At 52.1% G+C, this 71,045-nt stretch overlaps 2 protein-coding genes across 3 annotated transcripts; both read right to left on the reverse strand.

The window, feature by feature from the left end:
* Positions 1-4,522: 4,522 nt before the first annotated feature.
* fam189b (family with sequence similarity 189 member B) lies at positions 4,523-31,801 on the reverse strand. Of its 2 annotated transcripts, none has more exons than XM_031891285.1 (12): positions 30,592-31,801; positions 29,582-29,638; positions 29,148-29,258; positions 20,633-20,761; positions 20,139-20,246; positions 19,878-20,038; positions 19,651-19,750; positions 19,484-19,568; positions 11,601-12,149; positions 11,279-11,344; positions 7,667-7,914; positions 4,523-5,487 (listed from the first exon to the last, which is right to left on the reverse strand). In XM_031891285.1, exons 1-12 carry the CDS (start codon positions 30,859-30,861, stop codon positions 5,320-5,322), a joined length of 2,052 nt encoding a protein of 683 aa, XP_031747145.1. In that variant the 5' UTR covers positions 30,862-31,801; the 3' UTR covers positions 4,523-5,319. The 2 variants fall into 2 exon arrangements, with proteins under 2 accessions (XP_031747145.1, XP_031747144.1); XM_031891284.1 differs by having other exon boundaries at positions 11,601-12,152.
* Positions 31,802-37,810: 6,009 nt separating this feature from the next.
* scamp3 (secretory carrier membrane protein 3) lies at positions 37,811-48,847 on the reverse strand. The gene is made up of 9 exons (NM_001030501.1): positions 48,708-48,847; positions 43,039-43,116; positions 42,830-42,967; positions 42,634-42,754; positions 42,422-42,550; positions 39,957-40,116; positions 39,760-39,861; positions 38,786-38,906; positions 37,811-38,706 (listed from the first exon to the last, which is right to left on the reverse strand). The coding sequence occupies exons 1-9, from the start codon at positions 48,759-48,761 to the stop codon at positions 38,563-38,565; spliced, it is 1,047 nt and encodes a 348-aa protein (NP_001025672.1). The 5' UTR covers positions 48,762-48,847; the 3' UTR covers positions 37,811-38,562.
* Between the last annotated feature and the right edge of the window lie 22,198 nt (positions 48,848-71,045).

Genomic DNA, 71,045 nt, shown 5'->3' on the forward strand with positions numbered 1-71,045 from the left:
TCTTTCTCCAGACCTCTCTCTAGATGTCTCTCCAAATCTCTCTCTAGATCTGTCTTCAAAGCTCTCTCCAGAAATCTCTTCTGATCTTTCTCCAAACCTCTCCTCAATTCTCAAAGACTGGGGGTTGACTTGTCCTTTAAATGCTTTTAACACTTTTTAAGTCTTGCCATTTGTTCATATCTGTGAACCAGATCCAGTGTGTCTTTTCCCTATATTGTTATTAAATCATAGGCAGAGAAAAGGTTAACAGGAATCTGTAGAACAAACAAGAACTTTGGACTCTGTGTCTTAGAGATTAAACAGAGATTATGCCGCTCCCAGTCATGGCGGCCGCTGATCTGAGAGTGGAGCTGAGCTGCTCCGTGTGCCGGGAGATCTACACCGACCCTGTAACCCTGCCCTGTGGGCACAACTACTGTCTGCGCTGTATTGGGAGACACTGGGACTGGCAGGAGGGGATAGAGGAGGATCTGACCTGCCCGGAATGCAGAAGGAGATACAGGAACAGGCCCGAACTGGAGAGGAACCTAAGGCTGAGGAACATCGCTGAGCTGTTCCTTCCTGGGGACAGAAAATGCTCCGCACACCATAAGATCCTGGAGTATTACTGCTATGAGGATGGGGCCTGTGTCTGTGTGTCCTGCTGGCAGCATGGAGACCATGGGGGCCACAGGGTGGAGCTGCTGAGTGAGGCCTCGGAGAAGAAGAAAGAGACACTGAGGGAAGTTCTGGAGACACTGAGCCCAGAGAGAGAGGAGACTGAGGGGCAAATCCAGAGGCTGCAGGAGCGCAGGAGAGAAGTGGCAGAAGTGGCAGCCGGTGAGACAGAGAGAGTCACTGCCCTGTTTAGGGGCATCAGGGAAGAGCTGGAAGCCCTAGAGAAGCGACTCCTGAGTGACATCTCCAGGCAGAAAGAGGAGCGCTCACTCCCACTCACTGAGCTGATCCAACAGCTGGAGATAAAGAAGGACGAGCTGTCCAGGAAGATCCGGCACATTGAGGAGCTGTGCAACATGGCAGCTCCACTCACTGTCCTACAGGAACAATGGGAATCCCATGGAGCTGCCTTTTGTGGGGCTGAGGGGGCAGATACTGAGGGCAGAGAGAGAGAGGATACTGAGGGGGCAGATACTGAGGGCAGAGAGAGAGGGGGTATAAAGGTCCCGGCTGTAGGGGATCTGGGTGTGGGTGGGATCTCAGAGACATTACTCACAGGGTTGGATCAGATTGTGACTGGGGTAAAGGGAAGGTGGATCTATGGGCAGGAGGCTACAGACCTGGTACTGGATATAAACACAACTGGGGGTTATGTATCTGTATCAGGGGACAGGAAATCTGCTTCCTACTCACACACAGACCCCTGTTACCCACAATCCCCAGAGAGATTCCAGGATTACCCTCAGGCTTTATGCAGCAGGAGTTTCCCCTCAGGGCGACATTACTGGGAAGTGGAGGTCAGTGATTCGGGGAGTTGGAGGGTGGGCGTGGCCTATCCCAGTATAGAGAGGGGAGGGGACCAGTCCTGGATTGGGGATAATAACAAGTCCTGGTGTTTGCGCAGATGGGGCAATAAATATTCAGTGATACATTATAGGATAGGGACCAATTTACCCCACGCCCCTTCCTGCAGGAGAATCAGGATCTCATTGGACTATGAGGCCGGACGCCTGTCCTTTTATGAGCTGAGTGAGCCAATCAGGCACTTACACACCTTCACTGCCTCCTTCACTGAGCCCCTTCATGCTGCATTCTGGGTAATGGGTTCCTGGGTAAGAATCATTAGTTAGGGGTCTGCCAATATTAATGTAGGGGATCAGAGAACCTTTCCTTGATGTGACATCATCCAGCCCAGCTACCTGATTGGCTGGGAGCCCCAATGCACTTCTGGGAGTAAAGGCGGATCCAGGGAGTGGCTGGCTTTGGAGCCAAAACTCAGGGGTGGGGCCAACAGGTTATAAAGGAACCCCTGCTGCAGTGCCAGCCACAGAGAGAGACCAGATCCAGAGGAAGTAACCGGCCATATGGGCTCCGCTTTGTATCGAGCTCCAGACTATAGAGAGAGAGGTCTGCTTAGCTGCCATTGGATGCCTTTACCTCCGTGTCCCCCCTCCCCGTGTGTCCCCTGTGTGAGGACAGGTGTTTCTTGGGGCTACGTGGGGGCAACTGCCAATCCAAAGGGAGAGGTAGTTTGGGGCAGGTAGCGCTACCTGGGGAAAGAGCTCTGGGGAAGGGACTTTGGGGCAGGTAGCGCTACCTGGGGAAAGAGCTCTGGGGAAGGGACTTTGGGGCAGGTAGCGCTACCTGGGGAAAGGGCTCTGGGGAAGGGACTTTGGGGCAGGTAGCGCTACCTGGGGAAAGGGCTCTGGGGAAGGGACTTTGGGGCAGGTAGCGCTACCTGGGGAAAGAGCTCTGGGGGAGGGACTTTGGGGCAGGTAGCGCTACCTGGGGAAAGAGCTCTGGGGAAGGGACTTTGGGGCAGGTAGCGCTACCTGGGGAAAGAGCTCTGGGGAAGGGACTTTGGGGCAGGTAGCGCTACCTGGGGAAAGGGCTCTGGGGAAGGGACTTTGGGGCAGGTAGCGCTACCTGGGGAAAGAGCTCTGGGGAAGGGACTTTGGGGCAGGTAGCGCTACCTGGGGAAAGAGCTCTGGGGAAGGTACTTTGGGGCAGGTAGCGCTACCTGGGGAAAGAGCTCTGGGGAAGGGACTTTGGGGCAGGTAGCGCTACCTGGGGAAAGAGCTCTGGGGAAGGGACTTTGGGGCAGGTAGCGCTACCTGGGGAAAGAGCTCTGGGGAAGGGACTTTGGGGCAGGTAGCGCTACCTGGGGAAAGAGCTCTGGGGGAGGGACTTTGGGGCAGGTAGCGCTACCTGGGGAAAGAGCTCTGGGGAAGGGACTTTGGGGCAGGTAGCGCTACCTGGGGAAAGGGCTCTGGGGAAGGGACTTTGGGGCAGGTAGCGCTACCTGGGGAAAGGGCTCTGGGGAAGGGACTTTGGGGCAGGTAGCGCTACCTGGGGAAAGGGCTCTGGGGAAGGGACTTTGGGGCAGGTAGCGCTACCTGGGGAAAGGGCTCTGGGGAAGGGACTTTGGGGCAGGTAGCGCTACCTGGGGAAAGGGCTCTGGGGAAGGGACTTTGCCGGGACTGAACTGGGGAAGGGTATTTCCCCCAGGAGGGGAGTGTGAGCCCCCAGAGAGACTGAGCCAGTAGTGGCTAAACCCCCACAGGTTATATTGTCTGTATTTTATAGTTATTGCATTTTCAAAACTGTTATATAAAGTTTATCTTTGCTGCAAAACTGTGTGTGATTATTCCTAGTGGAACCCCCCCTGAGCTGTGCCCCTCACTGCCACTAGGGGGAGTGCTGTAATTCCCAGTCCCTTCCATGCAGGAGAATTCAGCCCTGAGATAAGCAGAGAAGTGAATGTAATTTGTGCCCAGAAAGGGTTCCATTGGGCTCAGGCCACATGGGGGGTTGTACACAGGGGGACAGTAAAGAATTTGATTTGCTAATGTAAATAGTTAAACTCAGAGGGGGAGCAATAATCTGCCCCCCTCGCTCCCCAACATGCAGAACCCTAACCCCATCCCCGGGGCATCAGACCATGAAATCGCTGCCATTGAGAGGATTCAAACCGGGGACAATTCAGATGGCAGCGAGCAGGCCCCCCCCCGTCACTCCCCCCTGCAGGAACACACCTCCAGTGCTCCACCCCCTCCTGCAGGAACACACCCCTCCAGTGCTCCACCCCCTAATGCAGGAACACACCTCTCCAGTGCTCCACCCCCTAATGCAGGAACACACCTCTCCAGTGCTCCACCCCCTCCTGCAGGAACACACCCCTCCAGTGCTCCACCCCCTAATGCAGGAACACACCCCTCCAGTGCTCCACCCTCTCCTGCAGGAACACACCCCTCCAGTGCTTCACCCCCTCCTGCAGGAACACACCCCTCCAGTGCTCCACCCCCTCCTGCAGGAACACACCCCTCCAGTGCTCCACCCCCTCCTGCAGGAACACACCCCTCCAGTGCTCCACCCCCACCTGGAGGAACACACCCCTCCAGTGCTCCACCCCCTCCTGCAGGAACACACCTTTTCAGTGCTCCGCCCTATCCTGCAGGAACACACCCCTCCAGTGCTCCACCCCCTCCTGCAGGATTACACCCCTCCAGTGCTCCACCCCCTCCTGCAGGATTACACCCCTCCAGTGCTCCACCCCCTCCTGCAGGATTACACCCCTCCAGTGCTCCACCCCCTCCTGCAGGATTACACCCCTCCAGTGCTCCACCCCGTTTGCCCTGCTTGAACTCAGTAGATCCACAGTCCCCTCCATCTTGCAGGCTGGCGCTCCTCCAGCACTGAACTCCCTCCTGCTGCCCCACAACCCTCCAGCACAGCAGATGACCCCCCCAGTAATACCCCCCCAGTAACACCCCCGCCCCATGATGATTTTCAGGACCAGACATTGCTGCAATAAATATTAATAAACATACTTGACAGTAGCATTGCGCAAGAGCTAACAATCCGGGGGCCACATGATGTTGCAGTTTCTCAGTCCGTGGTTAACCCTTTTCTGCCCACAAGGCGGGACTGACAGCAAAGCAATAAATGAACATGCAAAGTAAAGGGGGGCATTCCCAAAGGCTCCTGTATGAATGTGAGGGCAAGGTGCCCACGGTGGGTCACATACTGGTACTGCCACCCTAAGGTGGGTCACATACTGGTACTGCCACCCTAAGGTGGGTCACATACTGGTACTGCCACCCTAAGGTGGGTCACATACTGGTACTGCCACCCTAAGGTGGGTCACATACTGGTACTGCCACCCTAAGGTGGGTCACATACTGGTACTGCCACCCTGTTCTGGGAGAACCAGCAGCCTGGACTGGCACTGACACAGGGGGGCACTACTGCCATTATTAATTCTGCCCACCCTAGGAACAGTGCCCTGCAACTGACCAACATGCCCAAACTGGGGAGAGTGGGGCATTGTGGGTAAAACAGGGTGGTTTGCTGCCAAGTTGGGCACTTTGCACTCGTTGGTACATGAGCCATTGATCCCTCACATGAGTTCCCCCAGTCCATCTGTCTGTGACGCCCCCCGGGGGGCAGTTCCATGTAGGGTACCGACTGGGTATAACTGTGTGCCAGGGAAGTGGCATCAGAATATGGTGGCTGCCAACATCACAGCCCAGGCGTTGGCCACACTGCCAGCCTTGTATCAGAGGGTGCCAGGCTCTGCCCGTGGGGTTGGCACAGTGCATTGCGTTCATGTTGGGCACAGTTCTTGCCGCCCCCTGGTTGGTACGTGGGTAGGGCCCCTCCTCACACTGTGCTCTCCTTATACTCCGTGTTCAGGCTGTGGGGGCGCGGGGGGCCCCTCCGACTGGCGGAAAGGAGACGGCGAAGGGACGAAGAGGGAGACGTGAGATCCCCACAACTCTGCAGGAATATGCCCTCCGGGCACTCTGATGCCAACGGGCTCCTGGGTATCTGCAACACATCCAAAGGCTCAGTAAGAACCCTAATGGCAACCTGGGCAGGGGGGCACTGGGAAAGGCTGGCAGGGCACTGGGAATGTAGGCAGGGTACTGGGAAAGGCTGGCAGGGCACTGGGAATGTAGGCAGGGGGGGGCAGCACCGGGAATGTAGGCAGGGGGGGCAGCACCGGGAATGTCGGCAGGGGGGGCAGCACCGGGAATGTCGGCAGGGGGGGCAGCACCGGGAATGTCGGCAGGGGGGGCAGCACCGGGAATGTCGGCAGGGGGGGCAGCACCGGGAATGTAGGCAGGGGGGGCAGCACCGGGAATGTAGGCAGGGGGGGCAGCACCGGGAATGTAGGCAGGGGGGGCAGCACCGGGAATGTAGGCAGGGGGGGCAGCACCGGGAATGTCGGCAGGGGGGGCAGCACCGGGAATGTCGGCAGGGGGGGCAGCACCGGGAATGTCGGCAGGGGGGGCAGCACCGGGAATGTAGGCAGGGGGGGCAGCACCGGGAATGTAGGCAGGGGGGGCAGCACCGGGAATGTAGGCAGGGGGGGCAGCACCGGGAATGTAGGCAGGGGGGGCAGCACTGGGAATGTAGGCAGGGTACTGGGAAAGGCTGGCAGGGTACTGGGAAAGGCTGGCAGGGTACTGGGAAAGGCTGGCAGGGTACTGGGAATGTAGGCAGGGTACTGGGAAAGGCTGGCAGGGTACTAGGAATGTAGGCAGGGTACTGGGAATGTAGGCAGGGTACTGGGAAAGGCTGGCAGGGTACTGGGAAAGGCTGGCAGGGTACTGGGAATGTAGGCAGGGTACTGGGAATGTAGGCAGGGTACTGGGAATGTAGGCAGGGTACTGGGAATGTAGGCAGGGTACTGGGAAAGGCTGGCAGGGTACTGGGAATATAGGCAGGGTACTGGGAATGTAGGCAGGGTACTGGGAATGTAGGCAGGGTACTGGGAATGTAGGCAGGGTACTGGGAAAGGCTGGCAGGGTACTGGGAAAGGCTGGCAGGGTACTGGGAATGTAGGCAGGGCACTGGGAATGTAGGCAGGGCACTGGGAATGTAGGCAGGGTACTGGGAAAGGCTGGCAGGGTACTGGGAAAGGCTGGCAGGGTACTGGGAATGTAGGCAGGGTACTGGGAATGTAGGCAGGGTACTGGGAATGTAGGCAGGGTACTGGGAATGTAGGCAGGGGTACTGGGAATGTAGGCAGGGTACTGGGAATGTAGGCAGGGTACTGGGAATGTAGGCAGGGTACTGGGAATGTAGGCAGGGTACTGGGAAAGGCTGGCAGGGTACTGGGAATGTAGGCAGGTACTGGGAATGTAGGCAGGGTACTGGGAAAGGCTGGCAGGGTACTGGGAAAGGCTGGCAGGGTACTGGGAATGTAGGCAGGGTACTGGGAAAGGCTGGCAGGGTACTGGGAATGTAGGCAGGGTACTGGGAAAGGCTGGCAGGGTACTGGGAATGTAGGCAGGGTACTGGGAAAGGCTGGCAGGGTACTGGGAATGTAGGCAGGGTACTGGGAATGTAGGCAGGGTACTGGGAATGTAGGCAGGGTACTGGGAATGTAGGCAGGGTACTGGGAATGTAGGCAGGGTACTGGGAAAGGCTGGCAGGGTACTGGGAAAGGCTGGCAGGGTACTGGGAAAGGCTGGCAGGGTACTGGGAAAGGCTGGCAGGGTACTGGGAATGTAGGCAGGGTACTGGGAAAGGCTGGCAGGGTACTGGGAATGTAGGCAGGGTACTGGGAATGTAGGCAGGGTACTGGGAATGTAGGCAGGGTACTGGGAAAGGCTGGCAGGGTACTGGGAAAGGCTGGCAGGGTACTGGGAATGTAGGCAGGGTACTGGGAAAGGCTGGCAGGGTACTGGGAATGTAGGCAGGGTACTGGGAATGTAGGCAGGGTACTGGGAAAGGCTGGCAGGGTACTGGGAATGTAGGCAGGGTACTGGGAAAGGCTGGCAGGGTACTGGGAATGTAGGCAGGGTACTGGGAAAGGCTGGCAGGGTACTGGGAAAGGCTGGCAGGGTACTGGGAATGTAGGCAGGGTACTGGGAAAGGCTGGCAGGGTACTGGGAAAGGCTGGCAGGGTACTGGGAATGTAGGCAGGGTACTGGGAATGTAGGCAGGGTACTGGGAAAGGCTGGCAGGGTACTGGGAAAGGCTGGCAGGGTACTGGTACCTGTTTGTGGCTCTGACTCTCGGACCCCTCCCTCAGGCTCCTCCTGGATCGCTGCAGGAATCGGGCCACTAGGACTCGGGTGCTGCGCCCGCCCTTCAGGTCCCCGAGGGACAAGGTGCCACTTTTGGAGAGTCGCTGTACTGGTTTCCGGCTCCCGCGGCACCGGGTCTTCCCTGCTGAGCTTGTACGGAGCAGGGGGAATGGGTCAGTGGGGCTGTGCTGGTACAGATAGGCCTCCGACGAGATTGCTACGGGGGGGGGTACAATATGGTTATTACTCCCCAACCTCAGCGAGTCCAACTGTCTCTCATAGGGTTTACTGACGTGTTATTCTTCCCTATGGTCAGGCAGGACCCCCCCCCCCTGGGTAAGTGAATCCAATCTCCCCCCAGTACTTACCCAGGTACAGAGCTCTGATTCTCTGTACTTCCTGCTCCTGGGCTGCTCTCTTTCCCATGGTCAGGCAGGAACCCCCTCCCCTGGGTAAGTGAATCCAATCTCCCCCCAGTACTTACCCAGGTACAGAGCTCTGATTCTCTGTACTTCCTGCTCCTGGGCTGCTCTCTTTCCCATGGTCAGGCAGGAACCTCCCCCCCCCCCCCGGGTAAGTGAATCCCCCCCCCCCAGTACTTACCCAGGTACAGAGCTCTGATTCCCTGTACTTCCTGCTCCTGGGCTGCTCTCTTTCCCATGGTCAGACAGGAACCCCCCCTGGGTAAGTGAATCCAATCTCCCCCCAGTACTTACCCAGGTACAGAGCTCTGATTCTCTGTACTTCCTGCTCCTGGGCTGCTCTCTTTCCCATGGTCAGGCAGGAACCTCCCCCCCCCCCCCGGGTAAGTGAATCCCCCCCCCCAGTACTTACCCAGGTACAGAGCTCTGATTCCCTGTACTTCCTGCTCCTGGGCTGCTCTCTTTCCCATGGTCAGACAGGAACCCCCCCCTGGGTAAGTGAATCCAATCTCCCCCCAGTACTTACCCAGGTACAGAGCTCTGATTCTCTGTACTTCCTGCTCCTGGGCTGCTCTCTTTCCCATGGTCAGGCAGGAACCTCCCCCTGGGTAAGTGAATCCAATCTCCCCCCAGTACTTACCCAGGTACAGAACTCTAATTCTCTGTACTTCCTGCTCCTGGGCTGCTCTCTTTCCCATGGTCAGGCAGGAACCCCCCCCCCTGGGTAAGTGAATCCAATCTCCCCCCAGTACTTACCCAGGTACAGAGCTCTGATTCTCTGTACTTCCTGCTCCTGGGCTGCTCTCTTTCCCATGGTCAGGCAGGAACCTCCCCCTGGGTAAGTGAATCCAATCTCCCCCCAGTACTTACCCAGGTACAGAGCTCTGATTCTCTGTACTTCCTGCTCCTGGGCTGCTCTCTTTCCCATGGTCAGGCAGGAACCCCCCCCCCCTGGGTAAGTGAATCCAATCTCCCCCCAGTACTTACCCAGGTACAGAGCTCTGATTCTCTGTACTTCCTGCTCCTGGGCTGCTCTCTTTCCCATGGTCAGGCAGGAACCCCCCCCCCCGGGTAAGTGAATCCAATCTCCCCCCAGTACTTACCCAGGTACAGAGCTCTGATTCTCTGTACTTCCTGCTCCTGGGCTGCTCTCTTTCCCATGGTCAGGCAGGAACCCCCCCCCCCCTGGGTAAGTGAATCCAATCTCCCCCAGTACTTACCCAGGTACAGAGCTCTGATTCTCTGTACTTCCTGCTCCTGGGCTGCTCTCTTTCCCATGGTCAGGCAGGAACCCCCCCCCCCTGGGTAAGTGAATCCAATCTCCCCCCAGTACTTACCCAGGTACAGAGCTCTGATTCTCTGTACTTCCTGCTCCTGGGCTGCTCTCTTTCCCATGGTCAGACAGGAACCTCCCCCTGGGTAAGTGAATCCAATCTCCCCCCAGTACTTACCCAGGTACAGAGCTCTGATTCTCTGTACTTCCTGCTCCTGGGCTGCTCTCTTTCCCATGGTCAGGCAGGAACCTCCCCCTGGGTAAGTGAATCCAATCTCCCCCCAGTACTTACCCAGGTACAGAGCTCTGATTCTCTGTACTTCCTGCTCCTGGGCTGCTCTCTTTCCCATGGTCAGGCAGGAACCCCCCCCCCTGGGTAGGTGACTCCAATCTCCCCCCAGTACTTACCCAGGTACAGAGCTCTGATTCTCTGTACTTCCTGCTCCTGGGCTGCTCTCTTTCCCATGGTCAGACAGGAACCCCCCCCCTGGGTAAGTGAATCCAATCTCCCCCCAGTACTTACCCAGGTACAGAGCTCTGATTCTCTGTACTTCCTGCTCCTGGGCTGCTCTCTTTCCCATGGTCAGGCAGGAACCTCCCCCTGGGTAAGTGAATCCAATCTCCCCCCAGTACTTACCCAGGTACAGAGCTCTGATTCTCTGTACTTCCTGCTCCTGGGCTGCTCTCTTTCCCATGGTCAGGCAGGAACCCCCCCCTGGGTAAGTGAATCCCCCCCCCAGTGCTTACCCAGGTACAGAGCTCTGATTCTCTGTACTTCCTGCTCCTGGGCTGCTCTCTTTCCCATGGTCAGGCAGGAACCCCCCCCTGGGTAAGTGAATCCAATCTCCCCCCAGTACTTACCCAGGTACAGAGCTCTGATTCTCTGTACTTCCTGCTCCTGGGCTGCTCTCTTCCCATGGTCAGGCAGGAACCCCCCCTGGGTAAGTGAATCCAATCTCACCCAGTACTTACCCAGGTACAGAGCTCTGATTCTCTGTACTTCCTGCTCCTGGGCTGCTCTCTTTCCATGGTCAGGCAGGAACCTCCCCCTGGGTAAGTGAATCCAATCTCCCCCCAGTACTTACCCAGGTACAGAGCTCTGATTCTCTGTACTTCCTGCTCCTGGGCTGCTCTCTTTCCCATGGTCAGGCAGGAACCCCCCCCCTGGGTAAGTGAATCCAATCTCCCCCCAGTACTTACCCAGGTACAGAGCTCTGATTCTCTGTACTTCCTGCTCCTGGGCTGCTCTCTTTCCCATGGTCAGGCAGGAACCTCCCCCCTGGGTAAGTGAATCCAATCTCCCCCCAGTACTTACCCAGGTACAGAGCTCTGATTCTCTGTACTTCCTGCTCCTGGGCTGCTCTCTTTCCCATGGTCAGGCAGGAACCTCCCCCTGGGTAAGTGAATCCAATCTCCCCCCAGTACTTACCCAGATACAGAGCTCTGATTCTCTGTACTTCCTGCTCCTGGGCTGCTCTCTTTCCCATGGTCAGGCAGGAACCTTCCCCTTGGTAAGTGAATCCAATCTCCCCCCAGTACTTACCCAGGTACAGAGCTCTGATTCTCTGTACTTCCTGCTCCTGGGCTGCTCTCTTTCCCATGGTCAGGCAGGAACCTCCCCCTTGGTAAGTGAATCCAATCTCCCCCCAGTACTTACCCAGGTACAGAGCTCTGATTCTCTGTACTTCCTGCTCCTGGGCTGCTCTCTTTCCCATGGTCAGGCAGGAACCTACCCCTGGGTAAGTGAATCCAATCTCCCCCCAGTACTTACCCAGGTACAGAGCTGGGGGTAGATTGGATTCCCTTACAGCATCCCCCCCCCCACCAGTCAGACAGGAAACTCTGCCAGGGTAAGGTAAGTACAAGGGAACCTGTAGGTACCAGACCTGTATCGATGGACGTCAGCGACACATTGTCCTCTAACGCTTTGCTGTATCCGGCATCACTGAGATCTGGAAGAGGCAGAAGTCGGGTCACACGGGGCAGAATTTACAGACTGGGGGCATCAGGGCACTGAGGGCAGAGGGGGTGACTGTGAGACATGAAGGGTGGAAGAGGTAAGTAGGAATGCCTACAGGTGTACAGTGGGGGTCATGTGACATAAGGAATAAGAGATGGGCCAATGAATGCTCCGGTGCCTGAGGGATGGGTTTGTTTATCCATATCTCTAGAGAATTAAAGACCCGGGTATATTTCCCATTCACGTACCTGTGTTGAGGGAGGAGCTTATGCCAGGGTCGCTATGGGAGCGGATGAAGAGCCGCGGTGGCACCGTTGTGAAAAGGGCAGCCGGCCTTGTGTTCTCGCTGTACCTGCGGTGGGGGCAGTCGGGTGTCTGGCAGGGGGAGCTGTGATGGAGGGAGCAACCGGACCCCCTGCTTTGTACAGACCTCCCAGAAACCTTTGCTTTCAGTCGCACCTCCGGGAAACAAGGACCAACAGATCGGCCAATGGTCTCCAGGCGGTTACAGCTGCGAGTCACCACGGCACCAACCACATTCGGCAGAACATCATCACCAGCACTCGGCGTGGAGCATGAGAAGGATCTGCCCCCCTTGGCATGAGGCAAAGGGATCTCCTCAAATGGGCCCTGGTGGCTGAGAGTCGGGCTCTGCTGATGGTGCCCACACTGGCCACAGTCCACACTGAGACAGTAATCTGCCCTGCTGCGTTGGATGGACCGGTACAGAACATAGTCCACAGAACGGATGGAACCCTGCATCTCCAGGAGAACCGAGTCTTCAGAGGGACTGCTGTCTTCTGAAACACACAAGGATCCACCAATGGCACCAACAGGGCAAACAATGCAGAGGAACTATAGATAGAAATGGCTCTAACTGTTCCACTAACTGCCAGAATGGCTAAAAGTGTTCCACCAACTGCTAGAATGGCTAAAACTGTTCCACCAACTGATAGAATGGCTCTAACTGTTCCACTAAATGCCAGAATGGCTAGAAGTGTTCCACTAACTGCTAGAATGGCTAAAACTGTTCCACTAACTACCAGAATGGCTAAAACTGTTCCACTAACTGCCAGAATGGCTAAAACTGTTCCACTAACTGCCAGAATGGCTAAAAGTGTTCAACCAACTGCTAGAATGGATTGAACTGTTCCATTAACTGCTAGAATGGCTAAAACTGTTCCACTAACTGCTAGAATGTCTTAAAGTGTTCCACTAACTGCCAGAATGGCTAAAACTGTTCCACTAACTGCCAGAATGGCTAAAACTGTTCCACTAACTGCCAGAATGGCTAAAACTGTTCCACTAACTGCCAGAATGGCTAAAAGTGTTCAACCAACTGCTAGAATGGCTTGAACTGTTCCATTAACTGCTAGAATGGCTAAAACTGTTCCACTAACTGCTAGAATGGCTAAAAGTGTTCAACCAACTGCTAGAATGGCTAAAACTGTTCCACTAACTGCTAGAATGGCTAAAACTGTTCCACCAACTGATAGAATGGCTTGAACTGTTTAATTAACTGATAAAATGGCTCAAATGTTCCATTAACTGCTAGAATGCTAGAAATTATTCCCACAACTGCAAAAATCACTGAAACATTTTCAAAAACTGCTAGAATGGCTCAAATTGTTCCACCAACTTCTAGAATGGCTAAAACTGTTCAGCCAAAAACTAGAATGGCTCAAACTGTTCCACCAACTGCTAGAATGGTAGACATTCTTCCCAGAACTGCAAAATTACTGAAACATTTTCAAAAACTGCTAGAATGGCTCAAACTGTTCCACCAACTACTAGAATGGTAGACACTCTTCCCTCAGCTGCCAGAATGAAAGAAACTAAAACTGATTCACCATCTGATAGAATGGCTCAAACTGTTCCATTCTGAAGGGTAGAAATTCTTCCGCAAGTGAAAAAATCACTGAAACGTTTTCAAAAACTGATAGAATGGTTAAAACTTTTTCACTAACTGCTAAAATGGTAGGAATTCTTCCTTTAATTGCAAAAAACACTGAAACATTTTTAAAAACTGCTAGAATGGCTGAAACTGTTCAACAACTGCTAGAATGGCTTGAACTGTTTCATTAACTGCTAGAATAGCTTGAACTGTTCCACTAACTGCTAGAATGGTAGAAATAATTTCCACAACTGCAAAAATAACTGAAACATTTTCAAAAACTGCTAGAATGGAAAAACTGTTCCACCAACTGCTAGAATAGTAGAAATTCTTCCCACAACAGCACAAATTACTGAAACGTTTTTAAAAACTGCTAGAATGGCTAAAACTGTTCAACCAACTGCTAGAATGGCTAAAACTGTTCCACCAACTGCTAGAATGGCTAAAACTGTTCAACAACTGCTAGAATGGCTTGAACTGTTTCATTAACTGATAGAATGGCTCAAACTGTTCCACTAACTGCTAGAATGGCTAAAACTGTTCCACCAACTGCTAGAATGGTAGAAATTCTTCCCACAACAGCACAAATCACTGAAACGTTTTTAAAAACTGCTACAATGGCTAAAACTGTTCAACCAACTGCTAGAATGGCTTGAACTGTTTCATTAACTGCTAGAATGGCTTGAACTGTTCCACTAACTGCTAGAATGGTAGAAATTATTTCCACAACTGCAAAAATAACTGAAACATTTTCAAAAACTGCTAGAATGGAAAAACTGTTCCACCAACTGGAAAGTGGACAGGGTAATCTGTCAAGCGGATCGCTTCAACCGGACAGTTTGCTGTCTTCCTGGTGCCAGGGTTCGGCATGTGGTTGATCGGGTTGACACATTATTGGGAGGGGCTGGGCAAGACCCGGCTGTCTTGGTACATATCGGTACTAACGACAAAATGAACGGTAGGTGGGGGACTTTAAAGAGTGAGTTCAGGGATCTAGGCTCTAAGATTAGGCAAAGGTCCTCCAATGTCATTTTTTCGGAAATTTTGCCGGTGCCGCGTGCAAGTTTAGGGAGACAGCGGGAGCTTAGGGAGCTAAATGCGTGGCTAAAGTCTTGGTGTAGGAAGGAAGGGTTTGGGTTCCTAGAGCACTGGGCTGACTTTTCCTTGGGGTACAATCTATACAGCCCTGACGGATTGCACCTCAATGGAAGGGGGTCTGCTGTGCTAGGGGAGAGAATGGTTAAGAGGTTGGAGGAGTGTTTAAACTAGACAAGGGGGGGGTGGGTGAGCTAGAATTCCATGGGAAAATTAGTGTAGACGGGGTAGGGGGACTAGCAAAGGGTTGTGGGGGAGGAGTGAGGGGGGCATATAGTTTATCAGATAAGGAGCTTCCGTTACAAGGAAAGCAGTCTCATATTTGCCTTAGCTCTAATTCTCCCTTAGCTAATGTAACATCAGAGGGAGAAGTAATAATCTCCGCTGCATGCTGGCTAATGCGCGTAGCTTGTCGGGTAAATTAGGGGAGCTGCAAGCTATTGCATGTATTGAAAATTATGATTTAATAGGTATCACTGAGACCTGGTGGGATGATAAATGCGACTGGGCTGTGAATTTAAATGGTTATACACTTTTTAGGAGGGACAGAGAGATTAAAAAGGGTGGAGGGGTTTGTCTTTACGTAAAGTCAGATTTAAAGCCATGTAATAAAGACATTACCAATGAAAACGTCCAATCTCTTTGGGTAGAAATTTCAGTAGGGCTGAAGGTCACAAAGAAAATGATCATTGGTGTATGCTATAAACCACCCCGTATAGATGAGGGGGATGAGGCCCAGCTATTGTTGCAAATGGAGGAGGCTTCACAACTGGGTCACGTTGTTGTTATGGGGGACTTTAATTATCCGGCACTGACTGGGGTAATGGGGGGGCTAAGTCAGAAACAGCTAGTAGGTTTGTAAATATGCTAAATGGCAACTTTTTATTTCAGGCAGTTCAAGAACCCACTAGGAATGACGCTATTTTGGACCTGGTGATTTCTAATAATAATGAACTTATCTCTAACATTTGTGTGGGGGGGGGCATTTGGGGAACAGTGATCACAACATGGTCTCCTTTGGGATAATGCTGCAGAGACAGCGCTATAAGGGAGTAACTAAAACACTCAATTTTAGACGTGCAGACTTTGCCAGTATAAGGGCATCTCTGCAATGTGTCAACTGGGAAAGGCTTTTCATGGGGTTAGACACAGAAGGAAAATGGAACATCTTTATAACATTGCTTTGTAGGTATACACAACAGTATATCCCCCTAGTAAGCAAAACCTTTATGGCTGAATAAAAGTGTTATTGTCGAGGTTGGTAATAAAAAACGTGCTTTTAGGGCATTCAAGTTAGCTGGGACAGCGGGGGCTTTCATCAGGTACAGGGGGGCAAATAAAGCAGCAAAAAAGCTATCAAGCAGCTAAAATAGAGATGGAAAGGGATATTGCTGCTAGGAGTAAAAAGAATCCAAAATTATTTTTTAATTATGTGAATAGTAAAAAAATGAAGCAAGAAGGGGTGGGAACTTTATTATCACGGGGGGGTAAGTTGGTTGATGAAAACGGGGAAAAAGCTGAAATTTTGATCTCTTATTTTTCATCTGTCTATACATCTGAGGAGCCAGATAATGAGGCTTCCCTTGTAATATACCCAGTGCTAGTAATTTAGCTACTGACGCATGGGTCACTCGGGAGGAAATTCAAAAGAGACTTGAACATGTAAAGGTAAACAAAGGTCCAGGGCCGGATGGGATTCATCCCAGGGTATTAAATGAGCTGAGCGCTGTGATTGCCAAACCTCTTCACTTAATTTCCCAGGATTCATTGAGGTCTGGCATGGTGCCGAGAGACTGGCGGATTGCTAATGTGGTGCTGTTATTTAAACAGGGATCCCGTTCTCAGCCTGAAAACTATAGGCCTGTTAGTCTGACATCAGTAGTAGGAAAACTTTTGGAAGGGGTAATAAGGGATAGGGTACTTGAATACATTGCAGTTCACAATACTATTAGTTTGTGCCAGCATGGTTTTATGCGTAACAGATCTTGCCAGACTAATTTAGTTGCCTTTTATGAGGAGGTGAGCAGGAACCTTGATGCTGGAATGGCAGTTGATGTCATCTACTTGGACTTTGCTAAAGCGTTTGATACAGTACCTCACAGAAGGTTAATGATCAAATTAAGGAATATTGGCCTAGAACATAATATTTGTAATTGGATAGAGAACTGGCTGAAGGATAGAGTACACAGAGTGGGGGAAATGGAACATTTTCTAATTGGACCAGTGTGGTTAGTGGGTACCGCAGGGGTCAGTCCTTGGGCCTTTGCTGTTTAACTTGTTTATTAATGACCTGGGGGGGGGCATAGACAGTATTGTTTCTATTTTTGCTGATGACACTAAATTGGGCAAAACTATAAGTTCCATGCAGGATGTGCCGCTTTGCAGAGCGATTTGACAAAATTAGATAACTGGGCAGCAAACTGGGAAATGAGGTTCAATGTTGATAAGTGCAAAGTTATGCACTTTGGTAGAAATAATATAAACGCAAACTATCTACTGAATGGGAGTGAGTTGGGGGTATCCTTAATGGAGAAGGATCTGGGGGTTTTTGTTGATAACAAGTTGTCTAATTCCAGGCAGTGTCATTCTGTGGCTACTAAAGCAAATAAAGTGCTGTCTTGTATAAAAAAGGGCATTGACTCAAGGGATGAGAACATAATTTTGCCCCTTTATAGGTCCCTGGTAAGGCCTCACCTTGAGTATGCAGTGCAGTTTTGGGCTCCAGTCCTTAAGAAGGATATTAATGAGCTGGAGAGAGTGCAGAGACGTGCAACTAAACTGGTTAAGGGGATGGAAGGGTTAAACTATGAGGTTAGACTGTCAGGGTTGGGGTTGTTTTCTCTGGAAAAGAGGCGCTTGCGAGGGGACATGATTACTCTGTACAAGTACATTAGAGGGGATTATAGGCAGATGGGGGATGTTCTTTTTTCCCATAAAAACAATCAACGCACCAGAGGTCACCCCTTTAGATTAGAGGAAAGGAGCTTCCATTTGAAGCAGCGTAGGGGGTTCCTCACGGTGAGGGCAGTGAGGGGGTTGGGGAATGCCCTGCCGGGGGATGTTGGGTAGGGGGTTCCTCACGGTGAGGGCAGTGAGGTTATGGAATGCCCTTCCTAGTGATGTGGTAATGGCAGATTCTGTTAATGCCTATAAGAGGGGCCTGGATGAGTTCTTGATCAATCAGAATACCCAAGGCTATTGTGATACTAATATCTACAGTTAGTACTAGTGGGTGTATATATAGTTATGTATGTGAGTGTATAGATTGGTAGGTGTGGGTTAGGTGTGCTGGGTTTACTTGGATGGGTTGAACTTGATGGACACAGGTCTTTTTTCAACCCTATGTAACTATGTAACTATGTAACTATGTAACTGCTAGAATAGTAGAAATTCTTCCCACAACAGCACAAATTACTGAAACTTTTTTAAAAACTGCTAGAATGGCTAAAACTGTTCAACCAACAGCTAGAATGGCTAAAACTGTTCCACTAACTGCTAGAATGGCTAAAACTGTTCCACCAACTGCTAGAATGGCTAAAACTGTTCCACCAACTGCTAGAATGGCTAAAACTGTTCAACAACTGCTAGAATGGCTTGAACTGTTTCATTAACTGATAGAATGGCTCAAACTGTTCCACTAACTGCTAGAATGGCTAAAACTGTTCCACCAACTGCTAGAATGGCTAAAACTGTTCAACAACTGCTAGAATGGCTTGAACTGTTTCATTAACTGATAGAATGGCTCAAACTGTTCCACTAACTGCTAGAATGGCTAAAACTGTTCCACCAACTGCTAGAATGGCTAAAACTGTTCAACAACTGCTAGAATGGCTTGAACTGTTTCATTAACTGATAGAATGGCTCAAACTGTTCCACTAACTGCTAGAATGGCTAAAACTGTCCCACCAACTGCTAGAATGGTAGAAATTCTTCCCACAACAGCACAAATCACTGAAATGTTTTTAAAAACTGCTACAATGGCTAAAACTGTTCAACCAACTGCTAGAATGGCTTGAACTGTTTCATTAACTGCTAGAATGGCTTGAACTGTTCCACTAACTGCTAGAATGGTAGAAATTATTTCCACAACTGCAAAAATAACTGAAACATTTTCAAAAACTGCTAGAATGGAAAAACTGTTCCACCAACTGCAATAATAGTAGAAATTCTTCCCACAACAGCACAAATTACTGAAACTTTTTAAAAAACTGCTAGAATGGCTAAAACTGTTCCACCAACTGCTAGAATGGCTAAAACTGTTCCACCAACTGCTAGAATGGCTAAAACTGTTCAACAACTGCTAGAATGGCTTGAACTGTTTCATTAACTGATAGAATGGCTCAAACTGTTCCACTAACTGCTAGAATGGCTAAAACTGTTCCACCAACTGCTAGAATGGCTAAAACTGTTCAACAACTGCTAGAATGGCTTGAACTGTTTCATTAACTGATAGAATGGCTCAAACTGTTCCACTAACTGCTAGAATGGCTAAAACTGTTCCACCAACTGCTAGAATGGCTAAAACTGTTCAACAACTGCTAGAATGGCTTGAACTGTTTCATTAACTGATAGAATGGCTCAAACTGCTAGAATGGTAGAAATTATTCTCGCAACTGCAAAAATCACTGAAACACTTTCAAAAACTGCTAGAACGGATAAAACTGTTCCATCAACTGCTAGAATAGCTAAAACTGTCCCACCAACTGCTAGAATGGCTAAAACTGTCCCACCAACTGCTAGAATGGCTAAAACTGTCCCACCAACTGCTAGAATGGTAGAAACTCTTCCCTCAGCTGCCAGAATGAAAGAAACTACTCAATAAACTTAATGAATAAAACCTTGGTAGAAACTCTTTCCCCAGCTGCTAGAATGGTAGAAGCTCCTCCCTTGGCTGCCTTGACTTAATCGAAAAACATAAATGACCTAGATAGAAACTCATCCATCCACTGGCAGAGAGATGGAAACCGTTCCTTCAACGGCCAAGTTTCATTTATCCACAAAAGAGACGGTTGGGCATTAAATCAATATTGTGGCCCTAATGTCCACACTTTCTAAATGAGTTTAATCTCTTCTATCAGCTCTCCAGGAGATCTAGCAGAGAACCCAACACACAATGTCTGCTTCATTAGATGTTCTACTCACCATTGCCGCTGTGACCGGTGGAACCGATTCTGTCGGACACACTCAGGCACGAGACCTCGTTGACCTGGGCATCAAACAACGTTGCCTGCAACCAGAAGAACATTCAGTGTCTCATGAGTGAAGGATATGGCGCCATTGTACAGAGGTTCAAGAGCTTCATCACCCACCTGGCTGTCCTCGCGGATTCCCATGACGCTCTCATAGGAGGGAGGGAAGTCAGTTGGGTAGAGAGGGATTGGGCTGTCCATTGAGCCATTATAAGTGATGCTGTTAAAGAGAGAGAGGGGTTCTTGGGTCAACTCAAGGTGTGTAGCTAGCAATGAACATCATGGGCCTATGGCATCACCCCGGCGTTACCCTTCCTCTCTCATTTTGCCCCCTGACATCTTGTTACCTCTGTGCATCCGTCTCAGAGCTGCAGGTGTATTCTGGGGGGTAATAGGGAGGCGGGGGCACAGGTGGGACAAACTCCTCGCACTCTATCATACTCTGCAAGAGGGTGTCCTGGGGTGAAATGCACTCCAAGTTGCCCGAGGTGGCACTTCGAGGCGCGAGCTGAAGGAGCAAAACAAAGGGGTGATTATTTGCGCGGCCATTGAGACGTGGCCATTGATTGAGATGAGCCGGTGGTCTGCACGCGTGGTACAGCACTTACGACATGGATCACATCCAATGAGAAGACCTGAATGCAGCAGATGACGGCGGACAATGTGCAGATGATGGTGGATAGGATGGTGAGGCCACAGACACTGAACAACAGGTCCTGCGACACACAGAGAGCACAATGTCACATAGGAACATACCCCTGGGAGCAGGAGGCAGCAGTGGAGTTAGGGGAGGAGGCAACTCCGAGGAGGCATCACGTGGAGATTTAGTAAGGAGAAAAGAAATGGGTAAGAAGTAAGTCCTACTGAAACCATAATACATCTAAAGCTGCCCCACTGGAACCCCGGGGCAAGTTTGCCTTCAGTTCTTGGTCATGTGACCAGGTTGGACATCATATCAACTACTAGGAGCAGATTTACACACTGACCAAGACCCCTCCCTCAAAAAATAATTAACTATAAAAGCATTAACCCCGTCTGATGTTCCCAGTCAGAAATAACGGCACCCAATACCCCAATGCCCCCAGCGTCCCTCCCCCGTTACCTTCAGGGCGTTGCGGATGCTGTTACATTCAGAATTTGGGTACATGGTGAGAATCTCCACATCTCGCCGGCAGGACGTCGGCATCTGCACCTCGGACATTGGGTGGCAGCAAACACACCAGTAATTATCCTTGGGGGCAACAGGGCAGGAAACAGAAGACACAGAGGTATCAGGGGCAGTTATAGAGACACTGACTCTCTGACACAATAGGTACATGGAACGTTGGTTTCTCTGGTGTTTGAGTGGTTTAAAGGGGAACTAAAAGCTGCTGAAATGTAAGTATATTCCGATATCACCTACTGTGTCCCCATCAGTGTCACATTGTGAGTATTGTGTCCCCATCAGTGTCACATTGTGTCCCCGTCAGTGTCTCATTGTGTCCCCGTCAGTGTCTCATTGTGAGTATTGTGTCCCCGTCAGTATCACATTGTGTCCCCATCAGTGTCACATTGTGTCCCCGTCAGTGTCTCATTGTGTCCCCGTCAGTGTCACATTGTGTCCCCATCAGTGTCTCATTGTGTCCCCGTCAGTGTCTCATTGTGTCCCCGTCAGTGTCACATTGTGTCCCCATCAGTGTCTCATTGTGTCCCCGTCAGTGTCACATTGTGTCCCCGTTAGTATCACATTGTGTCCCCGTCAGTGTCTCATTGTGTCCCCATCAGTGTCTCATTGTGTCCCCGTCAGTGTCACATTGTGTCCCCGTTAGTATCACATTGTGTCCCCGTCAGTGTCACATTGTGTCCCCATCAGTGTCTCATTGTGTCCCCGTCAGTGTCACATTGTGTCCCCGTTAGTATCACATTGTGTCCCCGTCAGTGTCTCATTGTGTCCCCGTCAAGATCACATTGTGTCCCCGTCAGTGTCTCATTGAGAGTATTGTGTCCCCGTCAGTGTCACATTGTGTCCCCGTCAGTGTCTCATTGAGAGTATTGTGTCCCCGTCAGTATCACATTGTGTCCCCGTCAGTGTCTCATTGTGTCCCCGTCAGTGTCTCATTGTGTCCCCGTCAGTGTCTCATTGTGAGTATTGTGTCCCCGTCAGTGTCCAATTGTGTCCCCGTCAGTGTCCCATTGTGTCCCCGTCAGTGTCTCATTGTGAGTATTGTGTCCCCGTCAGTGTCACATTGTGTCCCCGTCAGTGTCACATTGTGTCCCCGTCAGTGTCTCATCGTGAGTATTGTGTCCCCGTCAGTGTCCCCATCAGTGTCCCATTGTGTCCCCGTCAGTGTCCCATTGTGAGTATTGTGTCCCCGTCAGTGTCCCATTGTGTCCCCGTCAGTGTCCAATTGTGAGTATTGTGTCCCTGTCAGTGTCACATTGTGTCCCCGTCAGTGTCCCATTGTGAGTATTGTGTCCCCGTCAGTGTCCCATTGTGTCCCCGTCAGTGTCCAATTGTGAGTATTGTGTCCCCGTCAGTGTCCCATTGTGTCCCCGTCAGTGTCCCATTGTGAGTATTGTGTCCTCGTCAGTGTCCCATTGTGTCCCCGTCAGTGTCCAATTGTGAGTATTGTGTCCCTGTCAGTGTCACATTGTGTCCCCGTCAGTGTCTCATTGTGAGTATTGTGTCCCCGTCAGTGTCACATTGTGTCCCCGTCAGTGTCTCATTGTGAGTATTGTGTCCCCGTCAGTGTCACATTGTGTCCCCGTCAGTGTCTCATTGGGAGTATTGTGTCCCCGTCAGTGTCACATTGTGTCCCCGTCAGTGTCACATTGTGTCCCTGTCAGTGTCTCATTGTGAGTATTGTGTCCCCGTCAGTGTCACATTGTGTCCCCGTCAGTGTCTCATTGTGTCCCCGTCAGTGTCTCATTGGGAGTATTGTGTCCCCGTCAGTGTCCCATTGTGTCCCCGTCAGTGTCTCATTGTGAGTATTGTGTCCCCGTCAGTGTCACATTGTGTCCCCGTCAGTGTCTCATTGTGAGTATTGTGTCCCCGTCAGTGTCACATTGTGTCCCCGTCAGTGTCTCATTGTGTCCCCGTCAGTGTCTCATTGTGAGTATTGTGTCCCCGTCAGTGTCACATTGTGTCCCCGTCAGTGTCACATTGTGTCCCCGTCAGTGTCCCATTGTGTCCCCGTCAGTGTCTCATTGTGAGTATTGTGTCCCCGTCAGTGTCCCATTGTGTCCCCGTCAGTGTCCCATTGTGTCCCCGTCAGTGTCTCATTGTGAGTATTGTGTCCCCGTCAGTGTCACATTGTGTCCCCGTCAGTGTCTCATTGTGTCCCCGTCAGTGTCTCATTGTGAGTATTGTGTCCCCGTCAGTGTCACATTGTGTCCCCGTCAGTATCACATTGTGTCCCCGTCAGTATCACATTGTGTCCCCGTCAGTGTCACATTGTGTCCCCGTCAGTGTCACATTGTGTCCCCGTCAGTGTCTCATTGTGAGTATTGTGTCCCCGTCAGTGTCCAATTGTGTCCCCGTCAGTGTCCCATTGTGTCCCCGTCAGTGTCTCATTGTGAGTATTGTGTCCCCGTCAGTGTCACATTGTGTCCCCGTCAGTGTCTCATCGTGAGTATTGTGTCCCCGTCAGTGTCCCCATCAGTGTCCCATTGTGTCCCCGTCAGTGTCCCATTGTGAGTATTGTGTCCCCGTCAGTGTCCCATTGTGTCCCCGTCAGTGTCCAATTGTGAGTATTGTGTCCCCGTCAGTGTCCAATTGTGTCCCCGTCAGTGTCCCATTGTGTCCCCGTCAGTGTCTCATTGTGAGTATTGTGTCCCCGTCAGTGTTACATTGTGTCCCCGTCAGTGTCACATTGTGTCCCCGTCAGTGTCTCATCGTGAGTATTGTGTCCCCGTCAGTGTCCCCATCAGTGTCCCATTGTGTCCCCGTCAGTGTCCCATTGTGAGTATTGTGTCCCCGTCAGTGTCCCATTGTGTCCCCGTCAGTGTCCAATTGTGAGTATTGTGTCCCTGTCAGTGTCACATTGTGTCCCCGTCAGTGTCCCATTGTGAGTATTGTGTCCCCGTCAGTGTCCCATTGTGTCCCCGTCAGTGTCCAATTGTGAGTATTGTGTCCCTGTCAGTGTCACATTGTGTCCCCGTCAGTGTCTCATTGTGAGTATTGTGTCCCCGTCAGTGTCACATTGTGTCCCCGTCAGTGTCTCATTGTGAGTATTGTGTCCCCGTCAGTGTCACATTGTGTCCCCGTCAGTGTCTCATTGGGAGTATTGTGTCCCCGTCAGTGTCACATTGTGTCCCCGTCAGTGTCACATTGTGTCCCTGTCAGTGTCTCATTGTGAGTATTGTGTCCCCGTCAGTGTCACATTGTGTCCCCGTCAGTGTCTCATTGTGTCCCCGTCAGTGTCTCATTGGGAGTATTGTGTCCCCGTCAGTGTCCCATTGTGTCCCCGTCAGTGTCCCATTGTGTCCCCGTCAGTGTCCCATTGTGTCCCCGTCAGTGTCTCATTGTGAGTATTGTGTCCCCGTCAGTGTCACATTGTGTCCCCGTCAGTGTCTCATTGTGTCCCCGTCAGTGTCTCATTGTGAGTATTGTGTCCCCGTCAGTGTCACATTGTGTCCCCGTCAGTATCACATTGTGTCCCCGTCAGTATCACATTGTGTCCCCGTCAGTGTCACATTGTGTCCCCGTCAGTGTCACATTGTGTCCCCGTCAGTGTCTCATTGTGAGTATTGTGTCCCCGTCAGTGTCCAATTGTGTCCCCGTCAGTGTCCCATTGTGTCCCCGTCAGTGTCTCATTGTGAGTATTGTGTCCCCGTCAGTGTCACATTGTGTCCCCGTCAGTGTCTCATTGTGAGTATTGTGTCCCCGTCAGTGTCACATTGTGTCCCCGTCAGTGTCTCATTGTGTCCCCGTCAGTGTCTCATTGTGAGTATTGTGTCCCCGTCAGTGTCACATTGTGTCCCCGTCAGTATCACATTGTGTCCCCGTCAGTATCACATTGTGTCCCCGTCAGTGTCACATTGTGTCCCCGTCAGTGTCACATTGTGTCCCCGTCAGTGTCTCATTGTGAGTATTGTGTCCCCGTCAGTGTCCAATTGTGTCCCCGTCAGTGTCCCATTGTGTCCCCGTCAGTGTCTCATTGTGAGTATTGTGTCCCCGTCAGTGTCACATTGTGTCCCCGTCAGTGTCCCATTGTGAGTATTGTGTCCCCGTCAGTGTCCCATTGTGTCCCCGTCAGTGTCCAATTGTGAGTATTGTGTCCCTGTCAGTGTCACATTGTGTCCCCGTCAGTGTCTCATTGTGAGTATTGTGTCCCCGTCAGTGTCACATTGTGTCCCCGTCAGTGTCTCATTGTGTCCCCGTCAGTGTCTCATTGGGAGTATTGTGTCCCCGTCAGTGTCACATTGTGTCCCCGTCAGTGTCCCCGTCAGTGTCTCATTGTGAGTATTGTGTCCCCGTCAGTGTCACATTGTGTCCCCGTCAGTGTCTCATTGTGAGTATTGTGTCCCCGTCAGTGTCACATTGTGTCCCCGTCAGTGTCTCATTGTGTCCCCGTCAGTGTCTCATTGGGAGTATTGTGTCCCCGTCAGTGTCACATTGGGAGTATTGTGTCCCCGTCAGTGTCACATTGTGTCCCCGTCAGTGTCCCCGTCAGTGTCTCATTGTGAGTATTGTGTCCCCGTCAGTGTCCCATTGTGTCCCCGTCAGTGTCCCATTGTGAGTATTGTGTCCCCGTCAGTGTCACATTGTGTCCCCGTCAGTGTCCCATTGTGTCCCCGTCAGTGTCTCATTGTGAGTATTGTGTCCCCGTCAGTGTCCCATTGTGTCCCCGTCAGTGTCCCATTGTGTCCCCGTCAGTGTCTCATTGTGAGAATTGTGTCCCCGTTAGTATCACATTGTGTCCCCGTCAGTGTCTCATTGTGTCCCCGTCAGTGTCTCATTGTGAGTATTGTGTCCCCGTCAGTGTCACATTGTGTCCTCGTCAGTGTCTCATTGTGTCCCCGTCAGTGTCTCATTGTGAGTATTGTGTCCCCGTCAGTGTCCCATTGTGTCCCCGTCAGTGTCTCATTGTGAGTATTGTGTCCCCGTCAGTGTCACATTGTGTCCCCGTCAGTATCTCATTGTGAGTATTGTGTCCCCGTCAGTGTCACATTGTGTCCCCGTCAGTGTCTCATTGTGAGTATTGTGTCCCCGTCAGTGTCACATTGCGTCCCCGTCAGTGTCTCATTGTGTCCCCGTCAGTGTCTCATTGTGAGTATTGTGTCCCCGTCAGTGTCACATTGCGTCCCCGTCAGTGTCCCATTGTGTCCCCGTCAGTGTCTCATTGTGAGTATTGTGTCCCCGTCAGTGTCCCATTATGTCCCCGTCGGTGTCCCATTGTGTCCCCGTCAGTGTCTCATTGTGTCCCCGTCAGTGTCCCATTGTGTCCCCATCAGTGTCTCATTGTGAGTATTGTGTCCCCGTCAGTGTCCCATTGTGTCCCCGTCAGTGTCCCATTGTGTTCCCATCAGTGTCTCATTGTGAGTATTGTGTCCCCGTTAGTATCACATTGTGTCCCCGTCAGTGTCAAATTGTGTCCCCGTAAGTGTCTCATTTTGAGTATTGTGTCCCCGTCAGTGTCACATTGTGTCCCCGTCAGTGTCTCATTGCGTCCCCGTCAGTGTCACATTGTGTCCCCGTGATTATCACATTGTGTCCCCGTCATTATCACATTGTGTCCCCGTCAGTGTCTCATTGCGTCCCCGTCAGTGTCACATTGCGTCCCCATCATTATCACATTGTGTCCCCGTCAGTGTCTCATTGTGTCCCCGTCAGTGTCTCATTGTGTCCCCGTCATTATCACATTGTGTCCCCGTCAGTGTCACATTGTGTCCCCGTCAGTGTCTCATTGTGTCCCCGTCAGTATCACATTGTGTCCCCGTCAGTATCACATTGTGTCCCCGTCAGTATCACATTGTGTCCCCGTCAGTGTCTCATTGTGTCCCCGTCATTATCACATTGTGTCCCCATCAGTGTCTCATTGTATCCCCGTCATTATCACATTGTGTCCCCGTCAGTGTCTCATTGTGTCCCCGTCAGTATCACATTGTGTCCCCGTCAGTGTCTCATTGTGTCCCCGTCAGTATCACATTGTGTCCCCGTCAGTGTCTCATTGTGTCCCCGTCATTATCACATTGTGTCCCCGTCAGTGTCTCATTGTGTCCCCGTCAGTATCACATTGTGTCCCCGTCAGTGTCTCATTGTGTCCCCGTCATTATCACATTGTGTCCCCGTCAGTGTCTCATTGTGTCCCCGTCATTATCACATTGTGTCCCCGTCAGTATCACATTGTGTCCCCGTCAGTGTCTCATTGTGTCCCCGTCATTATCACATTGTGTCCCCGTCAGTATCACATTGTGTCCCCGTCAGTGTCTCATTGTGTCCCCGTCAGTGTCTCATTGTGTCCCCGTCAGTGTCTCATTGTGTCCCCGTCAGTGTCTCATTGTGTCCCCGTCAGTGTCTCATTGTGTCCCCGTCAGTGTCACATTGTGTCCCCGTCAGTATCACATTGTGTCCCCGTCAGTATCACATTGTGTCCCCGTCAGTGTCACATTGTGTCCCCGTCAGTGTCACATTGTGTCCCCGTCAGTGTCACATTGTGTCCCCGTCAGTATCACATTGTGTCCCCGTCATTATCACATTGTGTCCCCGTCATTATCACATTGTGTCCCCGTCATTATCACATTGTGTCCCCGTCAGTCTCATTGTGTCCCCGTCAGTGTCTCATTGTGTCCCCGTCATTATCACATTGTGTCCCCGTCAGTGTCACATTGTGTCCCCGTCAGTGTCTCATTGTGTCCCCGTCAGTATCACATTGTGTCCCCGTCAGTATCACATTGTGTCCCCGTCAGTGTCTCATTGTGTCCCCGTCATTATCACATTGTGTCCCCATCAGTGTCTCATTGTATCCCCGTCATTATCACATTGTGTCCCCGTCAGTATCACATTGTGTCCCCGTCAGTGTCTCATTGTGTCCCCGTCAGTATCACATTGTGTCCCCGTCAGTGTCTCATTGTGTCCCCGTCAGTATCACATTGTGTCCCCGTCAGTATCACATTGTGTCCCCGTCAGTATCACATTGTGTCCCCCTCAGTATCACATTGTGTCCCCCTCAGTGTCTCATTGTGTCCCCGTCATTATCACATTGTGTCCCCGTCAGTATCACATTGTGTCCCCGTCAGTGTCTCATTGTGTCCCCGTCAGTGTCTCATTGTGTCCCCGTCAGTGTCTCATTGTGTCCCCGTCAGTGTCTCATTGTGTCCCCGTCAGTGTCTCATTGTGTCCCCGTCAGTGTCACATTGTGTCCCCGTCAGTATCACATTGTGTCCCCGTCAGTATCACATTGTGTCCCCGTCAGTGTCACATTGTGTCCCCGTCAGTGTCACATTGTGTCCCCGTCAGTGTCTCATTGTGTCCCCGTCAGTGTCACATTGTGTCCCCGTCAGTGTCACATTGTGTCCCCGTCAGTATCACATTGTGTCCCCGTCAGTGTCACATTGTGTCCCCGTCAGTGTCACATTGTGTCCCCGTCAGTATCACATTGTGTCCCCGTCAGTGTCACATTGTGTCCCCGTCAGTGTCACATTGTGTCCCCGTCAGTGTCACATTGTTTCCCCGTCAGTGTCTCATTGTGTCCCCGTCAGTGTCACATTGTGTCCCCGTCAGTGTCACATTGTGTCCCTGTCAGTATCACATTGTGTCCCCGTCAGTGTCACATTGTGTCCCCGTCAGTGTCACATTGTGTCCCCGTCAGTGTCACATTGTGTCCCCGTCAGTATCACATTGTGTCCCCGTCAGTATCACATTGGTCCCCGTCAGTGTCACATTGTGTCCCCGTCAGTGTCACATTGTGTCCCCGTCAGTGTCACATTGTGTCCCCGTCAGTGTCACATTGTTGTCCGTCAGTATCACATTGTGTCCCCGTCAGTGTCACATTGTGTCCCCGTCAGTATCACATTGTGTCCCCGTCAGTATCACATTGTGTCCCGTTCAGTGTCACATTGTGTCCCGTCAGTGTCACATTGTGTCCCCGTCATTATCACATTGTGTCCCCGTCAGTCTCACATTGTGTCCCGTCAGTGTCACATTGTGTCCCCGTCAGTGTCACATTGTGTCCCCGTCAGTGTCACATTGTGTCCCCGTCAGTATCACATTGTGTCCCCGTCATTATCACATTGTGTCCCCGTCAGTGTCACGTTCCTCTTGAGCTGGTTGGACAAGTTCCAGTATTTGCCCCACTCCCTGTATCCCTGGGGCCAGACTGCACTGGGGGGAGGGTAATTAGCTTGAGGGGTATCTCCCATGATGCCCCAGGGTGTTACTGATACAGGACTGACACTTTCCATGGGTAGAGAGCAGCGCATCCCATCATGCCCCACATGCCCAGGTACTGGGACTCTCAACCTGGGGTGGCCAATAGCGGCCCTTCCCTCGGTGCCACAATACATAGAATACATAGCTGTTCCTGGGGTCCAGTTGGAAGGCTACTGAGAGCATTTGTGTTAGTAATTGAGCCCCACGGTCATTACCTGCCCCCTCCTGTCGGCCAATAGCCGGGCAATTACCTACAACTACTCACTTTACTGCACTTGTCCAGGGACTTGACCAGCTGAGCATTCTGACAGGACAAGATGGATCCCGCCAGGTTGAGCATAACGCACAGCGCCGTCAGCAGGGTGAATAACGTGATCTGAAACAGGAAGGGGCGGGGCTGCGTTATGGGGCACAGGAAAGGGATATACAGGTGGGAACTGCAACTCCCTGCACCCTGGAACAGCCTTCCCATTGGATCCCAGTCATATTCATGTCTAAAGACTAAAGGGCCATCGGGTCCAATGGGCAACTACCCACAATGCCTTGCTGCGCATTGGGCTTACATATTCCCTTCCTGGGGCCACATAGATATAATAATTACTGGGCTTACACGGAACCAGAACCCATCAGAACCCCATGTCCCCCCCTCATTCCTACTACTTTACAGAGCAAAGATATTAAAGGGCAAGTTGCACTCACCATCAGCGTCAGGGGCCTCCTCCAGGAAATGCAGCCAATCAGTCCTGATACGGCCAGCTGGGCGGGGAATGGGGCGGGGCCAGGTGCATTGTGGGAAGGTGAGGGATTGTGGGAAGCAAGGGGAATTGTGGGAAGCAAGGGGAATTGTGGGAAGCAAGAGGGATTGTGGGAAGCAAGAGGGATTGTGGGAAGCAAGGGGAATTGTGGGAAGCAAGAGGGATTGTGGGAAGCAAGAGGGATTGTGGGAAGCAAGGGGAATTGTGGGAAGCAAGAGGGATTGTGGGAAGCAAGGGGAATTGTGGGAAGCAAGAGGGATTGTGGGAAGCAAGGGGGATTGTGGGAAGCAAGGGGGATTGTGGGAAGCAAGAGGGATTGTGGGAAGCAAGAGGGATTGTGGGAAGCAAGGGGAATTGTGGGAAGCAAGAGGGATTGTGGGAAGCAAGAGGGATTGTGGGAAGCAGAGGGATTGTGGGAAGCAAGGGGAATTGTGGGAAGCAAGAGGGATTGTGGGAAGCAAGAGGGATTGTGGGAAGCAAGAGGGATTGTGGGAAGCAAGAGGGATTGTGGGAAGCAAGAGGGATTGTGGGAAGCAAGGGGAATTGTGGGAAGCAAGAGGGATGTTTAGGAGTGAGGGGGTTGTGGGGTGTTGGGTTTGAGGTTCCCCCAAAGAGCAAATAATACAAAAAGTCAATGGAAAGGGATGATTAATAAGGAAGGAATTTATTGGAAGAGAAAATGGGCCAATAGCAAACCAGGAACATCATGAGGTGGACAAGGAAGGTAGATGGGAAATAAAAGGCACAATGCACCATGGGAGAGAATACAGTAGGACAAATTAGAAGAATATCCAAAGTATCTACCCCTCCTCCAACCCTTATGTTCTCCTCTGAGCTCAATTGCCCCCTACAGCAACTGATATGCCCCTCATACCAGCAGCACCATAATACCCCCTCTGTAAGCCCAGTTACCCCACTAAACCCCACCCCCTGCAGTTACCCACTGAGACTTACAGAGAATCCAGCCCAGGAAGGACACGAGTGCTTGATCTTCATGGATGGGGTAATAGTGGCAGCCACCAGGCTAAACGTCACGATTAATACCCCCAGAATGAGCTGCACAAACCCCAGGGCCAGTAGGACGTGGGACCAGGTTCTGTGGAGCCGGATCTGAGACAGACTGCGAGAGGTCCGGCCAGTGAGGGAGAAGCTGGAGTCCGTAGGAGAGGGCATGACGGAGAAGAACACTGGGTCCAGAAGCATCAGATTAACCACAGAACTCATCAGTAAGGAGACCCAGTCTGGGAGCAGAAGGGTTCCTCAGGGAAGTTCTGCAGACCTGGGTCCTGGCCACCAAACCTACGTTATTGGCTACAGGGAACAGGAGGGTGAGACCAACCTTTCATCCTACTCCATAATGCCCCAGCCTGTGGCAGAACTGCTGAGGGAAACACTCAGGTCCGTTTGGAACAAAGATAGAAAAGTCAATAGATTCCGACTGAAGAACCCAAGGGCGTCCAACAGCCTCTAGATTTTCTCATTCAAGCTCCCCCAGCAAAATGGGGACGGAATTGCACCCAAGGAAGGGGCACCAAGAACTCAGCCCTGGAAAAAAGGTCCTGGTCCGAAAAAGAATCCAGTACCAATAACTGTGCCCCAGTCTATAGAGGCTTCCAGCCTTTACATTGGTTGGGTAGGACCCTACACAAGAGAAGGATGTTGGATCACTGGTTTCCAGTGGATGATGGTCTCCGTGACTGGTGTTGGATGTCAGTTGGGACCAGCCAGATCCATTTGTGTAGAGTTCCACTTCTGACTGGGAGAACTGGGCCCTACATCAGTGGGGTGTAGCTTCCCATTGGTTTGGGTCAGTGGTTCTGACTGATGGCTGGTAATTGGAAGCCCAGATGTTCAGTGATGGTGTTTGGCAAGAGGTCCTGTTGGGGGGGAGGTTCCACCACTGGCAACAAAGCAAGAATTGATTTCTTATTGGGGAAAACTCCCAACTGGTAGGTGGCCAAAATGGGTTCTGATGGTACCAGCTCCCAATCTTGGGCCAGTGAGGAAGGACTGAAATTAGCCTTTTGTCATGGGAAAACTTGATGGCCCCAGCCACTCCAGTATAGTCCAGTATCTGCTCCAAGTCACTCCAGTATAGTCCAGTATCAGCTCTCAGCCAGCCCAGTACAGCCCAGTATCAGCTCCCAGCCAGCCCAGTATCAGTCCAGTATCAGCTCCCAGCCAGCCCAGTATCAGCCCAGTATCAGCTCCCAGCCAGCCCAGTATCAGCCCAGTATCAGCTCCCAGCCAGCCCAGTATCAGCCCAGTATCAGCTCTCAGCCAGCCCAGTACAGCCCAGTATCAGCTCCCAGCCAGCCCAGTATCAGCTCCCAGCCAGCCCAGTATCAGCCCAGTATCAGCTCTCAGCCAGCCCTGTACAGTCCAGTATCAGCTCCCAGCCAGCCCAGTACAGCCCAGTATCAGCTCCCAGCCAGCCCAGTACAGCCCAGTATCAGCTCTCAGCCAGCCCAGTACAGCCCAGTATCAGCTCCCAGCCAGCCCAGTACAGTCCAGTATCAGATTCCAACCAGTCCAGTATTTTCCAGTACCAGCTCCCAGCCTGCCCAGTATCAGCTCCGAGTCAGCCCAGTACCAGCTCCAAGTCAGCCCAGTATCAGCTCCCAGTACTGACCAGTTCAGCTCGTAGGCTCCCAGGCTCCTGGATGATAAGTACAATTGTTGGTCTCAGCTGACAGGGGCTTTTGCCATAAGCGCATCAGTGGGGCATCTGCAGCGTGGGGGCATTTGGCATCACTGGGGCATCTGCAGCGTGGGGGCATTTGGCATCACTGGGGCATCTGCAGCGTGGGGGCATTTGGCATCAGTGGGGCATCTGCATTCTCAGTGAATAAAAGGAGAGGTTTCCATCCTCCCTCAGCAGCATCTCCGCATCCTCACTGCTGCAGCAGCACAGCCTAAGCCCCGCCTCCTCATCAAGGGGCATGCTGGGAAATGTAGTCTTGTACCGTGGGTGTGGCAAGAGGAGGGCACATTGGCAGAAAGGGTCTGTCTGTATCAGGGTGGCTCAGTGGCCCCAGGTTGGAAGGCTCAGCCCAAGAGCTTGCAGTTCATCCCAATACAGAGGCTGCAGGGCTGAGCTAATGGCTGAGCAGTGCCCCTCCCCCCTCCCCCAGGGCCGACGCCTCTAATGGAACCATTTAGCCAAATGCGCTGATCGGGTTTCAGCAACGGAACCTTCAGCCTCATTTATATTTCATCCCCTCCTGCACTTCCCACAATCCCCTGCTCCGTGAGTGCAGCCGGGGGGGGGGGGAGATCCCATGGGGCACTTACCCCCCACAGGGGCAGCTCAACAAAATAGCCCCTCAATAACCACTCAGCTCCATGTCTTGGGACCCTCATCCTCTCCACCCACTCGGCTCCATCCTCATCCTCTCCATCCTCATCCTCTCCACCCTCATCCTCTCCACCCACTCGGCTCCATCCTCATCCTCTCCATCCTCATCCTCTCCACCCTCATCCTCTCCACCCACTCGGCTCCATCCTCATCCTCTCCATCCTCATCCTCTCCACCCACTCTGCTCCATCCTCATCCTCTCCACCCACTCTGCTCCATCCTCATCCTCTCCATCCTCATCCTCTCCACCCACTCGGCTCCATCCTCATCCTCTCCACCCACTCGGCTCCATCCTCATCCTCTCCACCCTCATCCTCTCTATCCTCATCCTCTCCACCCACTCTGCTCCATCCTCATCCTCTCCACCCACTCGGCTCCATCCTCATCCTCTCCATCCTCATCCTCTCTATCCTCATCCTCTCCACCCACTCGGCTCCATCCTCATCCTCTCCATCCACTCAGCTCCATCCACTCAGCTCCATCCTCATCCTCTCCATCCTCATCCTCTCCATCCTCATCCTCTCCATCCTCATCCTCTCCATCTCCATCCTCTCCATCTCCATCCTCATCCTCTCCATCCTCATCCTCTCCACCCACTCGGCTCCATCCTCATCCTCTCCATCCGCTCAGCTCCATCCACTCAGCTCCATCCTCATCCTCTCCATCCTCATCCTCTCCACCCACTCGGCTCCATCCTCATCCTCTCCATCCACTCAGCTCCATCCTCATCCTCTCCATCCACTCAGCTCCATCCTCATCCTCTCCACCCACTCGGCTCCTTCCTCATCCTCTCTATCCTCATCTTCTCCATCCACTCAGCTCCTTCCTCATCCTCTCCATCCACTCAGCTCCATCCTCATCCTCATCAGCTCCATCCTCATCCTCTCCACCCACTCAGCTCCATCCTCACCTTCTACACCCACTCAGCTCCATCCTCATCTTCTCCACCCACTCAGCTCCATCCTCATCTTTTCCACCCACTCAGCTCCATCCTCATCTTCTCCACCCACATCTTCTCCACCCACTCAGCTCCATCCTCATCTTCTCCACCCACTCAGCTCCATCCTCATCTTCTCCATCCTCGTTCTCTCTATCCTCATCCTCTATCCTCACAGCTCCATGCTCATCTTCTCCATCCTCATCTTCCCCACCCACTCAGCTCCACCCTCATCTTCTCCACCCACTCAGCTCCATCCTCATCCTCTCTATCCTCACAGCTCCATCCTCATCCTCTCCACCCACTCAGCTCCATCCTCATCTTCTCCACCCACTCAGCTCCATCCTCATCTTCTCCACCCACTCAGCTCCATCCTCATCCTCTCCATCCTCGTCCTCTCTATCCTCACAGCTCCATCCTCATCCTCTCTATCCTCATCTTCTCTATTCTCATTTTCTCCACCCACTCAGCTCCATCCTCATCCTCTCTATCCTCACAGCTCCATCCTCATCTTCTCCACCCACTCAGCTCCATCCTCGTCCTCTCCATTGTCATGCTCATCCTCTCCATTGTCATCCCAATCCTCTCTATACTCATCTTCTCCACCCACCCAGCTCCACTCTCATCCTCCTCTTCTCCACCCACTTAGCTCCATCCTTGTCCTCTCTATCCTCATCCTCTCCATCGTCATCCTCTCTATCCTCATCTTCGCCACCCACCCAGCTTCACCCTGATCCTCTCCATCCACTCAGCTCCATCCTCATCTTCTCCACCCACTCAGCTCCATCCTCATCTTCTCCACCCACTCAGCTCCATCCTCTCCACCCTCATCTTCTCCACCCACCCAGCTCCACCCTCATCTTCTCCACCCACCCAGCTCCACCCTCATCTTCTCCACCCACTCAGCTCCATCCTCATCTTCTCCACCCACTCAGCTCCATTCTCATCCTCTCCATCCTCGTCCTCTCTATCCTCACAGCTCCATGCTCATCTTCTCCATCCTCATCTTCCCCACCCACTCAGCTCCACCCTCATCTTCTCCACCCACTCAGCTCCACCCTCATCTTCTCCACCCACTCAGCTCCATCCTCATCCTCACAGCTCCATCCTCATTCTTTCCATCCTCATCCTCTCCACCCACTCAGCTCCATCCTCATCTTCTCCACCCACTCAGCTCCATCCTCGTCCTCTCTATCCTCATCCTCTATCCTCACAGCTCCATCCTCATCCTCTCTATCCTCATCTTCTCCATCTACTCAGCTCCATTCTCATCTTCTCCATCCACTCAGGTCCATTCTCATCCGCTCTATCCTCATCCTCTCCATTCTCATCTTCTCCACCCACTCAGCTCCATCCTCATCTTCTCCACCCACTCAGCTCCATCCTCATCCTCTCTATCCTCATCTTCTTCACCCACTCAGCTCCATCCTTATCTTCTCTGCCCACTCACCTCCATCCTCTCTATCCTCATCCTCTCCATTTTTATCTTCTCCACCCACTCAGCTCCATCCTCATCTTCTCCACCCACCAAGCTCCATCCTCATCTTCTCCATCCACTCAGCTCCATCCTCATCTTCTCCACCCACTCAGCTCCATCCTCATCCTCTCTATCCTCATCTTCCCCACGTACCCAGCTCCACCCTCATCCTCTCTATCCTCATCTTCTCCACCCACTCAGCTCCATCCTCATCTTCTCCACCCACTCAGCTCCATCCTCATCCTCTCTATCCTCATCTTCTTCACCCACTCAGCTCCATCCTCATCTTCTCTGCCCACTCACCTCCATCCTCTCTATCCTCATCCTCTCCATTTTTATCTTCTCCACCCACCAAGCTCCATCCTCATCTTCTCCATCCACTCAGCTCCATTCTCATCCTCTCTATCCTCATCCTCTCCATTCTCATCTTCTCCATCCACTCAGCTCCATTCTCATCTTCTCCATCCACTCAGCTCCATTCTCATCCTCTCTATCCTCACAGTTTCATCCTCTCAGCTCCATCCTCATCCTTTCCACCCACTCAACTCCATCCTCATCCTCTCCACCCACTCAGCTCCATCCTCATCCTCACAGCTCCATCCTCATCCTCTCCACCCACTCAGCTCCATCCTCATCCTCTCCATCCTTCAGCCTCCCACCCTCCCCCTCGAGCTGCTCCATCTCACACTAGATAAGATCTCTCTGATATTGAGGAGCCATCTTTCCTGTGTCAGACAAACTGCCACCAACCCATGGGCAGAAAGCTCTACATAAGGAAAGTAACAGACATGGGGGTTCCCCCGGGGGGGGGGGTGCCGGCTAAACGGAGCGCTTTGTGCGAATGCGTTTGTGGCTACGTGGTACTGCACCACGCTCGCTGCATTTACATCCTGAAACGTTCTTTGGGGGAGGGGAGGGAACTAATAACCAAATATTGACTCGCTGTCGGCTCTACACACCCGAGTGTCAGCACGAGAGCAGGTCCCGCCCATAGGAAAGTCCCTGCATGGAGACTATGGGGGGGTCGTACCTTCCCCATGTTTAGTGAATAGATACCTCATGGTCTGTGCTCCATTCAGTAGAACCCACACTCACTCCCAGCCCTCACTCACTCACGGTACCAGCTCTCTGAGTCGGTATCACTGTATCCATGAACCCAGTCCATTCACAGAACCGCACAGCAATCCAATTCCATTCTCTCTCAGACTCTCCCAAAGCACCATTCATGGTCCAATAATGCCCAGAATCACTTGCACCCCCAGGAACCCACACTCACCTGTGTGCTGCTCCATTCCTGCCCACCCAAACCAACCTAAGCGCTAATGCCCTGCACCCAAAATATACTAGAACATTTAATGGAACCCAAACTCACCCAAGTACCAAGGTCCATTCATGGGCACCACATCTCATCAAGGTCCAGAGCTCCACTCACAGAAGCCCAAACTCACTCAAGTACAGAGCTCCACTCACAGAAGCCCAAACTCACCCAAGTACAGAGCTCCATTCATGGGTACCACATCTCATCAAGGTCCAGAACTCCACTCACAGAAGCCCAAACTCACCCAAGTACAGAGCTCCACTCACAGAAGCCCAAACTCACCCAAGTACAGAGCTCCATTCATGGGTACCACATCTCATCAAGGTCCAGAGCTCCACTCACAGAAGCCCAAACTCACCCAAGTACAGAGCTCCACTCACAGAAGCCCAAACTCACCCAAGTACAGAGCTCAACTCACAGAAGCCCAAACTCACCCAAGTACAGAGCTCCATTCATGGGTACCACATCTCATCAAGGTCCAGAACTCCACTCACAGAAGCCCAAACTCACCCAAGTACAGAGCTCCACTCACAGAAGCCCAAACTCACCCAAGTACAGAGCTCCATTCATGGGTACCACATCTCATCAAGGTCCAGAGCTCCACTCACAGAAGCCCAAACTCACCCAAGTACAGAGCTCCACTCACAGAAGCCCAAACTCACCCAAGTACAGAGCTCCATTCATGGGCACCACATCTCATCAAGGTCCAGAGCTCCACTCACAGAAGCCCAAACTCACCCAAGTACAGAGCTCCACTCACAGAAACCCAAACTCACCCAAGTACAGAGCTTCATTCATGGGTACCACATCTCATCAAGGTCCAGAGCTCCACTCACAGAAGCCCAAACTCACCCAAGTACAGAGCTCCACTCACAGAAGCCCAAACTCACCCAAGTACAGAGCTCCATTCATGGGCACCACATCTCATCAAGGTCCAGAGCTCCACTCACAGAAGCCCAAACTCACCCAAGTACAGAGCTCCACTCACAGAAACCCAAACTCACCCAAGTACAGAGCTCCACTCACAAGCTCCACTTGCCCCATGACGGAAAGGGGTGTAAATAAAACTCTGTTTCACGATTGTTCCTCATAAACTCGTTTAATTTGGCATCAGCTGGTGCTCCTACCCCCCCCCCCCCCAGTAAGCAGCAGATGGGGGCACCGAGCGCCCAGGAACATGCTACTTCCCGTGGCACAGGGGGGTCATGGCAAGGCAGGCGTGAGTTCCCTCCCAGACACCACAGAGAAGTCGACAGATACCCCCCCACCCAATGAAATGTCTCCTTTATCTCCCACATGGTGCATTACCCCACCCCCCATATATTTCCCCTCAGTGACTGACAACAAACAGCCCCCCCACAGGCAGAGAAGGGGTAAGACACAGATTATAGAAAACAATAAGAGCAGTTTTGGGGCACAGACACACGGACGCGTAACCCTGAGCTGGGAGAGGCTTCTTCCCAAATTGGCACCTTCTGGGGGGCACGGCCCTCCCCCTGTCCATGGGGGGCGGAGATAATCCCAGGCTCCTCCTCCTGCGCTTCCATTATGGAGGTAACAGATCAAGGGGTGCAAACTCGATTCGGGCAGTCCTTTGGGAAGGATCCACATGAGTGCCCCCTCCCTGCATGCACTCAGCCCCCCCCCGATACAGAGAGGGAGGGTACATACCCAGGCCACTCCCACTTGGGCCCCAGGACAGCGTATAGAATGGCACACACACACACAAGCAGGTAGTACGGACCCCCCACCCCCCGCTCGTTCCTCCGGGAGTCATGTGCTGCGGTGGGACCCCCTGAATGCTAGGGGGCAGATATGCGCCCGTACTTGCCCCATTAGGGCCTGAAGGCATTCTGAGCTGCTCCCGCGGCCACGTTGCTGGCGGCCGTACGCACGGCCTGGTTGGAGAAGACGCCGGCTGCAAACTCCTCCTGGGCCTTCTGGAAACTGGCGCCCGTCCGTCTGTATATGGAGTGGATCTGGGGCAGGAAGGGAAGGGTTAATGCCAAAAGCCCCCCCCCCCGTGAGAGCAAAACGTAATAAAGGGGCAATTCTTACTCGTTTCAGCATAATGATCCCCAAAGTGGCCGAGGCCGTCAGCAGAATGGCCACCAACATCATGAACACCGACACCCCCACGGAGCCCGCCCTCAGAACCGACAGCGCCGAGACCCAACCGCTGAAATGGGACAGGCAAACGAGACATAGAGAGAAACCCTACGCATCTACATGGGGCCACACCCATAGCCCCTCCCATTGCCCAAAGCCCTCCCATTCCCAAAGTCCTTCCCACTGCCTGAAGCCCCTCCCATTCCTGCCTGAAGTCCCTCCCGTCGACTGAAGACTAAAGTCCCTCCCGTCGACTGAAGACTAAAGTCCCTCCCTTCGACTGAAGGCTAAAGTCCCTCCCTTCGACTGAAGGCTAAAGTCCCTCCCTTCGACTGAAGGCTAAAGTCCCTCCCTTCGACTGAAGACTAAAGTCCCTCCCGTCGACTGAAGACTAAAGTCCCTCCCGTCGACTGAAGACTAAAGTCCCTCCCGTCGACTGAAGACTAAAGTCCCTCCCTTCGACTGAAGACTAAAGTCCCTCCCTTCGACTGAAGACTAAAGTCCCTCCCTTCGACTGAAGACTAAAGTCCCTCCCGTCGACTGAAGACTAAAGTCCCTCCCTTCGACTGAAGACTAAAGTCCCTCCCGTCGACTGAAGACTAAAGTCCCTCCCGTCGACTGAAGACTAAAGTCCCTCCCGTCGACTGAAGACTAAAGTCCCTCCCGTCGACTGAAGACTAAAGTCCCTCCCTTCGACTGAAGACTAAAGTCCCTCCCTTCGACTGAAGGCTAAAGTCCCTCCCTTCGACTGAAGGCTAAAGTCCCTCCCATCGACTGAAGGCTAAAGTCCTTCCCATCGACTGAAGGCTAAAGTCCCTCCCATCGAGTGAAGGCTAAAGTCCCTCCCATCGAGTGAAGGCTAAAGTCCCTCCCATCGAGTGAAGGCTAAAGTCCCTCCCACTGCCCCAAGCCCCACCCATTACCTGAAGCCCCACCCAGGGATGCCGATTGCCTGCAGAACATAGAAGATATCCTGAACGAAGAAGATGAAGAAGAAGACAAAGAAGTTGAAGGAACTGTCGCTCCTGTGGGAGGAGTAAAAGATATGGGGCGGGGTCAGTGACACAAACTCCACTGAAACTCCCACAGACCCACCCACCCCGGGGCAGCAAGCACAAACCTGAAGGCCTTGTACAGGGGTCTGTACCAACACACAAAGGAGCAGGGGGTGAAGAGAACGGCCCAGAGTATGGCGAGTCCAAAGCCCGAGCCCTGACTGCCATCTACACAGAACCAGCTGAGACAGGCCAGGAAGTTCAGCAGCAGTGTCCCCGTATTGCCTGCAGGGAGAGAGAGCGTCACGGAGCCGCACTACGGGGAGTGTCAGGGGAAAGAGAGCGTCACGGAGCTGCACTACGGGGAGTGTCAGGGGAAAGAGAGCGTCACGGAGCCGCACTACGGGAAGTGTCAGGGGAAACAGAGCGTCACTACGGGGAGTGTCAGGGGAAACAGAGCGTCACTACGGGGAGTGTCAGGGGAAACAGAGCGTCACTACGGGGAGTGTCAGGGGAAACAGAGCGTCACTACGGGGAGTGTCAGGGGAAACAGAGCGTCACTACGGGGAGTGTCAGGGGAAAGAGAGCGTCACGGAGCCGCACTACGGGGAGTGTCAGGGGAAAGAGAACGTCACAGAGCCGCGCTACGGGGAGTGTCAGGGGAAACAAGAGGGTCACGGAGCCACACTACGGGGAGTGTCAGGGGAAAGTGTCTAGTTATGGGCCGGGGCACTACGGGGAGTGTCAGGGGAAACAGAGCGTCACGGAGCCGCACTACGGGGAGTGTCAGGGGAAACAGAGCGTCACGGAGCCGCACTACGGGGAGTGTCAGGGGAAACAGAGCGTCACGGAGCCGCACTACGGGGAGTGTCAGGGGAAACAGAGCGTTACGGAGCCGCACTACGGGGAGTGTCAGGGGAAACAGAGCGTCACGGAGCCGCACTACGGGGAGTGTCAGGGGAAACAGAGCATCGCGGAGCCACACTACGGGGAGTGTCAGGGGAAAGTGTCTAGTTACAGGCCAGGGCACTACGGGGAGTGTCAGGGGAAAGTGTCTAGTTATGGGCCGGGGCACTACGGGGAGTGTCAGGGGAAAGAGAGCGTCACGGAGCCGCACTACGGGGAGTGTCAGGGGAAAGAGAACGTCACAGAGCCGCACTACGGGGAGTGTCAGGGGAAACAAGAGCGTCACGGAGCCACACTACGGGGAGTGTCAGGGGAAAGTGTCTAGTTATGGGCCGGGGCACTACGGGGAGTGTCAGGGGAAACAGAGCGTCACGGAGCCGCACTACGGGGAGTGTCAGGGGAAACAGAGCGTCACGGAGCCGCACTACGGGGAGTGTCAGGGGAAACAGAGCGTCACGGAGCCACACTACGGGGAGTGTCAGGGGAAAGTGTCTAGTTACAGGCCAGGGCACTACGGGGAGTGTCAGGGGAAAGTGTCTAGTTATGGGCCGGGGCACTACGGGGAGTGTCAGGGGAAACAGAGCGTCACGGAGCCGCACTACGGGGAGTGTCAGGGGAAACAGAGCGTCACAGAGCCGCACTACAGGGAGTGTCAGGGGAAACAGAGCGTCACGGAGCCGCACTACGGGGAGTGTCAGGGGAAACAGAGCGTCACGGAGCCGCACTACGGGGAGTGTTAGGGGTAAGTGCCTAGTTACGGGCCGGGGCACTACGGGGAGTGTTAGGGGTAAGTGCCTAGTTACGGGTGGGGCACTACGGGGAGTGTTAGGGGTAAGTGCCTAGTTATGGGGCGGCACTACGGGGAGTGTTAGGGGTAAGTGCCTAGTTATGGGGCGGCACTACGGGGAGTGTTAGGGGTAAGTGCCTTGTTACAGGGCGGGGTGCCTACAGAGCCTTAGGGGGCGGCGCCTACAGAGCCTTACGGGGTTGAGCCTACAGATGTGCTAGGGAGGAACCAAACACCAGTGACTGGGGGGAGAAACCAAAGGCCACGGGGGGGGAGAAATCAAAGGCCACAGGGGGGGGAGAAACCAAAGGCCACGGGGGGGGGGAGAAACCAAAGGCCACGGGGGGGGGGGAGAAACCAAAGGCCACGGGGGGGGGGGAGAAACCAAAGGCCACGGGGGGGGGGAGAAACCAAAGGCCACAGGGGGGGAGAAACCAAAGGCCACAGGGGGGGGAGAAACCAAAGGCCACAGGGGGGGGAGAAACCAAAAGGCCACAGGGGGGGAGAAACCAAAGGCCACAGGGGGGGGAGAAACCAAAGGCCACAGGGGGGGGAGAAACCAAAGGCCACAGGGGAGGGAGGAACCAAAGGCCACAGGGGAGGGAGGAACCAAAGGCCACAGGGGGGGGAGAAAGCAAAGGCCACAGGAGTGGGGGAGAAAGCAAAGGCCACAGGAGGGGGGGAGAAAGCAAAGGCCACAGGAGGGGGGGAGAAAGCAAAGGCCACAGAAGGGGGGAGAAACCAAAGGCCACGGGGGGGGAGAAACCAAAGGCCACAGGAGGGGGGGAGGAAGCAAAGGCCACAGGAGGGGGGGAGGAAGCAAAGGCCACAGGAGGGGGGGAGAAACCAAAGGCCACAGGGGGGGGGAGAAAGCAAAGGCCACAGGGGGGCACTTACACAGCCACAGGTAGTACATGATGGACACAGTCTTCTGAAAGTCCTGGGGGATCTCAACGGAAATGTCCTGGTAGAAACACGGCTTGACGGGGCAGAAAGAGGGCAAAGGGGGCCAATTATTTTGCCGAGCTGCAAGAAAAGGGCACAAGGGGTTAATTGGCTGGGGCAGTGGAACCCCATTCTCTGTAGATGCCCCAGTGTGGGGTACTTACTTCCCGACGCCCCCAGTGCCGCACTCTGTAGCTCCCGCTCCCGGCGGTCCAGCTCCTCGGCTTTGCGGTTCAGCTCTTCCTGGCGCCTCAGTAAATCTGCCGTTGCCGCGGCGGCCGATTCCTGGGGCACAGAATACAGGGGTATAAAGGGGAGGAGTTGAGGCGGGGGGCGGGGCAGAAGGGGCGGGTACTGTACCTGAGTGCCGTAGGATCCATAGTTCTTGGGCTCGGTTGGACTCTTCTTGGCTGTCGGGGCAGGAGGGACGGGGGCAGGAGGTGCTGCCGGGGCAGTTGGTGTTTGCCCAGGAAACTTCTCTTCATACGGAGGGGGCATCTGTATAATCACAGCAGGTAATTACCCCCAGTACATAAACACCCCCCCTAAAGTAACCCCCCGGGACTTACCCCTCTGCTGTCGAAGGGGTTGTACACATCGAGGGTGGCGTACTGGGCGCTGGGCCGGTGCTCGATAACTGACGGATCCTGGGGCAGAAAGACACACTGTTACCCCCCTGGGGTAGAGACACACACTGTTACCCCCCTGGGGCAGAGAGACACACACTGTTACCCCCCCCCCCGGGCAGAGACACACACTGTTACCCCCTGGGGCAGAGAGACACACTGTTACCCCCCCTGGGGCAGAGACGCACACTGTTACCCCCCCTGGGGCACAAACACACTGTTACCCCCCTGGGGCAGAGACACACACTGTTACCCCCCTGGGGCAGAGACACACTGTTACCCCCCTGGGGCAGAGACACACACTGTTACCCCCCCCCCCCCCCCCCGGGGCAGAGACACACACTGTTACCCCCCTGGGGCAGAGAGACACACTGTTACCCCCCCTGGGGCAGAGACACACAGTTACCCCCCCTGGGGCAGAGACACACTGTTATCCCCCCTGGGGCAGAGACACACTGTTATCCCCCCTGGGGCAGAGACACACTGTTACCCCCCTGGGGCAGAGACACACTGTTACCCCCCTGGGGCAGAGAGACACACTGTTACCCCCCTGGGGCAGAGACACACACTGTTACCCCCCCCCCCCCCGGGCGGCAGAGACACACACTGTTACCCCCCTGGGGCAGAGACACACACTGTTACCCCCCTGGGGCAGAGACACACCTGTTACCCCCCTGGGGCAGAGACACAAGTTACCCCCCTGGGCACAAACACACTGTTACCCCCCCTGGGGCACAAAACACTGTTTACCCCCTGGGGCAGAGACACACTGTTACCCTGGGACAGAGACACACACTGTTACCCCCCTGGGCAGAGACACACTGTTACCCCCCTGGGCAGAGACACAACCTGTTAACCCCCTGGGCAGAGACACACAGTTACCCCCCCTGGGGCACAAACACACTGTTACCCCCCCTGGGGAACAAAGACACTGTTACCCCCCTGGGGCAGAGACACACTGTTACCCCCCTGGACAGAGACACACACTGTACCCCCCTGGGGCAGAGACACACTGTTACCCCTGGGACAGAGACACACTGTTACCCCCCTGGGGCAGAGAGACACTGTTACCCCCCTGGGGCAGAGACACACACTGTTACCCCCTGGACAGAGATCACACACTGTTACCCCTGGGACAGAGACACACACTGTTACCCCCCTGGGACAGAGAGACACACACTGTTACCCCCCTGGCAGAGAGACACTGTTACCCCCTGGGGCAGAGACACACACTGTTACCCCCCTGGGGCAGAGACACACACTGTTACCCCCCTGGAGGAGACACACACTTACCCCCCCTGGGGCAGAGACACACACTGTTACCCCCTGGGGCAGAGACACACACTGTTACCCCCCTGGGGCAGAAAACACACGTTACCCCCCTGGGGCAGAGACACACACTGTTACCCCCCTGGGACAGAGACACACACTGTTACCCCCGGGACAGAGACACACACTGTTACCCCCCCTGGGGCAGAGACACACACTGTTACCCCTGGGCAGAGACACACACTGTTACCCCCTGGGGCAGAAACACACTGTTACCCCCCTGGGGCAGAGACACACACTGTTACCCCCTGGGGCAGAAACACACTTTAACCCCCCTGGGACAGAGACAGCACACTGTTACCCCCCTGGGACAGAGACACACACTGTTACCCCCCTGGGGCAGAGACACACACTGTTACCCCCCTGGGGCACAAACACACTGTTACCCCCCTGGGACAGAGACACACACTGTTACCCCCCTGGGGCAGAGACACACACTGTTACCCCCCTGGGGCAGAGACACACACTGTTACCCCCTGGACAGAGAACACACACTGTTACCCCTGCAGAGAGCACACTGATACCCCCTTGGGCAGAGACACACACTGTTACCCCCCTGGGGCAGAGACACACACTGTTACCCCCCTGGGGCAGAGACACACTGTTACCCTATCCCCGGAGGGGACAGAGACACACACTGTTACCCCCCCTGGGGCAGAGACACACACTGTTACCCCCCTGGGGCAGAGAGACACTGTTACCCCCCTGGGGCAGAGAGACACTGTTACCCCCCTGGGGCAGAGACACACACACTGTTACCCCCCTGGGACAGAGACACACACTGTTACCCCCCTGGGGCAGAGACACACTGATACCCCCCTGGGGCAGAGACACACTGATACCCCCCTGGGGCAGAGACACACACTGTTACCCCCCTGGGGCAGAGACACACACTGTTACCCCCCTGGGGCAGAGACACACACTGTTACCCCCCCTGGGGCAGAGACACACACTGTTACCCCCCTGGGGCAGAGACACACTGTTACCCCTCTGGGGCAGAGACACACACTGTTACCCCCCCGTGGGGCAGAGACACACACTGTTACCCCCCTGGGGCAGAGAGACACTGTTACCCCCACTGGGCAGAGGACCACACACACTGTTACCCTCTGAGGGCAGAGACACACACTGTTACCCCCTGGAGGCAGAGAACCACACACTGTTACCCCCCTGGGCAGAGACACACACTTACCCCCCTGGGGCAGAGACACACACTGTTACCCCCCTGGGGCAAGAGAGACACTGTTACCCCCTGGCAGAGAACACACACTGTTACCCCCTGGGTGCAGAGACACACACTGTTACCCCCTGGGGCAGAGACACACACACTGTTACCCCTCTGGGGCAGAGATCCACACTGTTACCCCCCCTGGGCAGAGACACACACTGTTACCCCCCTGGGGCAGAGACACACACTGTTACCCCCCTGGGGCAGAGACACACACTGTTACCCCCCTGGGGCAGAGAGACACTGTTACCCCCCTGGGGCAGAGACACACACTGTTACCCCCCCTGGGGCAGAGACACACACTGTTACCCCCCCTGGGGCAGAGACACACACTGTTACCCCCCTGGGGCAGAGACAACAACACTGTTACCCCCCTGGGGCAGGGACACACACTGTTACCCTGGGGCAGAGACACACAACTGTTCCCCCTCTGGGCAGAGACACACACTGTTACCCCCCTGGGCAGAGACACACACTGTTACCCCCCTGGGGCAGAGACACACACACTGTTACCCCTCTGGGCAGAGAACAACACCAACTGTTACCCCCTGGGCAGAGATCACACACTGTTACCCCCCTGGGGCAGAGACCACGACCTGTGACCCCCCTGGAGCAGAGAGACACTGTTACCCCCCTGCGGGCAAGAAACACACTGTTACCCCCCTGGGGCAGAGACACACACTGTTACCCCCCTGGGGCAGAGACACACACTGTTACCCCCTCAGTACCCAGCAATAAATCCCAACACTCAGGGCAACAGGGAGGGGTCATGTGACTCCATTTCCCACAATGCTCAGCAGGGAATGACAGGAGACGCAAGGCATTGTGGGGGGAGTCAGGGGCAATTACAGTCCCCCTTCCCCCGGGGTATCGCCCCAGTCTCATTAATAGGGGGGTAACTGATCCCTATAACCTGATACCCCCCACCCTCCCCTATTTGCCCCGCAGTATCAGGGGGAGAGGGGCAATAGTAACCCCTCCACCCTCCCCTATTTGCCCCACAGTATCAGGGGGAGAGGGGCAATAGTACCCCCCACCCTCCCCTATTTGCCCCACAGTATCAGGGGGAGAGGGGCAATAGTAACCCCCCCATCTCCCCTATTTGCCCCACAGTATCAGGGGGAGAAGGGCAATAGTAACCCCCCCACCCTCCCCTATTTCCCCACAGTTATCAGGGGAGAGGGGCAATAGTAACCCCCCTTCCCCTCCCCTATTTGCCCCACAGTATCAGGGAGAGGGGCAATAGTAACCCCCCCACCCTCCCCTATTTGCCCCACAGTATCAGTGGGGAGAGGGGCAATAGTAACCCCACCCCCACTATTTGCCCCACAGTATCAGGGAGGGGCAATAGTAACCCCCACTCTCCCCTATTTGCCCCACAGTATCAGGGGGAGAGGGGCAATAGTAACCCCCACCCTCCCCTATTTGCCCACAGTATCAGGAGGAGAGGGCAATAGTAACCCCCCCCCTCCTTATTTGCCCCACAGTATCAGGGGAGAGGGGCAATAGTAACCCCCCCCCCTATTTGCCCCGCCCAGTATCAGGGGGAGAGGGGCAATAGTAACCCCCCACCCTCCCCTATTTGCCCCACAGTATAGGGGGAGAGGGGCAATAGTAACCCCCCCTCCCCTATTTGCCCCACAGTATCAGGGGGAGAGGGGCAATAGTAACCCCCCCACCCTCCCTATTTGCCCCACAGTATCGGGAGAGGGGCAATAGTAACCCCCCCCCCTATTTGCCACAGTATCAGGGAGAGAGGGGCAATAGTACCCCCCCTCCCCATTTATGCCCCCACAGTATCAGGGGAGAGGGGCAATAGTAAACCCCCCCACCCCTCCCCTATTTGCCCCACAGTATCAGGGAGAGGCAATAGTAACCCCCCCCTCCCCTATTTGCCCCACAGTATCAGGGGAGAGGGGCAATAGTAACCCCCCCCCCTCCTATTTGCCCCACAGTATCAGGGGAGAGGAGCAATAGTAAACCCCACCCTCCCCTATTTGCCCCACAGTTCAGGGGGAGAGGGGCAATAGTAACCCCCCCACCCTCCCCTATTTGCCCCACAGTATCAGGGGGAGAGGGGCAATAGTAACCCCCCCACCCTCCCCTATTGCCCCAACAGATATCAGGGGAGGGCAATAGTAACCCCACCACCCCATCCCTATTTGCCCCACAGTATCAGGGGGAGAGGGGCAATAGTAACCCCCCCTCCCCTATTTGCCCCACAGTATCAGGGGGAGGGGGCAATAGTAACCCCACACTCCCCATATTTGCCCCACAGTATTAGGCGGGAGAGGGGCAATAATAACCCCCCAAACACTCCCTATTTGCCCCACAGTATCAGGGGAGAGGGCATAGTAACCCCCCTCCCCTATTTGCCCCACAGTATCATGGGGAGAGGGCAATAGTAACCCCCCCTCCCTATATTGCCCACAGATTCCAGGGGGAGAGGGGCAATAGTAACCCCCCCTCCCCTATTTGCCCCACAGTATCAGGGGAGAGGGGCAATAGTAGAACCCCCCACCCCTCCCTATTTGCCCCACAGTATCAGGGGAGAGGCAATAGTAACCCCCCACCCTCCCCTATTTGCCCCACAGTATCAGGGGGAGAGGGGCAATAGTAACCCCCCCCTCCCCTATTTGCCCCACAGTATCAGGGGGAGAGGGGCAATAGTAGTACCCCCTCCCCTATTTGCCCACAGTATCAGGGGAGTAGGGCATATAACCCCCCCACCCTCCCCTATTTGGCCCACAGTATCAGGGGGAGAGGGGCAATAGTAACCCCCTCCCCTATTTGCCCCACAGTATCAGGGGTGAGAGGGCAATAGTAACCCCCCACCCTCCCCTATTTGCCCCACAGTATCAGGGAGAGCGGGCAATAGTAAACCCCCCACCCTCCCCTATTTGCCCCACAGTATATGGGGAGAGGGGCAATAGTAACCCCCCACCCTCCCCTATTTGCCCCACAGTATCAGGGGGAGAGGGGCAATAGTAACCCCCCCCCTCCCCTATTTGCCCCACAGTATCAGGGGGAGAGGGGGGAGAGGGGCAATAGTAACCTGGAAGGGATTATCCAGCTCTCCGAACGGATTCCCCCGGTCTGTCTCCGCCATCTCCCCGGGCTCCGAACCCAACGGCCTCTGATTGGCTCCTACAGGCACCCGGAAATGCAGGGACATGTGACTGGAACGGCCACGCCCAACACGGGACTCCGGTCATGTGACCGACACTGCGGCCCCGCCCTCCGGGACTGCCGGAATGTACCATGTTACTGAGGGGGGAGACAGTCTGGCATTGGGACCCCCCTGTATATAGTATGGGGCCGGGACCCCCTGTATATAGTATGGGCGGGACCCCCCTGTATATAGTATGGGGCCGGGGACCCCCCTGTATATAGTATGGGCGGGACCCCCCCCTGTATATAGTATGGGGCCGGGACCCCCCTGTATATAGTATGGGTGGGACCCCCCTGTATATAGTATGGGCGGGACCCCCCTGTATATAGTATGGGCGGGACCCCCCTGTATATAGTATGGGTGGGACCCCCCTGTATATAGTATGGGCGGGACCCCCCTGTATATAGTATGGGCGGGACCCACCCCCCTGTATATAGTAATTGGGGCCGGGGGACCCCCCTGTATATAGTATGGGGCCGGGACCCCCATGTATATAGTATGGGGCCGGGACCCCCCTGTATATAGTATGGGCGGGACCCCCCTGTATATAGTATGGGTGGGACCCCCCTGTAAATAGTTTATGGGGCCGGACCCCCCTTGTATATAGTATGTGCGGGACCCCCTGTATATAGTTATGGCGGGACCCCCCTGTATATAGTATGGCCGGGACCCCCCTGTATATAGTATGGGTGGGACCCCCTGTATATAGTATGGGCGGGACCCCCCTGTATATAGTATGGCCGGGACCCCCTGTATATAGTATGGCCGGGACCCCACTGTATATAGTATGGGCGGGACCCCCCTGTATATAGTATGGCCGGGACCCCCCTGTATATAGTATGGGGCCGGGACCCCCCTGTATATAGTATGGGGCCGGGACCCCCATGTATATAGTATGTGCGGGACCCCCCTGTATATAGTATGTGCGGGACCCCCTGTATATAGTATGGGGCCGGGACCCCCCTGTATATAGTATGGGGCGGGGACCCCCTGTATATAGTATGGGGCCGGGACCCCCTGTATATAGTATGGGGCCGGGACCCCCTGTATATAGTATGGGGCCGGGACCCCCCTGTATATAGTATGTGCGGGACCCCCTGTATATAGTATGGGCGGGACCCCCCTGTATATAATATGCCCATCTGCCCCCTCATTCCCAGACAGACCTATAGCAGCTGGGGAAATCCAAGAGGCAGTTTGGCCCCGGGGCCCGATGGTTCCCCAGTAATAGAGAGGGGGGGACCCTGTGTGAAACTCTCACATTCAGCTGAACATAATGGCCGCCTCCTTTGCTACAGGGGGACAAGACACGGGTGGCCCCTGTGGCCCCTACTGTTTGCATTAGCAATAGCGCCCCCTGCAGTAAAATACCAGCGCTTGAGGCAACTGACAGGGCAGAAATATACCCGGGGGGGGCTCATGCCCGGAGCTAATACCCTGGGGCTTTTACCCTGGGCTCATACCTGAGGCTCATACCCCCGGGGCTCACTGACAAACTGCCTCTTTAGGAAGCCCAAAGGCCACCCACCCACCCCCATGTATAAAGGCTCCGGTTGCCCCTGGCAAGTTACCTTGAAACGAGTTAAAATAAAACCCCCAATATTGGGAGGGATCCCCGATACCCACCTCTTCTCTGCCGTAGGGACAATTCCAACTCACTGACAGGGCGGAACTCAGGGGCCACAGGGGCCGGGTATTGGTACCTACCCATGCGACCTACCTTTAGGGCACAGTTTGGGGTAACGGAGCTGACAGGGTGGAACTCAGGGGCCACAGGGGCCGGGTATTGGTACCTACCCATGGGACCTACCTTTAGGGCACAGTTTGGGCGAAGTCCAGAGCAGACAGGTGGTTAACGGTAGGCTGACAGGGTTGGAACTCAGGGGCCACAGGGGGCCAGGTATTGGTACCTACCCATGGGACCTACCTTTAGGGCACAGTTTGGGGTAACGGAGCTGACAGGTGGAACTCAGGGGCCACAGGGCCCGGTATTGGTACCTACCCATGGGAACCTACCTTTAGGGCACAAGTTGGGGTTGACGGAGCTGACAGGGTGGAACTCAGGGGCCACAGGGCCGGGTATTGGTACCTACCCATGCGACCTACCTTTAGGGCACAGTTTGGGGTAACGGAGCTGACAGGGTGGAACTCAGGGGCCACAGGGGCCGGGTATTGGTACCTACCCATGCGACCTACCTTTAGGGCACAGTTTGGGGTGACGGAGCTGACAGGGTGGAACTCAGGGGCCACAGGGGCCGGGTATTGGTACCTACCCATGGGACCTACCTTTAGGGCACAGTTTGGGGTAACGGAGCTGACAGGGTGGAACTCAGGGGCCACAGGGGCCAGGAATTGGTACCTACCCATGCGACCTACCTTTAGGGCACAGTTTGGGGTAACAGAGCTGACAGTGTGGAACTCCGTATCCCTCTCCCCCCCTTTCTCCTATCCCCCCTTTCCCCCCATATCCCTAGCCCCCCTGTACCCCTATCCCCCCTGTACCCCTATCCCCCCGTACCCCTCTCCCCCCTCCATTCCCCCGTATCCCTATCCCCCTTTCCCCCTATCCCCCATGTACCCCTATCCCCCTTTCTCCCCATATCCCCCCTGTACCCATATCCCCCCGTACCCTTATCCCCCCTTTCTCCCCATATCCCTACCCCCCGTACCCATATATTCCCCCCGTACCCCTATCCCCCCTTCTCCCCATTATCCCTATCCCCCCCCCTGTACCCCTATCCCCCCGTACCCCTCTCCCCCCTCCATCCCCCCTTATCCCTATCCCCCTTTCCCCCTATCCCCCATATACCCCTATCCCCCCTTTCTCCCCATATCCCCCGTACCCATATCCCCCCATACCCCTCTCCCCCCCTTTCCCCCTATACCCCTATCCCCATATACCCCCTTTCTCCCTATATCCCTATCCCCCCCGTACCCATATCCCCCGTACCCCTATCCCCTTTCTCCCCATATCCCTACCCCCCCTGTACCCATATCCCCCCGTACCCCTATCCCCCCTTTCTCCCCATATCCCTACCCCCCCCTGTACCCATATCCCCCTGTACCCATATCCCCCCTGTACCCCTATCCCCCCCCCCCTGTACCCATATCCCCCCCATATCCCTACCCCCCCTGTACCCATATCCCCCTGTACCCCTATCCCCCCCTGTACCCATATCCCCCATTATCCCTATCCCCCCCTGTACCCATATCCCCCCATATCCCTATCCCCCCCCCCTGTACCCATAATCCCCCCATATCCCTACCCCCCCTGTACCCATATCCCCCTGTACCCCTATCCCCCCTGTACCCATATCGCCCCCATATCCCTATCCCCCCCCTGTACCCATATCCCCCCATATCCCTATCCCCCCCCTGTACCCATATCCCCCATATCCCTATCCCCCCCCCTGTACCCATATCCCCCCATATCCCTATCCCCCCCCTGTACCCATATCCCCCCATATCCCTATCCCCCCCCCCTGTACCCATATCCCTGTTTATACACAATATCAATAAAAGAAGTTGCTGTTGGAAAGCAATAATTGCCCCCGAGTCTCTAGAGAGAGGGGCAGAAGTTTATTTCCATACAAGCGGCGCCACTGACACCGGACCCCCGGGGCCCATTTCTGTAGAGCATCGACCAGAGCCGCCATGTTTTTCCCAGCATGCCACAGGTGGGCCCCAGGGTAACATGGTTTAGACACTGGGCTTCCCCCCAGCATTTCTGAGGGGGTCCCTGGGGCGCCATTGGGTGCAGTAGGGGCCCTAGCGCTACGCTCTGTATAGGGGCCCTGGGGCGGCATTGGGTGCAGTAGGGGGGCCCTAGCGCTACACTCTGTATAGGGGCCCTGGGGCGGCATTGGGTGCAGTAGGGGGCCCTAGCGCTACACTCTGTATTGGGGCCCCTGGGGCGGCATTGGGTGCAGTAGGGGCGCCCTAGCGCTACGCTCTGTATGGGGCCCTGGGGCGGCATTGGGTGCAGTAGGGGGCCCAGCGCTACACTCTGTATAGGGCCCTGGGGCGGCATTGGGTGCAGTTTGGGGCCCTAGCGCTACGCTCTGTATAGGGGCCCCGGGGCAGCTTGGGTGCAGTAGGGGGCCCTAGCGCTACACTCTGTATGGGGCCCTGGGGCGGCATTGGGTGCAGTAGGGGCCCTAGCGCTACGCTCTGTATAGGGGCCCTGGGGCGGCATTGGGTGCAGTAGGGGGGCCCTAGCGCTACACTCTGTATAGGCCCTGGGGCGGCATTGGGTGCAGTAGGGGCCTAGCGCTACACTCTGTATGGGGGCCCGGGCGGCATTGGTGCAGAGGGGCCCTAGCGCTACACTCTGTAGGGGCCCTGGGGCAGCATTGGGTCAGTAGGGCCCTAGCGCTACCACTCTGATGGGGGCCCTGGGGCGGCATTGGTGCAGTAGGGGCCCTAGCGCTACACTCTGTATGCGCGGCCCTGGGGCAGCATTGGGTGCAGTAGGGGCCCTAGCGCTACGCTCTGTATGGGGCCCTGGGGCGGCATTGGGTGCAGTAGGGGGGCCCTAGCGCTACGCTCTGTATTAGGGGCCCTGGGCGGCATTGGGTGCAGTAGGGGCCCTAGCGCTACGCTCTGTATAGGGGCCCCGGGCAGCATTGGGTGCTAAGTAGGGGGCCCTAGCGCTACGCTCTGTATAGGGGCCCTGGGGCGCATTGAGTGCAGTTAGGGGGTGGGCGCTACTCTCTGTATGGGGCCCTGGGGCGGCATTGGGTGCAGTAGGGGGGCGCTACGCTCTGTATGGGGCCCTGGGGCGGCATTGGGTGCAGTAGGGGCCCTAGCGCTACACTCTGTATGGGGCCACGGGGCAGCATTGGGTGCAGTAGGGGGGCCCTAGCGCTACGCTCTGTATGGGGCCCTGGGGCAGCATTGGGTGCAGTAGGGGGGCCCTAGCGCTACGCTCTGTATAGGGGCCCTGGGGCGGCATTGGGTGCAGTAGGGGCCCTAGCGCTACGCTCTGTATAGGGGCCCTGGGGCGGCATTGGGTGCAGTTAGGGCCTAGCGCTACACTCTGTATAGGGCCCCTCGGAGGGGCGGCATTGGGTGCAGTAGGGGGCCCTAGCGCTACACTCTGTATGGGGCCCTGGGGCGGCATTGGGTGCAGTAGGGGGCCTAGCGCTTACGCTCTGTATGGGGCCCTGGGCAGCATTGGGTGCAGTAGGGCCCTAGCGCTACGCTCTGTATGGGGCCACGGGGCAGCATTGGGTGCAGTAGGGGGGCCCTAGCGCTACACTCTGTATGGGGCCACGGGGCAGCATTGGGTGCAGTTGGGGGGCCCTAGCACTACTCTCTGTATGGGGCCACGGGGCAGCATTGGTGCAGTAGGGGCCCTAGCGCTACGCTCTGTATAGGGGCCACGGGGCAGCATTGGGTGCAGTAGGGGGGCCCTAGCGCTACACTCTGTATGGGGCCCCGGGGCAGCATTGGGTGCAGTAGGGGGGCCCTAGCGCTACGCTCTGTATAGGGGCACGGGGTAGCATTGGGTGCAGTAGGGGGGCCCTAGCGCTACGCTCCTGTATAGGGGCCCTGGGGCAGCATGGGGTGCAGTAGGGGGCCCTAGCGCTACGCTCTTGTATAGAGATGTTGTCTACTAATCGTTATAATTTTTATAGAGAATATATCCTTTCTCTAAGTCCTTTAGTGATCAGTTATGTTTTTAAGATGGAAAGTAGACCTAAAGTTGCAAGTTAACAACAAAGAAACAAAATTGGTTTCTGTATACAACATATTCCCAGCCCCTGGAAAAAATTTTGTTCTGCTTTCGTGTCTATGTTGCTCTATATATACTCTTTAATTTTTACATGTGCATCTTAATAATAACCTACATTCGTTAATCCAAGTAGTATATAAAGGATTGTGCGGGGACCATATTTGCCGTCACTGGTAAGGGTATTATGTGTTGTAGCGGCTCAACTATTTACAATAACACACTGAATGTTAATTACTTATTATGGGTGAGACTGCCTATAAACAAGTACATTATTTGATGAATCAAAATGGGACACTATAACTAACAGACGTGTGCTCACTATAAAACCGGGAGAGAACCATTTGAATTTTGCCTTATCATATTAGCACACGATATGCAAAGGGATGTGAATCTGTTTTCTCTCTCGCTAAGGTATGCAATACCAAAGGTGGAAATTCATCAGCATTCCTGATAGAGTGATTTATAGGTGTCTATCCACTAGAGTGCTGACATCTCCGTACTGTGCGTAATTTTTCTGCAAGTTTTCGTACTTTGCGCAACTTTTTCGTACCTCCTGTCGATGTATCAATAATTTGTGCCGCGACACCCCTAACTCTCTCTAAAATATCATAATTGCTCCGCTCCATGCCTTTTAAAAATCTTTTCCGAAATCTCGCTGACAAATGGGATATTATTTTTCGACATAAAATATGAGTGTTGTATTACATCAATTAAAATGCCCCTTCTACCACAGTCTGTTTTGATAATAGGCTCTCCCAGCCTTTCAGATTGTGCTAGTTTATACAGCCATGAGTACTTAAGCTTCAGTTCGTTTTACCGGCCTGTGGTGTTTATGATGCCTTCTCTTGGGAACCTTCTCTCTATCACAGGATTGACTATTTATCGATATGACAATTGCAGAGTGACCCCTAGCTATGTTTGAGTTTTTAACCAATACCTTAAAAATAACTCGTATGCCTAAACTCGCACCTGCGATTCCTAAAGTACAATATGCATCACGAAGGAGTTCTTAAGATGTTGGTCTATGGGTTCCATCTTTCCCCTCCTTGTGTGTTCACTTGGGCCCTCCTGCGCGTCGTCCAACCTTCTCTTACATTAGTCTTGAACCCATCGTCATTAGACCAGTCCGTTGTCATATTACCTCCCCCTAAAAGGCAAATAGGACTTGTATCGCTAAACGATACCTGTAAAATCAGGTGCAAATAATGACAATAAGACAGCAGAAGAGGATATGAATACTTTGACCCTTTCTGGATCTGCCAATACCTGTTAGGTTTAATTTGCAATCCCAATACTTCTTCTGTAGAGCATCTATCAAGACTCATCCCTTCATGTGTTATTTTATACAGCCGGCAGATTTTTTTTTAACGGAACTATTTTTTTATTGCAGCCAGTGAGGCATATGTAATTCTCTTATATCTGCTATATTCACGCACAGAAGGACTACTCGCGCACTAAGACGTTCTACATATAGAGCCACACTAATTCATATCCTCATACCCGATGTATTTGTCTATCAAATTATACGAAAGCATAATAGTCATTATTTTATAGCTCATGAAAATATATAACCGTTTCTCGATACAAATATTTTTCCTCAATCTCTATGACACCAAATACATGGTCGGAAGTGTGAAACAAATGTTATCAAACTGCCATAAACATAACATGAAGAAAACTGACATTCATGTAATTCAATGTGAACAAGAAAACCAAAAGTTAATCTGAGAGAATGAGCTCGAGAATGTTTGTTACTTGAGTTTTGGGAAATGCCTATTTACCATAGTATACCTTTGTGGTGGTTATCTGGGGCAACTCCGCTCACTCTACTCTTATATTTGAAGCTTACCCCATGTTGATTCTAGACACTTCATATTTACGCGCCACAGCACATCAGCCTACGGACAGTTATGTATCGTACAAACAATCAGAAGATCATGAAAAATCCACTGTTTGGAAAAAAATCAGAAATAATCCCCCACGGACCCATTTCATGAAACACAATCTAGTATAGAAGTGGCAAAAACTTAAACAGCAGATCATGGGGAAGCAATAATTGATATTTGGAACGCTCTACTTCTGGTGTTCCAATTATGCACAGGAATTTGAAAAAATATAATCAGCCCTCTCTTTATAAAAATGAATCTGATCTGCTAGTACCTATAATTGTCCTCAACATCTCAGCTTTGTACTATTGCTTTCCCATATGCTATATTTTTTAGTGATCTGATCATGGACATTTGATTTGTACAGATTAGATTTGACGGAACTAAGTCTAGATAGAATAGATAGATATGATAGATAGAATGATATGGATTATGTAGTAGATAGATAGATATGCACAAAAATGTATTCAGAGACGCAGATGATAGATAGATTAGGATAGAGTATAGAAGATGATAAGAATAGCCGAATTAGACAGACTAATTGTACTACCCAGAGGGGGGTACACCAGAGTGCATACTTTTCTAATAACAACATCTCGTTTAGGGGGGTATAGTGTTTTTTTGGTCTCTTATTTGATGACGCCCAATTCGCAATTTACTCTCACCATGTGTGCTTTAAACAACTCTTGTCGTAGCTATTATCATAGCTTAGGAGTCGCCGTCTCATGAGTGTCAAAATGTACTGCTTAAAGACGAGCACTCTACTTTACGCGGTTGACTGTGGAGAAATGTGCTGGCGCGTGGCACCTTATGGTATTGTTATTGCAACTTAGGGGAACACCGATTAGTCATGTGCTGTTCCGCTCTTAATTATATATGAAACGTCAGCTTACAGTTTCCATTCACCAATAGCTTGTATAACTCTCATTGTTATAATCTATGTCACCTACACATTGGGGCTCTGTGGTTTATTGGCCCCAACTCTTCTTCTTATAAATACCCCCATCGTGATCTGTTACCTTATACTGCGGGAAATTATCCCCTGTGTGTTTACTTTCTCATCTAACTCCTCTTATATTAGCCTGTGGTTTTGTTATTAGACTTGCTACAAGAAGCCTAACATGTGTAAGATAACTGTTACAAAGGAAAGAAATTGCATTATTGCTGTAGTGAAATTTATATAGATGCCGGGCGCCACTATATTTTGGGTACAGCGATTGCCCTTTTGCAAGTATTTTCTGGAGCGGATAATCCCATGAAAATTCCTGGTATAAATAAATAATTTTATTCACGTTTTCAGACATGCATTTATTTATTTAAGTGCTTACGGTGGCAGATCTCCTTTTTTATATTCGCTGAACAAATAGGAACCCTAAGCTATTATCAATTTTTTGACTTTGTTTTTTCAATTAATGTATCTGCTCTATGAGCTACATTGTAACGCCTGGCTGCTTGTAATATTGATATTAGGAGTATCTATTTCCACTCTCTACTAGAGTCGGGTTATTTTGGCCTGTGTCACTGGGCGGTTAACAACTTTCTCACATCATAACTCTAACTCATTTTAGTTGTGGTGTCAGGTATTTCTCGGTCACAGAAGTGTTGTTATGTTAAATAAAGATGTTCACAGCTAAGCAAGGTATAATGGGTGATGATATGTACTATACAGTTGTCTTGGGCACCCAGCAACTGCTTCATTACTGAGCACCAGAGCTACCGTAAGCGCCCCCAAACTGTTTAAGAAAGACAAGAACCAGCTAACGCATCAAATGAACACATTGCAGGTATATAAGGTATGTGTTACTCATTTCATTATTTTTTAACTGCATATGAGAAAGAGAAGCTATTGGACAACTATTAAATGCCCAAGTGAAGAGGAGCAGCTATGCACCATTTAATGCCCAATGGAGACCAGAGAACCCATCATAAAACAGTTTTTTTTAAGACGCACTGGATGGGTGTTATTGCCCTCAACTCTCTCTTATAAGATAAAATGTTTCCACCATAGTCGGTATTTAGGTGTAGACGTTGAATACAGCTCTGTGTGTCAATAAGAGCAGCACGCTCCTCCATCTGCCTCATTCTATTTATTTCCTCACAACTGAGCTGATCTCTGTATGTCCAGCATATATCCGCAACTTAACATAATTTTACCTCTTGTTAATTCCATCCCAGGTTGTCCCTTAGCTTACAGTCCTATTTTCTATCTGTGGCAGTTATCATAATACTGCTTAATTTTCCCAATTTTTGGATTAGAATGATCAATATATGGAGAAACATGAATCGCTATATGCCGAGGAATGCACATTTACTTTTAATGGCTATGTTAAATACCTGATTAATTACAGTGATGTTGGACAAAAAGAAATTTTTGATCGGGCACCTGTTGAATTGGTTAATGGGTCAACTATGTGATTTAATGTATAAGGACCATCTCCGGCTAAAGACTCTCTCGCGTCATTTAAATAACCCTATGCAAGTATTTAGACCTGGTGACTCTGTATTAAATTGCATCATAGCTACTCTTTTCCGTTGTTGTTATATGTATAAGAGGGCTTTGCTAGCACTTCTTACAATAATGAGATTCCACTAATGCGTGACCATACTATTTTTGTTCACCTGGGGTTGGTTTTCTCTGCATCAGTCATTAGGTTTTTGGGATGCCTAACTTATTTAGAAGGGCCGTGGTGCATTTTGCGAGATCACAGACGCGGAGGTTTTTATAAAACCTTTCTGAATATATACTCTCTTTAACAGAGATAATAAGGTATAATTATGGATAACAACTTTTTAATTTCAATTTGTTTTTGATTGTTTTCCCAAAAACCACTTGGTTTTTATACTGTGTTAGGATTCATGTTTTTAAGCTAATTTTATACTCCTACAACGGGAAAAAGGGAATGTAATTTTTCTCTTTTTTCTTTTTTTTTTATCTTTTTTTTCTTTTTGCAAAGTTTTTTTTTCTTCTTCTCTTTCTTCCTCTTTTAATTAGTCCACACATAAACTCTCATACTAATAGATATACCATCCTCGAATAGTATTTTTAGTGTTCCACACTATTGCTTGCTTCATCATTTTGTGAGATCTGGGACGCGCATACCAAACTGACTACTTGAATAACCTTGCAATTTTTTGATCATTAATTTGAACTAAAGCATAACTGGTAGCCTTGACAGGGTATGCATGGTGTATAACCCTAACCTTTCTCTCTAGTCCTTTCGTATATTGTCGATCAACTATCTGTACATTTTAACTTGGAAACAGCAATTGGAAATAGTGGACCGCACAATTTATTTGTAATTCACCCTCTCACTTATTCTTTATGGATGCGCCCAACACAAAACAAAACCATTGATAAATATTCGAACTAGTCTTCTTGAGTAATATACGATAGATGATACAGAACCAAATATTACCTATTTGTTATATAGATAGTGATGGGACCCATAGAAGCAGGTCACACATACTCCTTTTTCAGCGCTTTATTGGCTTGCACACTTTTTTCCCATTATCTATTAATGATATTATTCAAGAACAACACTCGGGATGTTTAGGCTTGTTTCGATTTTTACTCAAAACTCAGCCAAATAACCAAATACAATTGAATGCAGACGCAAGAATAATTGTTACTCATGTATAGAACCAAAGGGAAGTTAAGCCAACGCAATTCTTCCACGCTTTTGTCGATACTAGTGGAGCAGCACCAGAATATAACCTAGCTAGATTTGATATACTTATTAACTATCTTTATATTATTATGCTGCATAAATAATATTTTCAACGAAAACATGCTAAATTATTTCAAGTACCACCCTGAGCTAATCAAATATTGTTGTATCTTACTTGTAAGAGCCAACTCAAGCTCAGGGTTTGTTCATCAGGGCTCCAAGAAGTAAGCCTTGTTTTCTGGTAAACAAGTAGGTCACTTTCTCCTACTATCTTTCATTGGGGTGCAATGCTGATAGTACCGGCAGACAGGTTTGGCTAGGCAACCGTGCAATAATATTTAGTTGGAGCACAGTCAAGCAATACAGAGTAACAGGCTAGTAGAGTAATTACTACCAAGCGAACCGCTGCCTTAATTTAAGCTCAAATTTATACGAGAGCCACCTTACCAGCCGAACTTTGCAAAAAAGTACCATAATTCCAGGGGAGGGGCGATGATATTATCCGGTTTCTTGGTTCCTCTCGCTTAGTTATCTATTACATATGGTGTATTGTCGGCGGTAAGGGCATTGGTGTGCCTAGCGAACAATTCGAAAGCTCATGTATACCAATTAGTTTATATAATAGCAAAACACCGTGTATGGGTAAGCCGCCAGTGGGCGCAACAATGGAGGCGTTTGCCAATTTTTGACGATTTGAAGACAGTCACTGTAGAAAGGAGGGTAAAGCCGACTCTATTTAAGTGGCGGGCACAGAACATTCCTCTCTCTTTGGACAATCTTGTTTAATAACACAATATTAGGCTGGGTTGTAGCGCATGGGGTGCATACGCTGTTTCCCTATGAGAACGGTAGTTATCTAACAAACAACGATGTAAATTAGTGATCAACTGCAGCTTAGTTTGTGTGCTCGGCAAGTATACAGATTCCTCTCTTTATTATCTGTCACTCTCATATTATTTACATACTATGGCGAAAAGTGGTGCTAAGACTAGGAGTCCATGTTTCTCCCTATTATAGAGTGTCCGGTAATTCAGTTAATTCTGGGTTCTAATTTGTTGTTTGCATATTGTGTGTACCACAGATAGCTGTAATCGCATTGTCTAACTCTGATTATATTTTGTAATTGCTATAACAGTAAGTCCCCAAATATGTTTTCTGTGGTTACAGAGAAGAGTTGAGATTGTTTAGAGTTTCAGGTATATTGTGCGCCTCTGGCTTAAGACAAGTACAAGTATTGTGGGGGCACAAAACGCAATACATGTTTCTGGGTTGTTTTTTGCTTGAACCCTCCATTACTCTTTAGTGAGACTGAACAAACTCGCATATTCTCGTGTTTATGGATTGGGAATAATGTTAGCAAGCTTATTGTAGCGCGCTAGCGAACAATTTATTTTGGTATAGAACTTCCTTAGACTGTTTACCCAACAGAAAGATAGTCGTATTATTAATCATCAATTTGTCTGCCATGAAACAGTTTACTTTCGCTGTACCCTATATGTCTTGGTGATTCTTATACAACATAGGTGTGGGTCACCTGGTGTGCAAAAATTTACCGATCAAGCAAGATTCGTGTCTGCTTCAAACGTATTAGACTGGCGCATAGTATAGTCAATCATTTGGTGGTTTAGGCAGCTTATATGTGTGCCGGGACAATTTCCTTCCAGAAGATTTAAATATGTAATGTTACCGATATAGATTCATTTTATAGAACGTGTTGGCTCAGCCCACTAGAGTGTTCCTCTTTTTATGTGGTTCAGGTCACAGTAGTGCGCGAGCCGTACAATGTTTAGCTCTGTTGCCACTAGTAACATTCTTCTTACGTGCCTAAATAGTGTGTGAGTGTGGTATACAATATAGGGGTGTTTGGGGAAGTGTGCCTGGGAAAGATAAGAGAGGCGTTGGAAGGCATTGTGAGCACTGATTGCAAGCATGTGAGTGTAGCTGAGTGGTTTATTAGATAATAGAAATGACTATAGCACAGAGGTAGATTATTTGTGGGACCAACACTTCTCCTGTAGTCCATTTTGACTATGTGACAGCTTTACTCAGGACGAGTTACACTACTTGCAATTAACTAATTTTTTAGAATTATATTTTATTTATTTTCAATGACACAAGCCTTTTTTATTGCTGATATGGTTTTTTCTATTCTTGGTGCTTTTGAAACTATAGTGGCTTCTTCAGAGAGGGGCAGCAGTGGGTCACGTTTACCTATGAGCGTTACAGAAGCCGAAAGCACAGGCGGAGAAGAAGCCTCAGGTCACGGAGCAGTAGCAGCGACAGAGTGACGTGCACCGCAGGCAGTCAAGCACGGTGACAGTTACCACGAAGGTCACCGCAGGTAATGGGCATGCTTGGGGTTATGTGTATCTGCAGTGAGCCTATAGCCCTGGGGGGGCAGCTTGGGTTATGTGTATGTGCAGTGGGAGGTATACACCCTGGGGGGGGCAGCTTGGGGTTAGTGATGCAGTTGGGAGCTCTAGCCCTGGGGGGCAGCTTTGGTTTATGTGTTCTGCAGTGGGAGGTATAGCCCTAGGGGCAGCTTGGGTTATGCATATCTGCAGTGGGAGTCTATAGCCCTAGGGGGCTGCTTGGGGTTATGCAAATATCTCCAGTGGAGCCATAGCTGGGCGGCAGCTGGGTTAGTGTTACGTGCAGTGGGAGCTATAGCCCCTGGGCAGCTTGGGTTATGCAACTGCAGTGGGAGCTATAGCGCCCTGGGGGGGAGCTTGGGGTTATGCAATATCTCAGTGGGAGCTATAGCCCTGGGGGGCAGCTGGGGTTTGTATATCTGCAGTGGGACTATAGCGTGGGGGGGCAGCTTGGGTTATGGTATAATCTGGCAGTGGGAGCTATTAGGCCTGGGGTGCGCTTTGGGTTATGTATATCTGCAAGTGGGAGCTTATATAGCTCCTAGGGGGCAGCTTGGGTATGCATATCTGCAGTGCGGACTATAGCCCCTGGGGGGCGAGCTTGGGGTTGATTACTGCAGTGGGAGCTATAGCCCTGGGGGCAGCTTGGGGTTATGCATATCTGCAGTGGGAGCTAAGCCCTGGGGGGGGACGCAGCTTGGGGTTAGTGCATATCTGCAGTGGACTGTAGGCGCCTGGGGGGACTTGGGGTAATGTATATCGCAGTGGGGTATGCGCCTGGGGGGGCAGCTTGGGTTAGTAATATTCTGCAGTGGGACTATACCCCTGGGGGCAGCTTGGGGTTATTATCGCAGTGGGAGCTATAGCCAGGGGGCAGCTTGGGGTTTGCATATTCTGATGGGAGCTATAGCCCCTAGGGGGGCGCTTGGGGTTAGCATATCTGCAGTGGAGTATAGCCCTGGGGGGCAAGCTTGGGTTTGTATTGCAGTGGGAGCTATAGCTGGGGGGAGCTTGGGGTATGTGTATTGCATGGGACTATAGCCTGGAGGGCATGCTTGGGGTATGCATATCTGCAGTGGAAGCTATAGCCCCTGTGGGGCAGTTGGGGTTAGTGTAATCTGCAGTGGGAGCTATAGCCCTGGGGGCAGATTGGGGTTTTGTAATGCAGTGAGCTATGCCCCTAGGGGGAAGCTTGGCTATGCATATCTGCAGTGGGAGCATAGCCCCTGGGGGGCAGCCTTGGGGTTTTTGATATCTGCAAGGTGGGAGCTATAGCCCTGGGGCGGCACTTGGGGTTATGGTAATATCTGCAGTCGGTAGCTATAGCCCCTGGGGGGGTCAGCTTGGGGTTATGTTAAGTCTGCAGTGGGAGCTATAGCCTGGGGGGCAGCTTGTGGGCTATGTATATCTGCAGTGGGAGCTAATAGCCTGGGGGGGCAGCTTGGGCTGATGTGTTATCGGCAGTGGAAGCTATTAGACCCTGGGGGCAGCTTGGGGTTAGTGTATCTGCAGTGGTGAGCGATAGCCCCTGGGGGGGCAGCTTGGGGTTATGTGTATTCTGCAGTGGGAGCTATAGCCCCTGGGGGGAGCTTGGGGTTATGTATATCTGCAGTGGGAGCTATTAGCCCCTGGGGGGGCAGCTTGGGGTTTGTATTTTCACTGCAGTGGGAGGTATAGCCCCTGGGGGGCAGCTTGGGGTTATCGTATATCTGCGTGGGAGCTATAGCCCTGGGGGGTCAGTTGGGGTTATGTATATCTTGCAGTGGGAGGTATAGCCCCTGTGGGGGGAATGGTGAGTTATGTGTGAGACCTTCCTGTCCCTTCCCGCCAGTTGACGAGGAGCGCTGTCGAACAGAAGAGCTTCGATCGCGGTACTGCGGACCGCTCAGGAGGATGAGTACAGGCAGGGAAGGGGGGACGTGTATTACGCAGGCAGACTATCGCACTCGTACGAGTAAGATAGCACTCGCGGGAGGACGCTATCAGGAGTGCAAGAGCCTCCGTCGCACCAGAGCGGAGAAGCGCAGAAACACAGGTCTTATGGCCAGGTCCCATCAGGTGAGTACCCCACCTACCCCACTAATGCCCCCCTGTCTGTTTTTATGGTGGTTTATGGAAGAGCCGGTAGACTTCACCCACTCTGTGTATTTCTCATGTTATACGCCGGCCGTGCCTTATTGCTGTCTGTCGGGGATGGACTGCTCCAACTGACCCCTCCCCTTCTGTTAAATCCTGCATGTGGAATTGAGCCCTCACAGCACTGGAGTCGCAGGGGGCTGTGATGTGTGGGTATATTATTATTATAACATTATGAGGCGCGACACATATTCCGCAGCGCGTGTACAATAAGTATAGGGCCTGTATGGCATGCACTCCTGGATGCTGTGGGTGCTGGCTTTCACACCTTAGCCCTGCTGGTTGGGGCTCATCAGTTTGCCTAACCAGCTTAATTCCAACCTTTGGATGGGTTTATACTGGGTTTGGCACCAGGTGCCAAACCTGATTCTGCCTGATACACCATACGTGTGGCTCTGGGAACTTGGGCTGTTTTGCCCTCATTCCTTTAGCCAAACGCTGGGGTCTTTCGTATCTCTGCTATTCCTTGCAAATTTCTCTTTGCACGGTGGTGTGTGGGGCCATCAGGGAACCCAAATTCATAGAGGGATCCATCTCTTCTCGGCCTCAGGCCCTGGCAGGGACAGATGAGTGACTCACGTTGCGCTAATCATTAGGAATCTGCTGCTTTGGGCTGGGGCATTGCATTATTATATATGTATCACCTGTCTGCCAATTGGGCTGGTGTATGCTGAGGTGTGCCCCTGTCTGCCAATGGGCTGGTATGCTGAGGGTAGTGCCGCCTGTGCTTGCATATGGCTGGTATGCTGTGGGTAGTGCCCATCCCTGCTGAAAGGGCCTGGGTATCTGAGGGTAAGTGTCCTCTGCAGCTTAATGGGCTGTGTTAGCTGGGGGTAGTGCCCTCTGCTGGCAATGGGCTGGGTATTCTGAGGGTAAGTGGCCTTCTGTGCTGCTAATGGCCCGGGTAGGCCGAGGAAGTGCCCCTATGTCCATGCAATGTACTAGCTGATAATGCCAGTTCAGCCGGGCATTTGCCTGTAACTTGCCTCAATGTAAGTTCTACTTCTCTGGCCACAAGGCAGGGGTGAACATGTTGCCCAGCGGAGTGCCATGGCGGCAGAGTGGCTTGGGGTACCGTAGCTCATATTCTGTCTGACTTGGCAGGCACTACGGGTATTAGGGTGCCAGTGGGGTACAAACAGCTCCTGCATGCTTTGGGAGCTCACACATTCCTGTGGAACACCTGGCCCTTTGTATAGATAATTATATGTGGGATTGTGCCAGGGAGCCAGCCGGGCCATGGCCTTATCCTAGCTTCGTATGTATATGGGACATGTGCTGATGTGCCCATGACTTCACCTTGCACACGCTCGTACTGGGAAATGACGCGCCGGCTCTGTGTTGGTACCGGGATAGTACGCCGGCTCTGTGCTTGGTACCGGGGATATACGCGCCGGCTCTGGCCTTGGTACCGGGGGATATACGCCCGGCTCTGTGCCTTGGGTATGCGGGATATTACGCCGGCTCTGTTGCTTGGGTATCGGGGATATTACGCCCGGCTCTGTTGCCTTGGGTTCGGGGATATACGCCGCTCTGGCCTTGGGTATCGGGGATATATCGCCGGCCTCTGTGCCTTTGGTCCAGGGGATAATGCCCTCTCTTGTGCCGTGGTACCCAGGGATACTAGCCCGGCTTGTGCTTGGGTATCGGGATATACGCCGGCTCTGTTGCCGTGGGTACCGGGAATACGCCGGTCTCTGTGCCTTGGGTCCAGGGGATTATGCCTGGCTTCTGTGCGTGGGTACTGGGGATTACTATGCCCGCTGCTGTGCTGTGGGTACGGGGATATACGCCCGCGCTGTGCCGTGGGTACTGGGGATATATCCCTCTCTTGTGCCGTGGGTACCTGGAGGATATACGCCCGGACTCTGTGCCTGGGTATTCGGGTATATCGCCGGGCTGTGCCGTGGGTATCGGGGTATACGCTCCGGTCCTGTGCCTGGGTCCAGGGGATATAACGCCGTGCTCTGTGCCGTGGGTACTTGGGGATATATGCCCGGCTCTGGTGCCGTGGGTACCCAGGGGATAGACCGCCCGGCTCTGTGCCGTGGGAAGGGATATAACGCCCGGGCTCTTGCCGTGGGTACTCGGGGAATATGGCCCGGCTCTTGCGCGTGGTACCGGATATATGCCCGTGACTTCTGTTGTGGATACTGGGGATATATGCCCGGCTCTGTACTGTGGATACTGGGATATATGCCCGGCTCTGTAGCTGTGATACTGGATATTGCCGGGCTTCTGTATCTGTGGTATGGGGGAAGTATACGCCCGGCTCTGAAAACAACATTAGGTAACATAGCAGTGGGTTGAAAAAAGACATACATCATTTCACGTTTCAACATAATGCTATATATAACCTGCTAACTGCTAGTTGATACCAGAGGCAAGGCAACCGCCATCTGGACCCTGTCTAAACTCAATAAATGTCGTTTGAGCAATTGGGAGACCAAACCTTAACAACATATTAGATATGGGTGCTTACCAGCGCTCTGTAAAAGGGGAAGAATAACCCCCTCCTCCCGATTGAATTATACCCTTTTAATAAGCTCAGTAGCCTCTGTTTGCCCTGCAGCTGCTGCTGGCAATTGCTTCGCTACAGCAGGTTTTTTCTACAAGCACTCCAAGCCTTCTCCATTATGGATTTGCCCCAGTGCAGGTCCCATTAAGGGTATAAGTGGGGGCATATTTTAGCATCCCAGGTGCATGACCTTACATTATCCACATTAAATCTGCCCTTAGCTGCCCAGATTGCCATTGCCCAGATCCCTGCTGCAAGGTGCCCAAACTCGTGGTAGAACGACGGGCCTGCAGAGTTTTGTGCCATCTGCAAACACTGATACATTACCCATAATACCTCCCTACAGTCATTTATGAACAATTAAACAAAAGTGACCAGTACATGAACCCTGAGGGACCGCCACTGAGACCTTATTCGCCAATAAAGTAGAAGTACCATTAAACACCACCTCGTGTACGGATCCTGTACCAGTTTTTTTTATCCATGTGCAAGCGGCTTCACTAAGACAATAGACCTTAGCCTTAGAAAGCAGTTTTGTGGGGAAACGGTATCAAAGTGACTTTGCAAAAATCAAATAGATTTATCTAATGCCCCCCCCCCCCGTACTGTCCAAATACTGCCCCACCGTCCGACTACTTCATCCCAATGTCCAGCCTTTACTCATCATAACACGCAGATGTCTGACAGACTGTTCCTTTCATTAAGCATGCGCTTCTACCCATAATGCCTTCCCAGTACATAATTCTGTATGGATCTCCTTAACAAGCCTTCAAATAACGTTGCCCCCCGATGTCATTACTTAATGCCATATTGCCAAGGCTGAGATCTTACTCCTGTATAATATATAAAGAAATTAACCATTCGCTTCCCCCATGCATAGGTTACCATACTGATAAAGCCGAGTCTAATAGTTGCATGTATCGAGCAGGCTGACTCAGAGCTCCGCTGGGGGCCAGCACGCCTAAATACAGGGGGGCAGTAGTGCTGGGAAGGGATAGGCAGGCCTATAGTGACGGGATTATTAAGAAAGGTGATAGGGGAATTTGGCAAAGGACCCTACGTGCTGAACTGTGTGTTGCATGCCTCGGTGCTCGGGTCCGCAATGGGGGAGCGAGTGGCGCCAAATTTATTATGGGGGCTGGGGAAGACCGGCGGTTTGGGAGTCCCTCAAAACGGATTTATAAACGTAGGCGATAACCGTTACTGTGGATATATGCAGCTTTTAACGTGGGTACGGGGGATATGCGCCGGGCTGGTACCGGTGGTATTATGCGCCGGCCCTGTACCCGGGGGAGGATGATTGGAATAGGGGCAGGGAACATGGGGCAATAATTGCTATGAGGTTCAGTGCTGAGTATTTGTATAGGAGCTGGGACTGGATCATATATGGGTTGAGCTTTGTGCTTGGAGTGTAACGGTTGGTGGGGGTATTGTGGGAATGTTGGGGCCAGTGTGTTATGATAGCGTCGGGGTGCGTGCTGGGTATTATTATGATTAAATATATATTTGGGTATGATATCGGGCCCTCCCTCCTCATTGTTGTAATCTAGTAGCATGTAAGAGACTGTATATTAGGTATTAGTGGATGGGTGGGGGGACCCACGTGTTTGTCCTTTTTCCTCCCTTGCTATCGATGGAACTAAGCAGTAATGTTTTTTTCTTTTTTTCTTTTTTTATTTTTTTTGATTTCTGAGTTACGTGTATTTTGTATCTTGACGCTGTTCGCTCAATATCCCTATGTTATATTATTCCTATGTGCCGTATGAATTGGCTGGGAAATTCTAACTGCTCACTCCTCTTAGTCAATACAATCATGTGAGATTCCAAACCAACCCTACCAATTGGCTGTGGTTTGAAAATCTGGATTTGGCTGGCGAAGAGTGATGCGTTTGGCGGGGGATGACGATGTGCTCGAAGCGGATTCGCCAGAGCAGGCTCCGGCCAAGAGTGTTGAATGGACGAGTGAGGGCCACCATTATCACCAGCGGCGATGCTACAAGATACGTGTACAGCCAAATCGTAAAATAATTAGCTCTCTTAGTCTAGAGACCCCCCTTCCAGAACGCTGCAAGTACCTGTCTGTCTTTTGTGTTTATTTATTTTTTTATGTTGGGTTTTTTTTTTTTGTTTGTACATTTAATTTTAATAGAGGAAACATAAACTGCCAATAAGCCCCTTTCTCTCCTTAACTTCTTTATTCTTTGTAAACCTACCACGTACAGAATGTTTATATGGCCAGGCAGCTAGTAAATATCTTCTCTATCTAGCATAGGGAGCGTGTCGGGGCTACAGCCTGACCTGGGCAACGTGGTTTGCGCCCTGTCAGCAGATTGCACTGGCGTACCGCCGGCAGTGTTCTGCTCGTATGAATCCCGCCCTCCTTCTCTTGCCCACGCAGATGAGATTGTGAGCACCTCGGGGAAGGGACTGTTCGGCCGAGTCGGTTCATGTGCGTCGATTCACAGGAGGTAAGTGCGTGTTTGTGTGTGGCGGCCACCCATCCTATCGCCAGTTGCCTCCTGTTCATGGCAGACCGTGTCTGAACATGTTCATAGATAGGGCCGAACAGCGGCCAGTAGGACGTGCAGGTTGGCAACGATAACCGCGAGGTTTACCTCATCCAGGTAGGGGGTGGGTTAAGGCCGATCTCAGCACATCAACACCTGGGTTCACTGACGGTGCTCTAATATTATATGGTCGCATAGCGCCCTTTTTTTGTGATGTCTCATTGCAGGGCGGTCTATTATATTACATTGGGATTGGAATGCTTCTGAGGGGGGGGTCAATGTATTCTGTATCCCGCAGGCATAAATACGTTGGGGGGATACTTTGGGCCCATATTGACTTTGCCACAATCCAGCTGTACTCTTAAAGGGCGGTTCCCTTTTAGTATGATATAGAATGGCCAATTCTAAGGCGCTTTTCAAATTGGTCTTCATATTTCTTTCTTCTAATTTGCTTTACTCTTCTGATTCTTTTCTGCTTTCAAATGGGGAGGTGCGCTGACCCATCTAAAAAGTCACATCTCTGCAAGGCTGCAAATTGTTATTGCATAGTTTTTATTACTCTCTTTCTGTTCAGGCAGTCCTCCCTATTCATAATTCCAGAGTCTTATCAAATCATGGCCTGGTTGCTAGGCTGTACTTGACTCCAGCAACCAGATTGCAAAAACTGCACTGGAGAGCTCAAATAACGTCAAAACTGCAAGACCAATGGCAAATTGTCTATCAGAATATCTCTACATCATATGTAAGTTTAATTTGTAAAGGTGAACATTCCTCTTTAAAAGAGGTGTTTATATCGTACACTGACTTTTAGTATGTTATAGGAATGCCTATTCCCAGCCACTTCTTCAATTATTTATTTTTTTATAGTTTTCAAATTATTTAGCTTCTCGTCAACATTTCAAATGGGGGTCGCTGACCCCAAAGCAAAAAACTATTGTTCTGTGAGCTTATATAATGTATTCATTACGTTGCACTAATTCCAGCCCTCTTCTTATTAATATTCCAGTCATTGTCGTTAAAAATCATTGCTTGGTTGCTGGGGAAAGCAAGAACCTTAGTGACAAGATAGCTACTGAAGTTCCATAACTGGAGCAACAAGCTAATGAACAAACTGACAAAACAAAAATTGAAAATCAGTTAGATAAATGTCTACATCATATTTAAGAGTTAATTTAAAGGTGACACCTTACCCCTTTAAAGACTGTTGCATGTGGGGAGCAGCACAGGGGGAACTGACCGCGTGTGGCACGTGAGAGCGTTCACTGTAATGTGTGCAGAGGCTGAGACACTGACATAGAGCGCCTTTATAATATTCTTACTGATGTCTCTCCTCTTGTGTGGCTTTAGGGGGGAGCCAGAGTAGCATTAAAAATCATCAAAAATGTGGAGAAATAGCA

The sequence above is a fragment of the Xenopus tropicalis genome, chromosome 8, assembly GCF_000004195.4.
Source record: "Xenopus tropicalis strain Nigerian chromosome 8, UCB_Xtro_10.0, whole genome shotgun sequence".
NCBI lineage: Eukaryota > Metazoa > Chordata > Amphibia > Anura > Pipidae > Xenopus > Xenopus tropicalis.

Excerpts from the sequence above, each read along its gene's own strand:
- fam189b (XM_031891284.1), bottom strand. The coding sequence starts at position 30,861 with ATGAGTTCTGTGGTTAATCTGATGCTTCTGGACCCAGTGTTCTTCTCC. Across the intron at positions 20,247-20,632 it reads GCATCCGCAACGCCCTGAAG|GACCTGTTGTTCAGTGTCTG; the intron begins GTAACGGGGGAG and ends TGTGTGTCGCAG. Across the intron at positions 7,915-11,278 it reads GCTGACGTCCATCGATACAG|CAATCTCGTCGGAGGCCTAT; the intron begins GTCTGGTACCTA and ends CCCCCCCCGTAG.
- scamp3 (NM_001030501.1), bottom strand. The coding sequence starts at position 48,761 with ATGGCGGAGACAGACCGGGGGAATCCGTTCGGAGAGCTGGATAATCCC. Across the intron at positions 43,117-48,707 it reads AGCTGGATAATCCCTTCCAG|GATCCGTCAGTTATCGAGCA; the intron begins GTTACTATTGCC and ends TTTCTGCCCCAG. Across the intron at positions 38,707-38,785 it reads GGATCATTATGCTGAAACGA|ATCCACTCCATATACAGACG; the intron begins GTAAGAATTGCC and ends TTCCTGCCCCAG.